Consider the following 72,089-nt stretch of genomic DNA (forward strand, 5'->3'; position numbering starts at 1 on the left):
GACTTCAGTTACAGCATCAGATTAAGTGAAATATCAGCCTCCTCTATGAGAACTACTTTTCCCATAATACATCTCTAAATTCAGTAACAGGCAGTGGAATGAGGAAGTGATGTCATAGGTGGAGGACCAGAGGGTGGTGAGGTCATAATACAGTACCTTTACAGAGATGAGAACAACATGGTAGAATACGGCATAAACAATGGAGTGAGCAGTATCAAATGGCCCTCAGCCTTTATAGAAAATGATAACGACCCCGAATTCTTGTTCTTTGTTTTTGAACCTCTGGTCCCCACCAAAAAGCAATTTGTTCCATCAACACATACAGACAAATGATAACCTCTCATATTTCTCTGAACATCAGGTGGACCTAACCCACACGTTACCCACAGACACAGGCCACATGACCAAAATAACCAATCATAAGCAGCATCAAGATAAAATAGCCTCATCATGACTGACAGTTGTCACGAACATTCGCCTCACCTTTAGACCAAAGAGAAGATAGGTTGGGCAATTACTGTCCTCTTTCTATGTTGGGGGTAAAGTCTGCTCCTAGCACTTAATAAATGCCTTATTAAACATTTATAAACTGTTTATAAAGGAGTAGTTTAGGTGGGGCATCTTAAAAAGCCATTGAGACTTCAATATTAAGTATAGCAGAAATATTTTTCACAGTTATTTTTGCATTGATTCTTCAAGGGGTTAAAGGGAGGCTGCACGTTCGGGTTCATATGCAGAACATAAAATAAAAACAAAATTAAAACAGAATGGAATAAATCATAGCAGCACATTCTATATCTCGCTGACTCTCATCGTCATGGACACTGTCTCAACAGCCTCAGGATTCAAGTTGGCACAAAGGACGCTGGGAAATAAACTATATATAAAGTTTGGCAGCCACTGGTATCTATAGGCTATATTTATATTTTTGTATAGAATTATAAAAAATATCAAAATAAATAAGAACATATAAATAATAGCAAAAAAAACAACAAAGATTTGGCAACGTACGTTGAGTTTTTTTTTCTTCATCTAGGTCATATTTTGACATCAGCCATTGTAACTCGCTTGCCTTATTTTGTTTGCAAGGCGTAGAGACACACACAACACACATATTAAGTAAGGTACATTGTTAATATTCATCTATGCATGTCACCTAGTAACATCACTATGATATTGTTGTGTACAAGTCCATAACTTACTCCATTCTTTCCCTGCCTATTTTCTCTCTCTTTCTCTCCCTCTTTTCCCAGAAGAAGGTGTCAGTATCTATTTGAGGTTTGAGTGAAGGTTGGGAATTGTTCTTTTTAAGAGGCAGTGCAGGTGGAAAGTGGATTCTTCCTGAAATGGCAGAATGAGAAAGAAGTAAGAACAAGTGAGAGGAAATGAGAAAAAGAGAGAGGGAAAGAGAAAGAGAGAGGGGGAAGGAGAAAGAGAGAGAAGGGGGGAGAACACCTTTGTCTGTACAGTAGGTCCACTTTTTAAGCCACAGGTTTACCTCACGATAGGAGAAAGAAGGGAAGGAGAAAGAGAGTGATGGAGGGAGAGAGACACAGTGTATTTCACAGTAGTGTCTCCCAAGGAACAGGATGCATCGTGCAGGGGGAAGCCCAATAGGTCATCCATCCATCCATCCATCCATCCATCCATCCATCCATCCATCCATCCTCCATCCATCCTCTCTTTCACTGAGCCTATTTCTGAGTCCTATCATCAAAATGATGTCCCACGGATCTCATACAGTAGTCACAGCTGTCGCATGATGTTGGTCCAGTCACTTTTCTGTTCTTGGCTTACACGTGTGTGTGTGTGTGTGTGTGTGTGTGTGTGTGTGTGTGTGTGTGTGTGTGTGAGTGTGAGTGTGTGTGTGTCATCGGGATATGTTTGCTGCACAGTGAGCGAGCACACTGTTAATCAGTTCAGTTCTATGCTCGGGTCTGGTGTGCAGCGTGAAGACTAACAGGAAGAGTGACAGAGGAGAGCAGGAGGATGTTGACTCTACCCACCATAGGGCACACAGGGTCAGCCGGAGGTGATAGAGAGAATAAAGACAGATAATTAAAGAGAGAAAGGGGTAAATATAGATAGAGAGAGAGGTGAGTTAAGAGGGCAACAGAGAGAGAGAAAGAGAGAAAGAGAGAGAGAGAGAGAGAGAGAGAGAGAGAGAGAGAGAGAGAGAGAGAGATGGGGAGTAGATGTACTGTAGGACGGATATTAGGGGAGAAGTACAGCATGAGGAAAAGAGAGAGCGATCAGAGAGGAAGCATGGAGGAGTAAGAAGAGGAGTCAGTGCCTTTTACAGGTTAGAGTAAGAGTCTGTTTGGCTTTGAAGAGTTTGTGTCTGTCTCTCCAGTAGCCAGGATGAGTGACCAGGGAGTGTCATGTAGAGTATCTCTGTATCTCTACCAGTCTAAGTCAGGGACCTCTAGTTAGGACCAGGGACAAGGGACCTCTAGTTAGGACCAGGGACCAGGGACTCCAGAGATGGGGCAGGCGGGGGAGGGGGGCCTCATGGCTCAGTTGTCCATGGTCTCTGCAGCACACACCATGGTGGCGTAGAGCTGCTGGGGGCTGTGGTGGGGGTCAGGGTGGGCCGCCCTCTCTCTCTCCTCCGCTTCGCTGTCTGTGCTGCCCTCGCTGTCCAGCCGGTCCGAGGGGTGGCAGGACGCAGGCAGGGCGGGGTACAGGGCGTTGGGGGGCAGCGGGCTGGGGAGCAGGTCCTCGTCCGAGCTCAGGTAGTCGCCCTCGGCCGACGCGGGGCTGGCTAGGCAGAGGTCCTGATAGCCGCCGCCGCTACCGAGAGAGCTAGGGGCGAACTTGGAGGGCTGCCCACGGAGCTCCCTGACCTAAATAAACAAGAGAGAAACAATTTATATATATATATGTATATATATGTACCTCCAAAGATCTAGCAAATATTTTCATATCAACATTAATGTATACTGCATTTTCACTCAGGTAACACACATTTAAGATAACATATACATATTTAAATGTTGTGTCACTAAGCTTCAGTTGGCAAGAAGAGTGCATGCAAACCTTAAAGTGTTGCAGGGTGACCCGTTTCTATAGCAACCTGGTATTGTGGTCGTGCCTGCGGTGAGGGGTCTATCAAACCAGGGCTAGGCTATGAGTGTGTGTGTGTGTGTGTGTGTGTGTGTGTTCTACATCTAGTACCAAGGAAATTATGAACAGCTAGATGGGGTTTACAGAAAATCTGAGCGATTGTGGTTTTTTCAGCTGCCAGTACAATCTTTTTTTCCTTTAAAAATAACTTAATGAGAGCACCCACCATTTTGTCAGTGCGTGTGTGTGTGTGTGTGTGTGTGTGTGTGTGTGTGGACTACTATAAAGCCTACCTCGATGGAGTGTAGTAGGTGTCCTTGCGTGACAGACGCAAGCCACAGCCTAGGTCTCTGTGTGCGTCAGCATGTGTGTGTGTGTGTGTGTGTACAGGTACCAGACTGAGTCAGGACAAATCTCAGAGTTTTTTTTCCCTACATGCACTGAGGCGGGCGGGGAGGAGGCAGGGTGGTGGTTAACCAATGGAAAAACGATGACTCTGCACACGCCCACCCCTTCCTTCTCTCTGTCTCTCTTTACCATGCAAGAGCAGAATATAGCACATTAAATGACTGCCCTGTATCAGTATCAATATTAAACCTGACTAGATAGAATCTCATTATGATGCTCTGATACCAATGAACATATCAAAATATAAAGTAACTATATAAAGTAACTAAAACCACAAATTCGAATCCAAATATTTACGACGAGACACGCTACTGTAGTTTCGGTACCCTTCACGGAGAAGGTACCGTATGACGGTAGGTAAGGCGATGTAATATATGCACTCGAAGAACTAGTGAACAGAGAGATATGAAAGGGCAGGGCTCTCCCATCACTGACTCACATGCCTCTCGCTGTCACGCACAGCCTCTCTCTGAATGACTACCTGTGGGGCTGTCATACTCCACTTTGAGCTGATGAGTGTGTGTGATGGTGTGTGTGTGTCTCTATGTGTGTGTGTGTGTGTGTGTGTGTGTGTGTGTGTGTGTGTGTATATATACTGTGTGTGTGTGTGTGTGTGTGTGTGTGTGTATATATACTGTGTGTGCGTGTGTGTGTGTGTGTGTGTGTTTTCAAGCATCTCTCTTGCTCTCTTTAGCACATTCTCTCACACACATCTATTGCAAGAGACAGGGGTAAGTGTGTGTTGTGGTGGTGGTAAAGGTCATGAGGGGGGGGCTGGTGGTCCCATATTACAAGAAAGGCCTTTCCACTGATGCGATTCGCAGATGTGTGGTGGCCAACATGATTCTCAGATGAATGTGAAAGCAAGATCATGATCATGTTTAGCTGGCCACAAACACAGCTGGGCTTTTACTGATACTGTGTGTGTGTGTGTGTGTGTGTGTGTGTGTGTGTGTGTGTGTGTGTGTGTGTGTGTGTGTGTGTGTAAGTGTGTGTAAGTGTGTGTAAGTGTGTGTAAGTGTGTGTAAGTGTGTGTCTGACCTCGTTCTTGAGTTCAGAAATCTGGTCTCGGAGCTGGGTGATGTACTGTCTGGAATCACAGTGGTTCAGCTGACCCTGGATTAGCCCCTCCTCCTTCTGTAGTAGAACACAGGGATAAGGATGATAAGACACACACACACACACACACACACACACGCATACACACACACACACGCATACACACACACACACAGACACACACACACACACACACTCAGACAGACAGACAGACACGCGCACACACACACACACACACACACACACACAGACAGACAGACAGACAGACAGACAGACAGACAGAAAGACACGCGCAAACACACACACACACACACACACACACACACACACACACGTTACCTGTATCTCCAGGTCAGCTACCTTCTGCCTCAGTTCAGCCATAGCAGCCATGCTATCAGCCTCCCTGAACCGCACCGCCATCACCTCCTCTTTACTCTACAGAGAGAGAGAAAAGAAAGGAGGGAAAAAGGGGGAATAAATGGGAGAAAGAAAGAGAAAAGGTTAAATGTTAAATGAGTGCAATATCCATGATCCCCTCGAGCAGTCCCAAAGTCCGCAGCCCACATTATCAATGCTATTCATAACTACCTCTCCCTCTCTCTTTTCTCTGTCCTTCTGTCCTCTCGAGCTCCCTTCCACCAGCCCTCCATCTCCCTCCCTCCCTCCCTCCCCCTCTCCTCTCCTCTCTAACCTTGCAGTCGGACTCAGACTGTTTCCTCTTCATCTCGCTGAGCTGGGTCTGCAGCCCCTTGTTCTGCCCCGCCAGCAATGCCAGTCTCTCCTGCAGGGCGGCGCTCTCCTGCCCGTGACGGTCGATCAGCTTACTGTGGATCTGGTTCTGGAGGAGAGGAGAGGGGGAGGGGGGAGGGGGAAGGGGGAAGGGGGGATGAAATGGGGGAGAAAGAGAGAGGGAGAGGGGTGAAGAGAGGCAGAGAGGGAGAGAGAAAGGGAGAAAACGTGTGCCACGGTGACAGTGAGAAACCGGCGTTTGGATCGCGGTAAACGTGTGTGTGTGCGTGTGCAGTTTGTGTATCGTATTCAGCAGGTGTGAATTCTACTGTGAACAACCCAGCAGCCAATACCACATTCATCAGGGGTGAGAAAACAGTTTTAAACCGAAAGTCAAAGTCACACAGGGGTGGTTTCCCAAACCTAGATCAAGCCTAGTCTTAGGGCCAATCCCAATTCACCCCTACGGCTTCGTTTTCACCCCTATGGCTTCGTTTTGCGCGTTCATGTTTAGGGGTAGGGCTATCCCAATTCATATTTCATCGAGCCATGGCTTCATTTCGAGGCCTAACTATGGCTTCATTTCGAGCGATTCCAGGACCAGACTAGCTTTGAAGCCATAGGGGTACGCTACCCCTTGATTCCAGGATGCATTGCGAATCATCTACAGAAATGTTATGTCGCTCTATTCAATGCGGAAATGTCATTTTACTTTCTCTGTAATTACTGATTAATAAAGATTTGAACAATTATGATAACCATCTTATTATCTTAGTTTAATGTCATTTCAATGCATTATAGACCTTTTCTTTACAACAAGCATAACAAAAAATCGCTGTTATGCTGAGGTGCCTATGCTTAACATAGAAAGTTCCACAGTCCAGCGCGCTCGGGTTTAACAGTAGAGGACTGGTAGCCTACCTGATCACTTCCATTAGACTATCAAAGCAGGACACCGGAGCACTCATATCTGCGCGTTTGTCACAGGGTGACAGTCCCTGTTCCTCTGCCCGGCGTCAGTCCAATGGAATCGTCAAGCACAGCCTTCCCCATAGAAATACATCGGTGCGCGATTACAGAGATGTACAATCATGTTTATTTAGAAATAAATTGTGGTGTTTGACAGCGGATGATGGTAGACATATTTAATGTAAAGTTATCTATCTAAAGTTATCTATCCACAGGCTGATATGTGCATGATAGGTGCAAATCCCCCCCCCCCCCCCTCCCCCCTTGGTGGTATATGACGCTATCTGTATTGCGGCACTTATTATACCAAAACAACTCGCAATCTAATCCGAGCAGTTGTTATTATGTAATATTATTGATGGATGTGCCATTTTTGATGGAGGGCAGTGAGCGGGAGACTCATCAAGGACATGTAGTTAATTAATGCAGTGGACAGCGGCTGTTTCTCCAGCGTTCCTGTCACTTCGGATTTCGGAACGTCATAAAATTAAATCTGTAAGTCATGCATTTTTCCATGTTTCCCATTGATGGTATATGACGCCGTAAATTTAACTAAAGTTCAGCCGCGAAGTTGTTGCACTGTTGTCCTAAATCAGTGCAGACTGGCAGGGTAGGAGCACAGGTTTCATACAGGTTAGAGCGCCGTTATTCTGTCATGGTCTGATGATGACTATTTGATCCTATTTGATGACTTGTTTGATCGATTGATAGCGTAAAAGTGAAGTTGTGAATGAGTCGCGAGCGTCAATGCTTTTCTACGATAATACTGATGACGTATCGGTCTTGAAGGGTTGTCCCATTTCATAGGGGTAGATTTCAACCCCGACGGCTTGTGGCTCTGTTCGAAGGCCTTGGCTCGAAATCGAGTCACACTCGAAAACGAGCCGTAGGGGTAGAAAAGGGAATCGGGATTGGGCCTTAGACTGAGACTAAGAAGACTATTTCAATAGAGAAATTGAGTGTCGGAGTCCCGAGTCGTGTACTATTGTGGCCCTGCATGCGGGGCCGTGTGGACATGCGGCATGCGTAGCGTTGCTGACCTGGCTGTCCAGCTGCAGAGCCTTGAGTTTGACCTCCCGTAGCTCGGCCTGGGCCTGGGCCTCCCGCAGACGCACGCCCATCAGCTTGTCCTGCAGCTCGTTCATGGCGTTCTTCTTAGGAGAGTCCTTCCAGTGGCCGCCGCCCCCGCCGCCCCGGGACATGTGGTGCTGGGGGAGGGAGGGGGAGGGAGGGGGAGGGAAGATGGGATGTTAGGACACCCTACAACCTGTGTGTGTGTGTGTGTGTGTGTTCATGAGTGTATTTACAGTATGTATGTGTGTATGTGAGTGTTCATGAGTGTATTTATAGTATGTATTAGTGTGTGTGTGTGTGTGTGTGTGCGTATGTGTGTGTGTGTGTGTGTGTGTGTGTGTGTGTGTGTGTGTGTGTTACCTGCCAGCGCTGGTTGAGGTCTGTCACAGTGTCCTGCATCTCTCTGAAGATGCGCAGCGTCTCCAGCTCCCTCAGCTTCACCTGCTTCAGCTCCTCCTGCAGCAACGCCATGTTGTTCTCATCTGGCAGGGAGCTGCTCCTCTGGAAGACACACAAACACACACACACTAGAGACATGAACACACACACACTAGAGACATGAACACACACACACAAGAGACATGAACACACACACACACACACACACACACACTAGAGACATGAACACACACACACACACACACACACTAGAGACATGAACACACACACACACACACACTAGAGACATGAACACACACACACACACACACACTAGAGACATGAACACACACACACACACACTAGAGACATGAACACACACACACACACACACACACACACACACACACTAGAGACATGAACACACACACTCACTCACTCACACACACACACACACACACAAACACACACGCACGCTAAAGACATGAACACACACACTCTCTCACACACACACACACACACACACACACACACTGTGGGGTGTGTGAGCTCACCTTCTCCAGGTCCAGTACTTTGTCCTGCATCTCTTTGAGAGCGCCAAGAAGCTCCGCCTCCTGCAGCCGTGACTGCTCCAGCTGCGTCTGCAGACCGGTCACAAACTGCTCTGTATACTGAGACCACGCACACGCACACGCACACACACACACACACACACACACACACACACACACACACACACACACACACACTACAAATGACTCTGTATACTGAGACACATTTAGGCCATAAATTATTATTATTATTATTATTATTATTATTATTATTATTATTATACCCCACAGGTCAACCAATCACAAACTGAGCCCCCACAGACTGACAAATCAGTAACATGAATCAACTGTTTAAGTTGACACATACAATATATATTAATGTATTAATAGATCAGATAAGCAGATCAAGCCCATTTGTACAGAACCACTCTCATGAAGAGAAGTAGAGTACGGTGACAAACCATCCAACCATGACACTGTGGTCTTGGTAAAGGCTATGGTTGGAGAGGAGGGGAGGGGATGTGGTAGGCATCTAGGCCAACAAAAAAGAGAAGCAGCAGTTTCTCATTTACATTTACATTTTTGGCATTTAGCAGACGCCTTATTCCAAAGCGACTTACAATCAATACATTTGAATACTAAGCATGTGAATCAGCAGTCCACTATTCGTTGCAGGAAGAGTACTCTAGCTCGGGCCCGGGGCCACTGATAGAAGGAAAAACCTTCTCCCTATTATCGCCTTCTACTAAAAAATTTTTTTTTTTTTTTTTTTTTCATATTACTGGAGAAACTGAGAAACAGTACAAGGGGGGCAATAGAAGTTCTTAGGGACACAGTAGAGGGGAAAGCGGGTGTCTTTAGGAGACGTAGTGGTGAGGGTCAGAAGATGTCTCAGGAGGAGCAGTTAAGATGTAACCTGAAGAGATGGGTCTTCAGTCTACGACGGAAGATGGGTAGTGACTCTGCCGTTCTCATGGACTGTCAGAAACGACGGAGAGACAGACAATGAGAGAGAAAGCGGGAACCAGACATCAGAGATTGAGTAAATCTCGATCTGTAAACTGCCCTCTATCTCAAGTCTGTACTGTGTCTCCTGAGACTTCTACTACCCCCTATACTGCCTCTCCTGAGACATCTACTACCTCCCTATACTGCCTCTCCTGAGACATCTACTACCCCCCTATACTGCCTCTCCTGAGACATCTACTACCCCCTATACTGCCTCTCCTGAGACATCTACTACCCCCCTATACTGCCTCTCCTGAGACATCTACTACCCCCCTATACTGCCTCTCCTGAGACATCTACTACCCCCCTGTACTGCCTCTCCTGAGACATCTACTACCCCCCTATACTGCCTCTCCTGAGACATCTACTACCCCCCCATACTGCCTCTCCTGAGACATCTACTACCCCCCATACTGCCTCTCCTGAGACATCTACTACCCCCTATACTGCCTCTCCTGAGACATCTACTACCTCCCTATACTGCCTCTCCTGAGACATCTACTACCTCCCTATACTGCCTCTCCTGAGACATCTACTACCCCCCTATACTGCCTCTCCTGAGACATCTACTACCCCCCTATACTGCCTCTCCTGAGACATCTACTACCTCCCCTATACTGTCTCTCCTGAGACATCTACTACCTCCCTATACTGCCTCTCCTGAGACATCTACTACCCCCCTATACTGCCTCTCCTGAGACATCTACTACCTCCCTATACTGCCTCTCCTGAGACATCTACTACCCCCTATACTGCCTCTCCTGAGACATCTACTACCTCCCTATACTGCCTCTCCTGAGACATCTACTACCTCCCTATACTGCCTCTCCTGAGACATCTACTACCCCCTATACTGCCTCTCCTGAGACATCTACTACCCCCTATACTGCCTCTCCTGAGACATCTACTACCTCCCTATACTGCCTCTCCTGAGACATCTACTACCCCCCTATACTGTCCCTCCTGAGACATCTACTACCCCCCTATACTGTCCCTCCTGAGACATCTACTACCCCACTATACTGTCCCTCCTGAGACATCTACTACCTCCCTATACTGCCTCTCCTGAGACATCTACTACCTCCTATACTGCCTCTCCTGAGACTTCTACTAGCCCCCTATACTGCCTCTCCTGAGACATCTACTACCCCCCTGTACTACCTCCCCTGTACTGTTTCTCCTGTGGGGGGGAAAAAACACGACGACTGACAATGGCCCCTGGATTGAGCTTAGATTACTTTTTCCTACTAAGACTGATGGATAGATGATTTACTTACTTACTGAAATTGATTAGTTGTAAGTCGCTTTGGAATAAGGCGTCTGCTAAATGCCAAAACTGTAAATGTAAGTCTTAATGTGGGAGAGAGAGAGCGAGAGCAGTGGGTGTGTGAATTCAACCTTACTACTGTACCCAGGCCACTTCCACTGACGCCACTCATCTCATCCACCATCACACACCAGAACACACACACGCACACACACACACACACACACACACACACACACACACACACACCAGACCTGAAACTCCCAGTCCACAGCAAACACACAATAACAAACCCCAATCTCTGTTTCCCCATTTCTGTACGTCAAATTATGTTTTGCTTCGAGTGTGGGAAAATATATGCAACGATGACGGAGAAAGATAGATAACTTTTTCTTACGATGACTGATGATTCAATTACTTACGTAGACGAATGTATTTGTTGTCAGTCGCTTTTTATTTATCTGCTAAATTACAAAAATGTAAAAGAAAAAAAAGATCTATAGGCTACATCAGTCATCATAAGAAAAATAAATCTCTGCTAGGACCAGGGGCCATTGGCATGCTAGAAGAACGAAGAATGACTTACTTATTTACAGATGGCAACTGTGACACATTGTCTACCCCTTTAGCATGTAGCAATCAAAAGCAGTAACTTTATAGTGCATTAGGCCCAGTGAATAAATAAACAGGCACTTCAGTTAAAACCACCCTGAGAAAGTAGATATTGATTTTAATAATAGTTATTGTTTATCACTCTATTTCTGTGTTTGAGGTTTTCACATTGGACCCACATAGAGAAGCAGGAAGCTGTGTGGCACCCAGCCCACCTTGGTCACAGAACTAGCTCTGCAGTCACTGTGGAAATATGCCAATAGACGTGATCTCTAAACTCAACACAATACACATGCACAATCAAAACCATCACAAAACAACCACACGCTGATTGTGATGGTTTGTATGAAACATATGTTGAGGGCCTTTTCTGACCATGTGACTTGACCAAGGAAAAACCAAAAATGAACGATCATGAACGTAATACTGTACATACAGTATAGGCAATGCAATGTTCTACATTCACACTTGAAAGAGTGAGTGTATGGATAACACTGTTGACAGTCAATTGTGACACAGAGAGACCATCACACTGACCATCACACTGACCATCACACTGTCCGCACTGATTCACAGTTGCCATCTTGGCCAGACTGCCTTAAGCCTTAAGAGCTTGAGCCCTAACTCAATACTTATTCTGGGACAACCACGTTGACACTCCCCCCTTCTCACCAGCAACAACATTCAGTCATAAAAAAAAAAATCCCCCCCTCGCTGCATAATTCATCACCATGTCATCCATTTAGCGTGTAATCGTCTTTAACATTTCCAAGTTAAAATATTCCAATTTAAGCAAATCCAGAAATTATGTCTATATTTGCCTGGGCAAGCAATCTAGCCTCAGAATGAGTTGCATGTCTGCCAACCTCAAACAAGAACAAGAAGAAACAAAACAGACCTCACCCACCATTCCCTACCCACTAGTGCTAGTATTTTTCCATACCGGAAAAACTAAACCCTCCATTTACACAAACTGAGAAAAGTAATGATGCTAAAATACATTCTTCTTTCCAATACAATTCTTATCAGTTCAAATTCCTTGTGGAACTGGAATCCCGTTTGATAACCACTGTAGGCCTACTTCATATTGGTTCATAGATTAGGCTCATAAACAAGCCTACAGAAGCCAAATTACTTTTATCGCCAAGCACAGCCCATGTATACGGACTACCTACCCTGAAGCACACAGTCACTTTACTCAATACTACCTCTTACACCCACTGCCACGAGAGCAATACTCATGACATTTCTACTTTGTACTATTTTATTTTTTACTACTTGTACTGCTGCATGGTGTCCTGTCTTATTTGTCTTATTTGTCTCCCACAATTGTCTCACTTATGTCTAACTATTGTCACTTTATTTATCTTGCCTTATTGCCTTATTTGTCTTTGTGCTGCAATGTCAAGGAACCAAAACCTAAGAATTCTACTCTCTTACACTTGTGTAATGTGACGTAGTAATAAAACGTCAAACTTGATGTTGTCCCCCCCCCCATCTCAGAAAGACCAGATCACATGAGACCAGATCATGACTGGTCTGAACTCCACTGTGGGAACTAATCACCTCCTGACTCTATTATGGTGAATCTATCTATGACGTGAGTCCAGACAAACTGATCTGGTCAGTTTTACAGTTTGTTGTGTTCTGTCTGCACTGCTGTCTGTCCTGTGTTGTTTTGTTTGCATTGCATTTAGAAATGCTCTTACTGTAACGCCGTATCAAATTCCTATATGTGTATGCTTAATGTGTATGCATAAATGCCAATAAACATTATCTCCATCTCCATCTCCATCTCCATCACATGACACAAATCCCGCTGGAATGATCCTGACTCTGGATCAGCTGTCTATCACCACATCAACCCTGTTACCGCCTCAGTGTGCTTGCTTGTGCTGCTGCAGCTCCTTATTGTTAAACCCAAACTCTGACTCCAGGTCAGTGGTCAGTGACCTTGATCTGCTGCTGTTCCCGTAGTTACCTTGTGTTGCTGAAGGTCTTTGATGGTGTCCAGGGCCTTCTCCAGGCTGCTGCTGGCCGCACTGAACTGCTGCCGTACCACCGCCAGCTCTCGCTTGATCACATAGTTCTCCTCCGCTTCCTGCGCCCGTGTCACCTGACCCTGGAAGCATATGACATGAGGTGTTTTTTTTGATTGATTGAAAACTTTATTAGAAGATTTGCAGACGTAGGTACATGAAAGTACATATTACATACAAGGTCAACTAACAGGATAAAAACCCAAGAAAGCCACTGGCTTATTTCAATTGGGGTCCTTGATTCTCAATTCATCGTTACATGTAAGACAGTGTTAGGGTCGGGTCTCCTCGGTAACGCTGCACAGGGGGGGGGGGACCGATGGCGGCGTATTTTAAATACCACTTTATCGACTGCATATTTATTACATCTACAGTGTCTGCTGAATGCCAAAAATGAAATGGAAAAAACTGTGTATGCATTTGTTTGTTCTGGTGAAAACCCAGTGAAAAAAAAAAAGGTGGAAGTGTAGAAAGGGTGGAGCCTCTGACGATGGTTTAACCTGTTTGGGGTTAGATGCGGTATTATGAGGTAAGAGACCCCGAATGTAGATGAACTACAAACATCTGTATTGCTTCCCATCTAAAGATACCCAGAAGAATCCAGAGTCCTACTGACTGGGAAAGGACCAGACAGACATGAAGCCTTGGGGAGGTCACCTGCGCCTCCACATGCCTCATGCAAGGGTTGGACAGTACAGGCACGTCTTTATATAAGGAGTCCTGCGATTGGCCACACAGATGCACATGCGGTCAAGGGTGGGAAGTGGGCGTGGCCTGACAAACTGACAGACTAACGGACGATCAACCTGGCAGACAGACAGACAGACACAAAAAAGAACGTTCTCCCATGCAGAAGTCAGGCGTCGCTTTTCACCGTCAAGGAGAGGGAGAGAGGCAGGCGCAGGAGGAAGGGAGAGGACAGGAAGGGGTGAGTGGGGGAAGAGGAGTAGGAGGAGGAGGAGTAGGAGGGGTTGGTGGTTTATCAGTACTGTACCTGTATCAGTCTGTCTGCCAGAGCAGCGCTCTCCTACAACACCAGTGAAGGAGAGGAAGAGGAGGATGAGGAAAAGAAAGAGAGATGTGTGGAGAAGATGGGGAGAAAAGCAAAGAGAGGGTGTGGGGAGGATAGAGAGAGAAAAGGTGGATGAACATGGAGGAGTAGGGAAGGAAAACGAGGGAAAGTAGAAAGAGAAAAGTGAAAGAAAAGAGGACAAGAAAATGATAGATGATAAAGAGACCAGAGAGAAAGGGAAGACAAAGAGATTACTCAGAGAGAGAGAGAGGGAGAGAGAGAGAGAGAAAGAGGGAGAAAGAAAAGCTCTCACTACGAGAGTACTTGGAAGAGGAAGAGAGATTGAGTGACTCATCTTAAACGAGGTCCATCCATTTAAACATCCGTTCTCTCATCCACTCTCTCCTAAAATAAACAATTTAATCAGGGGAGGCTGGTGACGGTAGAAATCGGAGGACGTGCTCATTGTAATGCATAGAATGATCCTCCAATTTCTACCTCCACCAACCTTCACTGATCTTAATGTGAATCTAAACTCTCAACACAAAGTGATCTGACTAACATATACATTAGGCACTATATAATACTATTCCACTTAAGATTGAATTGCTTTATGCTTTAAATATCTGCTTGCAACATTTGACTATGTATTATTCGGCATCATAAACCTGATTGACAAAAGCAGTTAAGTGTGAATCGGAATCAGAGCCAAGTCCAACTCTTACCTTCTCCAATGTCTCAATCCTCTGCTTCAGGAGCCTGTTCTCTGTGCGTAACCGCTGTGGGTGTGGGTGTGTGTGTGGGTGTGTGTGTGTGGGGGTGTGTGTGTAGTCCAGGGAGAGAGAGAAAAATAATAAAAAGATCAGTCACTTTTGGAATTGGAAAAATAATGTTCACTGTAGTTAAATTATTAGTGCGCACACGCACACTCGCGCGCGCACACCTCGCGCGCGCACACACACGCGCGCGCACACACACACACACACACACACACACACACACACACACACACACACACACACACACACACACACCTTGATCTCTATCTGCTCCTCCATCTCTTTGTTCTTGATGGCGGTATACTCCTTCTCAAGCCTAGTAAACAACAGCATTGCAGTACAGTTAGTATCTGAATCAACAACCATCATATGCTCCTCTCTCTTCTACCCATTCAACTCTTTACAATAAAACATTTTATGTTCAATATACACCACTGAGTGAAAATAAACAGAAACTAAAACGGTTGTTAATCTTAATCTCACTTTGAGGACCAACAACCCGACAACAGCATCACAACCACATCCCCGTAAGAGACCATACTGTATATCAAGCCTGTCCCCTGAAAGGAGTATTACGATAATATTATTCTCATTCAAATAACGATGAAAAGAAAAAAAAGGCCTCCTACTTCTTCATCCTCTTGGGGTTGTATTTGACCTGGTACGCCCTGAGGATGAGCTTGTCTGTGCAGCTGTCAAACTGGTGGGGGATCACCTTCTGGAAGTGCTGTTATGGAAGGGGGGGGGGGGGGGGGGGGGGGGAGAGGGGGGGAGGGATATGAGTAATCACAGCATATTTTTCTCATATTTTCCCCCCCTCTCACGCGATAAGATGTGATTACTAAAAGCCAAAGCTACTAAACAGAGGCCTTGTGTGTTGACATCACATGGTTATTTTTGACACTAACACCTCAAAAGACATCGATCTGTACAAAGGATCCACTTATTCGGCTGTTTCGAGTTTTGTTTGTCTCCAGCTGAGCTCATTCCCAGGTATACAAAGTGAGTCACAGCTGAAAGTGCTGTTGGGGGGGTTGGAGGGGGGAGGGGGGGGCAAGCATTATGTGTTGAAATCACATGATAAATATAGACACTTTAACAATGTCAACTTCAAAGATGTCGATCTGTACAAAGACCCGTTAATGTCATTGTTCTATGTTCTATATGTCTGCATCCGTATCCTGTGCTGTATGTTGTAAATGAGCTACTGAGGCCGTTCATAGCAAACTAATAAATCTTCCTCAGTAAAGAGGGAGGAGGAAGGAAGGGTCGGCGTGTGGACTGCAAGGGGGGAGACACTGGGACATGACACTGGGACATGACACTGGGACATGACACTGGGAGACACTGAGAGACACTGGGAGACACTGAGAGACACTGGGAGACACTGAGAGACACTGGGAGGGACTGGGAGACACTGGGAGACACTGAGAGACACTGGGAGACACTGAGAGACACTGGGAGGGACTGGGAGACACTGGGAGACACTGGCAGACACTGGCAGACACAGAGAGACACAGAGAGACACTGGGAGGGATACTGGGAGGGACTGAGAGACAGTGGGCGACACTGGGAGACACTGGGAGACACTGGGAGACACTCTGAGACATTGGAAGAGACTGGGAGACAGTGGGACGAGGACGACGACAAAGGGAAAGCAGAGGACAGTGGGTCTGACCTGAGACATTCCCTCCATGTCCAGCTGGATGAGGTCCGTCTGGTTGTACTGCAGGATGGCCATGCCCACACGGAATATGATCTCCAGGCCCTGGGAGAGGACAGACAGTACGGTCAACACTCACGGACACACACACGCACACACACGCACGCACGCGAACACGCATATGCACACATATGCACACGCCGCACACACGCACACGGACACGAATATGCACACACACACACGCACGCCGCACAAGCCGCACACACACCGCACACACACACACACACACACACACACAGCACCACTGTGAGGCTCTTACCTCGTACATGAAGATGTCAAAGATGCGGGTGGCGACGGGCAGCGGGAGGAAGGTGAGGAAGAGGGTGAGGAACCAGGAGGAGGCGTACATGGAGGTGTGGAAACTCTGGGAGCGGAAGTGAACATTCAACTCTGGGAGCTGCTCCTGTAGGAGGAGAGAGAGAAAAAGTGAGGGGGGGAGAGAGAGAGAGAGAGAAAAAGCGAGGGGGAGAGAGAGACGGGGGGGGGAGGTGGAGAGAGAGGGGGGGGTGGAGGAGAGAGAGAATCGTCAGACGAGAGCCATTGATGTCAGGATGTCGTCAATGTACAGGAGAGAGAGGGAAGACGTAAAAAAAAAGGAAATGTATAGACTAGGGCACAATACAAGTTTGTAATCAGTTTGTGCAGGATGGTGAGGCTGAAAGGAGCCACAAAACCGTTTTTTTCTCCTGGTAGAAAGACACAGGCTGTGTGAGTGTATTTGCTGCCCCCCTGTGGACATCATTATCACTGCAAGAGTTGTGCTTGTTGCCTCCATGCCTCTCTACACACTACACAAGAACACCAGTGGGCTACGCTACTCAGGGGAGGCTGGTGGAGGTAGAAATCGGAGGATGGGCTCATTGTAATGCATGGAATGGAATGCGGAATGGTTTCAAACATGTGTAACTGTTTCTGTTATAGACTGTAAGAAGAAAGGGCATTTACAGAACCAATCAGAACCATACCGGGCTGGCTCTGATATGATCCTTTCCAGCCCTGTTTCAGTGTCTATGGTGAATGGAGGATGCATAAACCAGGCCAGACCAGTGCTGCTCAGCTCAGCTCAGCGTGGCTCTGTAGTGTGAATTAGGGTTTCGTTTCTTACCTGCAACAGGTACTCAAACTGGTAGATGCAGAGGCCAAGCTCAGCCATGGTGGGTTTGAACAGTTCTCTCAGACGATACTCCTGCATCAGGCGCACAAACACACAGAACGCCTCCTCCTCTGGCATCTAGACAAGCACAGGAGAGACCGATGGGGTGAGCTGTGTGTGTGTGTGTGTGTGTGTGTGTCTGTAGTGTGTGTGTGTGTGTAGGTGTGTACTATGATATAAGCATTGTCAGCGGTTCTTCATTCATACAGAGACCGATGGGGAGAGCTGTGTGTGTGTGTGTGTGTGTGTGTGTGTGTGTGTGTGTGTGTGTGTGTGTGTGTGTGTGTGTGTGTGTGTGTAGGTGTATACTATGATATAAGCACTGTCAGCGGTTCTTCATTCATACAGTATGAGAAACAGAGAATGAGTGGTCAGAAAAGGATAGCTCTCTCTATGTACCTCCAAGGTGTTTTAGCTGCACAAGGGACAGTGACTGGAGACGTTACCTGCATGAGAAGGAGCCCAACGATGAAGGCACTTCCCTGGCAGTAGCCCACCTCCCGGTCCACCAGAGAGTACGCCTGCAACACAAACACACATACATAAAAATGTATATGCATGTACTGTACATGCATAAATACCGGGCGAGGCTGGTGGAGGTAGAAACCGGTGGCCAGGCCTATTGTAACGCATGAAACAGAATGAGGCATGATACCATTCCTCATTGACACCATTGATACCATACCTTGTTCCATTCCAGGCATTACAATGTGGCCGTCCGAAAAGATTTATACCTCCATCAGCCTCCCCTGCTAGTTTTTTTGTTAAATAAATGTTAACAAAATGAAGTTTTCATAGTCTTTGGTTCAATTACATCACCTTTATCTGTAGATATTGTTTGAAAGAAGATCAAATATTGATATGTCCATATTTCTTAAAAAAAACAAAAAAAACAATTCATGTGGTGTTCTAGTTTTTTCATATGACCGTATAATATGCTGCTATTATATGAGCATTTCCCCCTCTGCAGTACGTGCCAATGCAAACTAAAACTCAGAGCTCGAATGTAAAAGGTCAAAGGTTAAAGGTCACCCCCCCCCCCCTCTTCCTCCTCCTCCTCCTCCCACTGGTTCTCAGTCTCACCTTCATGACGTTGAAGAGCACCTCCTGGCCCAGACTGTCCTGGCCCTTGAAGAACTCGTGCTCCGGGTAGGTGCGGGCGATGTCCCTGCGGATCAGCTTCTCGCAGGGCGAGGACATCTTCAGCAGCTCAGAGTACTGGTTCTTCACGGGCATGTCCGTGGCGTTGCCCAGGAGCTGCCACACGATGGCACGGAAGTGATGGGGGATGCCCTTCCTGATCAACTCCTGGAGGAGGGGGGGGGGGAGAAAGAGAAAGGAGGGGAGGGAGAGAGAGGAAGGAGAGGGTGTTTGTTTGCTAATCATAATCTTCATCATGAACCTTTGATTCCTACTTCCTTGTTGTCTGGCTGTGATCAGTCATATTTTCCCCTCCCTCTTATCTGTGCTTTCTCTTTTTTTCCCCCCAAAACTGTCTGACCTCCCTTTTGTTCCACCACTCTCCCTTTGTCCTCTCTCCTCTTTTCCCATGTTGCTCTATCCGTCCTCTAGTCCCTCCCTCCCTCATCCATCCATCCATCCATTCACTCTCCTCTCCTCCCTTGCTCTGTCTGTCCTCTATGGTCCTCTGTGGCTCAGGTAGAGCATGGCGCTAACAACACTTAGGTTGTGGGTTCGATTCCTGCTGGGACCATATATACTGAAAGATGTATGCACTCACTGCAATGTAAGTCGCTTTGGATAAAAGCGTCAGCTAAATGGCATATATTATTATTATTATTACATATATTATCCTCTCTCCCTCATTCATCCTCTCCTCTGTGCTCTCTCTTCTCATCGTCTCCACTCCTCCATCCTTGCTTGTCTCCCCTTCCCCCCATCCGTCCTGTCTTTTATCATCTCCCCTTTTTCCCCCTTGCTCTGTCACCCATCTCGTCCGTCCTATATGTCTTATGTCGTCGTCGCCCCCCATCCATCCATCCATCCATCCATCATCCATCCATCCATCCATCCACCATCCACCATCCACCATCCATCCATCCATCCATCCATCCATCCGTCCATCCATCCATCCACCAATCCATCCATCCATCCATCCATCCATCCATCCATCCATCCATCCATCCATCCATCCACTCCACCATCCATCCATCCCTCCATCACTACTCTGTGATCATTACAGCCTGTAAGGAGATCCAGCACTGGTCTGACCAATCGGAAAACAACGTTCTGTTACAAGTCTGTTTTGATGCCACTGACTGGCCACGTCGGCCGACACACAGATCAGTCACAGAATCAGTCACAGAATCAGTCACAGAATCAGACTCAGTCACAGGTTTCGTCAGGAAATTGCCTCAAGGACGTTGCTCCCAGGATGACTGTATGAACATTTCCCAGCCAGTGGGACAACAGTGACATCGCTGCAACGTTAAAAGCATGGGCCACCGCATTCAACACGCATTACCACGCATTACCACGTCTCCAACACCAGACGGATGCGGAGAGGATTGCAGACGGGTTGTCACGGGTTACAGGGGACCCAGTCTGGGGGCGACGCACACCGATGCCGCTCTGCCAGACGAGCTTAAGAGGGCCCCTCGTGGCTTCTGCTGCCCGTGTGCTATCCATCTCTGTGACCGGGGGGGGGGTCTTTTAAATAGGGTGAATCCTCACAAAGCAGCCGGCCCAGATGGCATTCCAGGCCACGTCCTCAGAGCACGCGCTGACCAGCAGGCAGCAGTCTTTACGGACATGTCCCACCTTTCCCTGTCCCGGCCTGTTATCCCCCCCCCACCTGTTGCAAGGTGACCGTCGCTGTTCCTATGCCCAAGACAATACAAATGTAACCTGCCTAAATGACGATCGCCCCGTTGCACTCGCATCTGTCACACCATGAAGTGCTTGTTACGGTGCACATCAACTCCACCCTGCCAGACACCATGAAGACAGCTCAGTCTTCAATCACCGGAGGGCGGGGCTCCCAGCTTTCCAGGACAGGCGGTGTCTGAGGAAGGCCCGGAATATCACCACACACCTCAGCCGACCCAGACACTATTTGATGTCTCTATTACCATCTGGCAGACGGTACAGGTGCCTCCAGACAGACCGGTACCGAGACCGTTTCTACGTCCAGGACATAAGACTTCGCTGCACTACTTGGTGCTCATCTACACCTAAGACAATTTGCACTGACTCTCTGCATATCGACACACACACACTCGCTCACTCTCTACTATTACATATACACACACGTACACATACACTCACAGACACAAAGTATCATCACTGCTGCTAATTATTACTGTATTGTATTGCTCAATAAATCGTACATTTATTGAATTTATTAACACTTATGCCTATGACACGTATTACCCATTGTATTTTGTTCCGTTTTGTTCCGTCCTATTATTTCCTCTGATGAAAGGAAGCTTGCAAAATAAGCATTTCAGTGGACAACTGACAACCTGTATCCTGTGTGAATATTACCCATGGATTGCATATTTATATCAAGGTTTATTTGATCAACTTTGACTTGTCCTCCCTTCCTTACCTTCAGCAGCTTGTCCTTCTTGCGTCTCCACTCCTCCCACTCGTTGACGATTCGTCCCCACAGGATCCAGGTGTCCTCCTCCAGGTGGGACAGGTTGGACGAGGCCGACGAGCTTGAGACCAGGGACGACCCAGAGTTGCGCCGTGAGCCGCTCATCGAGCGCATGGACTTGGAGTCAGCCTCCAACAGCCTAGGGGAGGGGTGGGGAGTCAGGGAGGGGTTAGAGAGGGGCAGGGAGGGGTTAGGGAGGGGCAGGGAGGGGTTAGAGAGGGGCAGGGAGGGGTTAGAGAGGGGTTAGAGAGGGGCAGGGAGGGGTTAGAGAGGGGCAGGGAGGGGCAGGGAGGGGTTAGGGAGGGGAAGGGAGGGGTTAGAGAGGGGCAGGGAGGGGTTAGAGAGGGGCAGGGAGGGGTTAGAGAGAGGCAGGGAGGGGCAGGGAGGGGTTAGAGAGGGGCAGGGAGGGGCAGGGAGGGGTTAGAGAGGGGCAGGGAGGGGTTAGAGAGGGGCAGGGAGGGGCAGGGAGGGGTTAGAGAGGGGCAGGGAGGGGCAGGGACGGGTTAGAGAGGGGCAGGGAGGGGTTAGAGAGGGGCAGGGAGGGGTTAGGGAGGGGCAGGAAGGGGCAGGGAGGGGTTAGAGAGGGGCAGGAAGGGGCAGGGAGGGGTTAGAGAGGGGCAGGAAGGGGCAGGGAGGGGTTAGAGAGGGGCAGGAAGGGGCAGGGAGGGGTTAGGGAGAGGCCATACGGAACCATTGCAACCCTCTGTTTTTACCTTTGGATTGCATTCACATCAATGCATTCACATTCTACCTGCCACTTTTTTTGGTAAACAGCTGAGGGATGGGGCTGTTGAAATGTCACCACTCTCAAATTCCTAGATGGTGCTTCGGATGCCAGGACTGACCATCCATGAGATCAAAATGATAGTTTTAACCATGGAGTTTTAACCAAGCTATACAGTGTTACAATGACATTGGTTACAAACAATGAAGTAAAACAAGCTTATTTTGGGTTCTGATGGGATAAGACAGTTGAACTGAGATTGTGGCATTTAGTTCAGTTTTATTCTTCAAGAATCAATGGCTTTATATCATCATCAAGTATAAAAATAGATGTACCTAGGGGTGGGCATCGACGATCGATAATTGATCGATAAGGATCTTGGTCGATCACAAAATAAAACATTTGGTCGATCACAAAAAAAAAAAAAAACGACCAAATGTTTTATTTTGTGATCGACCAAGATCCTTATCGATCAATTATCGATCAATTATCGATCGTCGATGCCCACCCCTAGACTACCGAACTACCAATCCCAGAATGCCCCTTTAAGTGACTGAGCCTGGCGGTTTGAGGCACACACATTTGATAGGGGAACATTGGACCTATTGTGAAGGACTGTAATCGGAGCCAAGGCAAATAGCAGCTAGCTACTCTGATAGTGGATCTGCAGCCTACACGATATACTGGAAATGCCAGTCACAGCTAAAGCCCAGCCTCTCTCTACAATGCTAGTCACAGGGGCAGAAACAGGGCAGGTGCAACAGTGTGTGTCAGGCATGAAAACAGGTCGGGGTGAAAAAGGTGAGAAGGATATGAGACCCGGATTCTGCTAGGGCAGTCGGAGACTGAGAGCCCAAAAAGATTATCGGGGTACCAGAAAGAGACACATCATACATGCGGGCTCACAAAAGCTCTCCCTCTCACTCTCCCTCACTCACACACACACTCCAATAGGCTACGAGACCAGTGGCGTCATTTCAGCAAAAGCCACGATATGGCATGGTACCGAATGGGGGGGTAGAGGTGGATTTTTTCCCTCCAAATCAGTTATGCAATAGTCAATTTTAGTGAGTTGTTTCTGTACAAAAACGAAAATATGAATGTATAATTAAGTGCAAATAAAGTATCTTTACATGTTCACATGTAAACATACACATACTGTATGTTGTATAAGAAACTAGACTGACTGACTAGGCCCCGCGGTGGTGTAGCGGTCTAAGCACTAGCCACTAGTGCAAGCTGCCCACCGGGGACTGGGATCGAATCCCAGCTCGCCAGATCCGGATATGGCCGAGGCACACACAGGGAGCGGCATATTGAGCGGCCGCTCCCGAGGGCGGTATAGGAATAGTTCCGGACAAGGATCCGTCGCGCAACACCGCCCCCTGGGTGCCGGAATAACGGTGCTGGGCTCGAGGAGCCAGTCAACTAGTCTGCCTGGCGGCCTCCTCTGGGGCTGCCGGCCACGGGGTCGTGCGGCGGATCCTACGCAATAGGCAGGGGATAATTGGTTGCTAGGTTGGGTTTAATTGGATACCAAATTGGGTGAAAAAGGGATAAAATCCCCAAAAAAAAGAACAAAAAAAGAAAAGAAACTAGACTGACAACTTCTCATGAAATGCGCAACAGTGCAGCTTTAATATAAGCTAGTACAGTGTTTCCCAAACTGTGGGGGGTACTGCAGGGGGGGCGCGAAAAAAATAAATAAAATAATAATATATATATATATATATATATATATATACGCGATCCATGTGCACCCAAGCTCAACACATATATACCATATATCTGCCATATATCATACTTCCGTTATATATCGAAAAATATGATAAATACATATAAAACGGAGGTATGATATATATGGCAGTCTCACGCGCCTGTCACGTCTCCAGTACATTAGACCTTTGCATCCTTTGATACATATGGCGGGGTGTAAGGATCTTGTAACTTCGCAAACAATGGCAAAATTGAAATAGTTTACTCTATGTTCAACTGCCGCGGCGAAGTTACAGATCCTTACATCCCGTCATACAGTATGTATCAAAGGATGCGAAGTTCTAATGTACTGGAGACGTGACAGGCGCGTGAGACTGCCATATATGTGCCGTTTTATATGTATTTATCATCATATTTATATCATCAAGGATCTTGACGGGATGTAAGGATCTTGTAACTTCGCAAACAATGGCAGAATTGAAATAGTTTACTCTATTAAACTAAGCGTTAATTAATATTGCCTTTAAGCGTTTAAGCGTTTAAGCGTTTAAGGTAATTAAGCGTTGCCTTTAATATACAAATATTGTATGACCCTCAGCCTGCTCACACGGCGCGGCTCCACGGTTCTTTGGTGGAAAGGCATTTTTAACGAACTCCCAGCGAAATCAAAACACGAAAATCTTCTGTCACTCACTACCTTTTCCAGTTGAACATAGAGTAAACGATTTGAATTTTGCCATTGTTTGCGAAGTTACAAGATCCTTATATGTATCAAATGATGCAAAGTTCTAATGTAGCTACTGGAGACGTGACAGGCGCCTGAGACTGCCATATATCATACCTCAGTTTTATATGTATTCATCATCATAGTTTTCGGGCATTTAGCTCATTAAACGGCGAAAATCACTGGCGTACCTGGGTTGCGATTCCATTTAATTTACAGGAAACTATGTGTGAAAGGGGCTAACAGCTTGCAAAATAGGCTGACAACGCTAACGTTAGTAGTTATCTGTACTGCACTTAGTAATGTTAGTACCAAATGTGAGTACCAAAGTTAGCCATCTATCGTTAGCTAGCTATTTGTATTTTGTTAATGTTACATTCTTATCTCAGTATTTGCAACTTCAGTCCTTGTCTTCTCTCAGCATACAAAAACCTCAGCTGACGTTCTGTCACCAATTTCTTCACCAAGGAGTTTCACGCGCACATTACAGTTTCAGCCCTTCACGCCTGCGCACCTGTTCGCTACGTTGCTTCGCTTTTCTGTAGCCCTGGTAGGGCCATCAACGGCCCATCAAAATGTTATCGTTCGAACGTTCAACGTGCGTTCCAGACTAATGGGCCGCTCCGCCCCCCCCCCCCCCCCCCCAAAAAAAAACTAATCGGATCTATATGATTCAGGGAAGTCACCAGTTTTGGATTCAAAGCGGCTAATTTCGACGAAAGGTGAGCGATTATCATGCCTGGTGTGTGTTTGGTCCAATTCAGTATCAAAGTGGCTACCTCACAGCTAGCCTGCCCGCTAGCCTTTGGCCAGAGGATCTACAGCCAATGAGACATCTGCTCAGCACACCTGCTACAGACCACACCTGCTACAGACCTCACCTGCTAGGACCCTCACCTGCTACAGACCTCACCTGCTACAGACCTCACCTGCTACAGACTTCACCTGCTACAGACCTCACCTGCTACAGACCTCACCTGCTACAGACCTCACCTGCTACAGACCTCACCTGCTAGGACCCTCACCTGCTAGGACTGGCAACAATGTTTGCAACTGAGCACCAACTGGGCACAAACGTCTCAGCCTACACGTAGGTCTGAATAGACAAAATTGCTACTGGTAATGTCGGCTATAATGGGTACCCTGGATGATCTGTGCTCTATCTAAGGAGAAGAGAAACTACATTCCTCAACAAAGTCCATCTCCCCATCTCTGTTTTGCAATAGAAATACTGTAGGAGGTCAACAACCACTAGATGACTGGATGAGTTCAACAACCACTAGATGACTGGATGAGTTCAACAACCACTGGATGACTGTTCACACAACAACAACAACAACAACAACAACAACAACAACACCACCAGCCCTCTTACCGGTTCTGCTCCTCTAGCTTGGCCAACAGCTCCAGCTCGTCTGGGCTCAGACTCTCAGAGTCGGCGGGGGACGCGGCGGGGGCCGACAGCGTGGCATCATGGGAGGACGAGTCCGGGCTGAGCACGGGGCTGCCCATGGAGGGGGGGTCGGGGTCCAGGCCCGGGGGCGTGGATGGAGGGCACTCCAGCTGAACCAACCCCTCTCCTGTGCCCCCTCTCTCTGGGCTGCCACTGGGCGTGGACATGTTGGGGGTGCGGTGGGGTGGCCCTGTGGGACCGCCGGGGGGGGGGAGGGTGCGGCGGGGGTGGGGGCGGTCTCCTCACCTGTCTCCCCCTTGGTTCTGTAGCCTGATAGGCTACCGCAGCGTGGAGCCAATAGGATCAGGGTTCCTCAAACCTGTCGGAGAAAAACGGGGCACTTGACTATCCAGCGTCAAGTACAAGTACTCAATCTAATTAATAGATAATAATTCACTTTGTAAAACTCGCTCTGAAAACGTGATATGACTGACAGACAGACAGACAGACAGACAGACAGACAGATCAAGTTGACTTAAATATTACACGCCCATCTGAAATGGCATGTAAAATGCACTACAATTCATTTGATTGAATGACTGACTGTACTGTATGACAGTCAGTGTTCAGTCAATCTCAATAACAACCCGACTCTACACTGTGAACCAGGGATGTAATACAGACTACATTATGACTTAAGAGGGGTGCTGCGATGTAATGCGGAAAAAAACATAAATAATAGAACCGTCCAAGAGCGCATTTTGTGAGTGGCAGGGCAAAGGGCCAGGGAATTGTGGACCCCCCACCTCCACCTCGGGCACATCCCTGCTATGAACCATTAGCTCCCATCTCGCTCAGAGCTGTTACGAGGGTGTGGGACCTGCCTGACACACTATGATGTAATGGTGAGTTCAGAGGACACCCAGTCATCCCATCCATACTCTCTCTGTGGCTCAATACTCGCTAACGGTTAGCTTTTAAGAGAGACATCACACGGGTGAGATGTAATGGAAAATGACGTAAGTCCTAATCCTGGGCGTAATGGAATACTGAAAGGGCGCAAACGGGTCATTGAAAAAATCCAATAACAGGTTAGGAATCACTGTGATTTGGTATTAGCTTGATCATGCTACTACGCTGTATTGCTAGGATGCCACTAACGTAGTATCACAATCTTGAAGATTTGATCAAGCATTCAAGGTTTGATTCATGCATGATGACGAACACGTGATCAAAGATGCAGTGTGGTGGGGGGGGCGTCTGGGTGGTGTAGCTCACTAAGGCGCATGCATGCCCACGTAATTCCAGGGTCCCTGGTTCGATTCTGGCCATCGACCTGCATGTCATCCCTCCTCTTTCTCACCCATCCTTCCTGTCAATCTCTACTGTCTCTATACCAAAAAAGCAGAAATGCCCTAAAAGAAAACGCACACACACACATATATATATTATTTATTTATTTATTTATTTATTTTAAATGCTGTCTGAATTGGAAGGCTGGCGATAGGATCCGTAATTGATGGTGACTGGCCAAATGGAAGAGTGCGCTAGGAAAGACTGTCATGTCGGAAAAAAATTAAGAAATCTGTGCTGAGCTCAGAAAATAATCCCTGAAACTGTGCCAGAATAAGAATTACACTTTTAATTGTTTGTTTTCTCATGCAAATCCACCAACAATTTCACAGTGAAGAAAATTTAAGATGAGGTTGAATCCCATTAAATCCCATTTTCTGATAAGGAAGCTTTCTGTGAGAGAGTGTGTGTGAGTGTGTGTGTGTGTGTGTGTGTGTGTGTGTGTGTGTGTGTGTGTGTGTGTGTGTGTGTGTGTGTGTGTGTGTGTATATGCAAGCTTCAATGTGCAACATTCTACTTGCCAATGTTAGATAGCTAGACTCTGCAGGCAGGGGGGGGCTTGGTGCTTTCTGAGCTCTATCCATCCAGCAATTCCACACTATCGCTTGAACAGACTCACTGCACACTGTAGTCACTAATCAGGAAACCAAAGGGGGGGGGGGCATTGGTTACTGGATAACTGAAAGCCAAAGGTCCCGCTGTTCCTGTTTAACTGTAGAAGAGGGGAGCCATGCTGTTAGGAGTGCACACCTGTGGTAGAACAGCTTTGCATTATGTATGGGAGCTCTATTACTGGGTCCAGATGAGACACACACACACACACACAGAGGATAATTCTGAAAAAAATAGAAAATGTGTGCACATCTGCAGAGGGAGGGAGAGAGAGAGGGGGGGGGGGGGGGGGCACAGACAGGCTCACCACCATCAGAATTCTGATCAGCTCTGACACACACACACACACACACACACACACACGCACACACACGCACACACACACACACACACACACACACACACACACACACACACACACACACACACACACACACACACACACTGCAGGGTATATAATGAATGGTATATAATATAAAGGATATAAAGGACCTAGAGTATCTTGTATAAACACTGAAGCTCTGACTGTAATGTGACTGTAAAGCTCTCTAGGCTAGGGTGCATACTGTAGGATACACAGGAACAATAGCCGTTTTAAGCATTAGCCATAGACACAGTCACGCCAGTGCATAAGACAACCCAAGCACCGAGGAGAGAGAGAGGAGGAAAAATAGCCTGGAGAAGGAAAAGGAGACGGAAAAAAAAAGACATGAAAACAGTTTGAACAGAGACAAACACAGCAGAGGAAGGGACAAGGACCAGCATTCATTCGCCGAGCCAGGCCAATCAAAAGAGGCATTAACGCGCACATGAAACCAATCGCATCAGAGGAGCGCTGCTCAGTTAGACAGGCGAGCGCTCTCAAACCACCACAATGCAGACTCCCTCAGAAATTAATTAATTCCCCCCCGAAAAAAGGTAATAATAGCAGCCCAGAGGAATTTCAGAACAACCAGCGTCTGTAGGTAATTAAGTAGAGCCGATAAGCAACTTTAGCCCCTGACATTCTTTCCTGTGGTCATTCCCTGAATGTAATTGTACACTATGTAGATTTAGCTTTTGAAGACAGTAAGGCAGACATCTTAACATCTTAAATGAGGCCATTGTATTGACCTCTATGCTTTTATTAAATTAATGCATTAATCTTTATTTGAGACTGCTGGCCGTGTTATTTACTGGTTGTGTTTAGAGTCGCTGCTGCTAGTGTATTTTTGTTTTTACGACTGTATTCTGTGTTTTCAAAGAGGAAAGCTTGCAAGTGAAAATGTCATTGTAATGTTATACACCCCCACTTTTAAACCTAATAAATCATGGGTTCATGCATTTGTCTCGAGTGCTTTTCAGAAAATCCACAAGAAATGTAAAAAGCTTCACCGTCACAGCATCTGCTGTAAATCTACCTGTACTGGTCACCAAACACTGTATGTACATTATTGGATGAATTCCAGGGAGACTTTTAACAGCAATGTCATTGAAGGCAGGCATGACTCCAAAATGTGTGAGTCATACTGTACTAGACCACAGCAGCAGAGTGGAGTCGGACTGATCCGACTAAGCTCTGTTCTGTTGGTTACAGTACAGCTAATGGGAGGACAGAATGAAGGTCTCTGGACAGAACAACGCCTGAGCTTGGCCCAGTGGATGTGGCACGCCCCCGACAGGCCACCCTCCCTGGAGGTGTGTGTGTGTGTTTGTGTGTGTGTGTGTGTATGTGTGTTTGGGTGTGTTTGGGTGTGTGTGTGTGTGTGTGTGTGTATTTGTGTGTGTGTGTGTGTGTATTTGTGTGTGTGTGTGTGTGTGTGTATGTTTGTGTGTGTGTGTGTGCGTGTGTGTGTGTGTGTGTGTGTGTATGTGTGTGTGTGTGTGTGTGTGTGTGTTTGGGGCGGACATGGTGAACTTGAGAGACTGCAGAGCACTGGGAAATACATAACCCTGGAGAACCGAAGCTTCTCCCAGCCAGCGTCATGGGGTGGGGTGGGGGGGTGGGGTGGGGCTTTAATGTGAGCACTGTCTGTGTGTGTGTGTGTGTGTGTGTGTGTGTGTTTGTTTGTTTGTGTGTGAGCATGAGGGAGTGAGAGCACTGTGTGTGAGCGTCCGCGTGTGTGCATGTAAACCCCTATCTGTGTGCACAATTATAGCATTGTGTGTGCGCCTGAGCGCTTCCTCTCCTGGCTCCCACTGTCCGCAGAAACAGACAGCACTATTGTGCCCCCCGATAACCCCCCTACCATCACCATCACCCCCTCCAGCCCCCCACTCCCACTCCTCCGGCCATCTATCTCACCCTGTAACCCCCTCCAAAACACCCCTCCCCCAACACGCTATGGCACCTCCCCCCCTGCGTCTGTGGGTCACCCTCAGGGCTTCACATCAAGGGCACCCCACTGCCACCCACCCCCCCCCTCCCCCCCTACACGCACACTAATCCGCTACCACGCCCGCCCCCACCCCACCCCACCCCACCCCCTAACCCTGCTGTTTACAGCTCATCTACATGATCTTTGTGTCCGTCTGTATGTACGGTGACACGTGTTCTGTTCTTACTGGAACTCAACACAACATCTACTGTGTGTGTGTGTGTGGAAGGTTCTCCTTTACTGCTTTCTGCTGAGTACAGTATATACTGTATAACACCAACGACTCCGGTCTGATGCTTCTCTTCTTTACCTCCCTCTTCTCTACCTCTCTCTCTGCCTCTGTTCACCCCCTCACGCGCCGCATCGGTTACAATCATAAGCTAAAGAGTGTTCTTCTTTCCACCACATCTCTTACACTAGTCCATTCCTAATAATGAGATGCAGTGGACATGACACGTACAACTGTACAAGTACATACTTCAGGGAGGGGACAAGTGCACAGCTTAGGGAGAGGGCTAGAGTAACCAGAGAGCAGCCATTGTTGTTTATGTTTCTCCCCCCCCCGCTCTGTCTGTCTGTCTGTAGCACATTAACCCATGTCCCTGAGACAGCAACCTCACTGAGTCATCCAGCAACACTGTTATGGTAACAGGGTGTGTGTGTGTGTGTGTGTGTGTGTGTGTGTGTGTGTGTGTGTGTGTGTGTGTGTGTGTGTGTGTGTGTGTGTGTGTGTGTGTGTGTGTGTGCGAGTGTGTGTGTGTGTGTGTGTGTGTGTGTGTGTGTGTGTGTGTGTGTGTGCAGTGGCGGACTCAGGCTGTTTGAAGGGCAGGGGGGGCGAAAAGAAAAAAAGGGCACCTACTGCCCATCAGTGCACATGGTCAAGTTTAGACCATTGGAAGGGCAGCCAATAGGGTACATCCTCTAATTTTGCCACTCAAAAGGGCACTTTAGTGCGACGTTTTTCAACTGTGGGGGCACATGGTCAAGTTTAGATCATTGGAGGGGCACCAATAGGGCACGTCCTCTCATTTTCGCCACTCAAAATGGCATTTTTGCCACTCAAAAGGGCACTTAAGAGAGATGTTTTTCAACCGTGGGGGCACCAGGAGGGGCGGTCGCCCCCCCTGCCCCCCCCTGAGTCCGCCAGTGTGTGTGTGTGTGTGTGTGTGTGTGTGTGTGTCTCTCTCATCAGATGAACAGTTGATTAGACTGGATGACAACCAGACAGATTTGGGCCGATTAGGATGACGTGGCCAGCAAATATTCCTCACACTGTCCAGGTTCCCTCTAAGTAACCCCATTTATAAAAAGAACGGCTTCCTCAATTCCCAAATTAGAAATAATCCCTCTCCTGACGCGCTGTTTTCCATGAACACATTTATATTACATTTTTGGCATTTAGCAGACGCCTTTATCCAAAGCATTTGTCTAAGTAAGTGAATCATCTATCCATCAGTCATCGCAAGACTTGGCAGTCAAAATGCTAGAAGAAAGAAGAATTCTTATTCTTTTCTTTTTTTAACACCACTGCACTGAGGAGGAAAATCTTCAAACACAGAATTCCAAAAGCCCTAGCGTATCCAACTCAAGTGAAAACTATCATTAAAACCTCTTATCAATCACAGTTAAGCCATTCTGTTCTACAATGGCATAGAGTGCCTTTATCTGATCAAATCCATGTTGACTCAATAAAGAGATGACCAGATACACAGATTATACAGATCATCACAGACACTCACACTAATCTCACAAATAGATTACGCAATACACACAGGATGGATGGCCTCAACAGCTGACTAAGCATCTAGAATGTAAAAAAAACGACAATAAACAAACAAACATTAAATGATGACAGCATGATGCCCAGGAAATAGCCGACATTGACTCTGCCACAGTGTATATACAAACCTGAGCCCATTATTTAAAAAATAATGAAATTAAGATTATATAATGATTAAAGCACTTTGAGCTGCAACGTTTGCAGGAAAAGCGCTATACAAATAAAGTTATTATTATTATTATTCACTAGGGCATAAAAACAGACCAGAGGCCTGTAGAGTGTGTGACAAACCTAGCACATAAACCCATTCAATGGGGCAAAGAGACTGATCTGAGTTCACTAGTTCACAGGATGGAACTAGTGAAGAGAGAGTCAAGTAGATATGACTGACACAAGACTGTGTTAGGCCGCTGAGCTAGAGGTTACTGGTCACACCAGCATGGTTGTGGTTACACAGAGACAGTGGTATTCTGGACAATCATTCTGGGGACAATTTGGACAAGAACAGACAGGGGGAGGGTTGGGAAGATCAGGGAGGGATGGGAGGGATGGGAGGGTTAGGGTAAGCTGGGTGGGGGGGATGGGGGATACCCTTCATAATTGTTTTGGTAGAGCAGCTGACCTATGCTTTTATATAGTGTCATTTCAGCTATGTGCTTCAGATGAATGTGTGTTGACTCATTTGAAAGACCAATAAAAAAACTGTTAAACAAAAAAGAAACAGTGATACTCTGTTCCCCAGCTGGCACACCTGTGTCGGGTGGTTCAATAGCTGTGGGTACATTGTGTTACTGTTGATTGAGTGTGAGAAGGTCTGTGTTCATCCAGCGCCACGTCAAAAGGGCATCGCTCCCCTAGGGTTTTAAAACTGGTCTGGTTAGTTAGTCTACCACCAGCACTCAGCCACAAAGCCATGTGCTACAGTTAATCATACTCCCATAGGGAGGCACTAACAGTGAAAGCAGGTGAATCATTCCACTACACTCACATTACCAAACATCAGACAAGCCTTCGGTCTACTCTTGGGCAACAGAATGACTTGATTTTTTCTTTTTCACTTTAAAAACAAAAACCCTTGATAGCAAAGTTTAACAAACACATACAACTCTATACCCAAGGACTACGCCGAACAATTCTGAAAAAGAAAATTATTTACTTACTTACAAAGTTGGGTAACAGTATTACCCTAAAATCTACCTTTTGCCACTAAAATACAGAATTTGCATATTTATGTGATTTGCTGACTTTGCTTTCCCCACAATACAACGAAATCTACATTTTCAGGAGCATGAGATCAGGATGTTGATGTGGTGGTTTGGAACTGCACTCTTTTGGGGTGAAAAGGGTTAAAAAAGGAAGGGTTCTGTAAAACGTGTACAAGATGTGAATGTAGCGAATTCAATCAGTAATTCCGTTCGATTTGAATTGGTCATTCGGTTAAAAACTAAATATAAGTGTTGATATTTGTCTACACTTATACTATGTTTTTCGAAACACCTTTAAACAGTTCTTCAGTCTCGCGAGACTTGTCAAAATAAGCCTGGATTTTCCTTTAGCGACATTGAGGGAATACCCCCCTGGTAGATGTTTTCTTAGACACGTTTTTTTTTTTACTTCCGAAAGCTGGACGTGGCTTGTTTATCACTACAAAACGTCCTGTTTGCTTCTAGGAGAGGATGGGTATAGAACATGACATTTCAAATGTACAGACAGTGACAAATGTATTAAGTAACAAGGGATATGGATGACTGACATTACAAAGGTAGCCTACGGTCGTCGTTCAGAAAAAAACACCGTCAACAACAACATAGGCAGACTAGGACGGGGGCTGGAAAAGCTGCAATGGTGGGGAAGTAGAGAAGCTGGGCTGCCAGGTCAGGGAGTTGCTGCTGTGCTAGGGTAGTACTGTAGTGGAAGACCTGGGTTGCCAGGTCAGGGATTTGCTGTTGCGTAAGGGTAGTAGAGAGCCTGGGTCGCCAGGTCAGGGAGCTGCTGCTGGGTAATAGAGGAGGGCCTGGGTTGCATGTCAGGGAGTTGTGGCTATGGTATGGTGGTAGTGGAGGGTCTTGGTTTCCAGGTCAGGGAGTTGCTGCAAGGGTAGAGTAGTAGCAGAGAGCGTGGGTTGCCAGATAATCAAGTTGCTAATGCTTAAGGTAGTAGTAATGGACTTGAATTGCCAAATTTCTCCCGTGTATTTCTCTGTCTGCACTCTGCAGTATAATGAAGTGAATATGAACAGGGCCTCAGTCCTCATTAGGCTATTGGGCCATGATGCATAGTGAAAATGGTCTATCTTGTCAAAATTGATGAGCACGTAAATTAGCTATTTGTTCCAATTTAAAGTTAGGGTTGGGCATCAGGTTAGGATTAAAGTTAAGTTCAGGGTTAGGGATGATGTTGAAAATCAAATCTGAGGAGAACATTTGTTCTACAACACTTCCTGTTTAGGAGCATGGTAGCAGATATTGACGTCCCAGGGCGTCTGCTGGGTTGCCACTAGATACGGGAGGGTCAGTGTGACAACAAGGGCCTCACAGCGATACACAGCACAGCACAGGGACAAACAATACAATATCATACAGGCATATGATATCCATCCATCCATCCCTCCCTCCATCCCTCCCTCCATCCCTGTCCTTATTGTGATTTGACATTCAGCAGTTTTTGCCCTCCGCCGCCACAGCACAGGCAGTGTAAAACACAATGGCTGTTATCCTGACAACATCGCCCAGGCCCTATCAGCTTACCAGACAGTTTAGCATTGCGGAGAGAGCGTAGCATTAGCAGGCTGAGGTATGTGTGTTGAGTTTCACAGTGTGTGTGTGTGTGTGTGTGTGTGTGTGTGTGTGTGTGTGTGTGTGTGTGTGTGTGTGTGTGTGTGTGTGTTGAGTTGAGTTTCACTGTGTGTGGTTGTGTATGAGTGTGTCTCACTATTAAAAGGTGTTGTTTAAGTCTAGGTGTCAGTATATGTTAATCCTGTATGGCTTTTCACTTCAAAACAAGGTCATGAGGATGTGAAGATCAGATAATTGTTTTCTTGAGAGCAAACATGTTCCAAGTCTCTGTGTATGGTGAGTGGATTTCACAGATAAGGCTAAAAGCAATCTCTCTCTCTCTCTCTCTCTCTCTCTCTCTGTCTCTCTCTCTCTCTCTCTCTCTCTCTCTCTCTCTCTCTCTCTCTCTCATACATACACACACACACACACACACACACACACACACACACACACACACACACACACTTGTTACTCTCTACCCAGTATTTTCACTCAAATGTGCATGTCTCCATATCATACATGACCATAATCAGAAGAAAGATGATAATTAATCAATTAGCAGTTTTCCCAAAGAGACTTGAATAAGGAGTCCTGGGGCAGATATTCAACGTTTGTATAAATCAGCACTAATATCAATTGCTTATCAAATCGTGGGGCCAAATCATACTAATGATGACTACTGATTCACACTTATGATGGGTATCATATCCAGAGATCCCCATCATCTAAGTTCATTTTCCCCCTCGCTTTGGTGAAATTGCTAAATAAATATAATGCAAGACAAAGAGCCAAGATGACATCGGTTCTGCCTCAGATAAACAGGACTACACCAAACAGGACATAGCCGACGATTTATACAAAGGCCGAAAGAAGCGTGCCGTCGACGCATCCATCACCATCCATCGGCTGGTCCGTTAGTGTTGGTGAGATGGCACTATGCCATCTAGTCAGGCCAAAACGCTGATGCATAGCTACCTACCTGTACCACAGGGTTTCACCGCAGACGATGGATCAGTTCCAGCCTAGTATGTGCACCAGTTAAGATGACACAGGTCGACGTCCTGCAGCGCTATGTGACAACAAGGCAATTCAAAACATAGTAGATATTGTGTAACAATATGAAATTGAGGCCGCGCAGGGGCTTTAGTCTACAGTGTGTCCCCTTGTCTTATTCATTGTAGGCCTATACTGTCTGTGCGTAATACAGTGCAGAAATTAACGATTTTTTACATTTCGCCAGTTCGCTGGTCCATCGTTTGAGGGGTTTCTCTCCGGCGTTATGCAAATGCAGCCCACTGTATTAATTCGACCATGGGATAAATGGAGCAGTCTCAGACAGTATGGTTGATGGAGATCATGTCTGTTCCTTCCACGTAAAAAATACATAGCGTCTCCCAATTTCTGCGTTGTATTCGATCAGAAACGCTCTTTCCATGCACACCATGGACCACATTGAAATACAATATTGTATACAGTAGGCCACATTAATAATATCAACAATCGTACATTTGAAAAATATTTAAATAATAACAAGAGCAAAGCCCACCTGAATTATGTTCCCATAATCGAAGCGGGTCGTAGCTCCTATGTCATTCCAAAACCGGTCAACTACGAAATGACCAAAGAAATAAAGCCTTCCCAACGTCGAGTTTACACCGCTAAATGACAAATACCGTGTTCACCGCGACACCAATGCCATCACTCGTGCTGCTGTGGAACCGTGCGGAACAGCCGAACTCGCGCAGCTGTCAGTACAAGCTTCCTCAAGACGACCTACTGGCGACGCCTACGAGACAGTGAGCTACACCCTCTCTTCTTGGCCGCCTCAGTTAGACCGTTATGATAGAAATAAGGCTGACAATAAAATAGTAACGTTTAACATACGCCTTTGAACATTAGTGATTAATTGTTAAGAGAATCAGAATGGCTCAGAATTCAGAATGTATACTTCATTCAACATGAGGTGGGGCACACCAATCAGATCACAGAGTGGGATATGATTGGCGTGTGTAAACCCAATGAATTGGCTCAGTTAAGGTAGTGACAACAAAATGCACCAATCGTGTGAATTCTTTATTCTGCGGGGAGGAGGGACTTGCAGGTGTCATCGCTGTACAGCGGTGTATTTGCGATTAAAATAGAGATGATTTTTCTCAGGAAGGACGAATGTCCGATTATTTGCACAATGTCACGCTTTTTTATGTGAAAAAAAAGAAGAAACTTTAAACGTCAGTCTCAAGTTCAGTTGGCTCATGCTAATGTTATTATAGCACAGTAAATCACAGATACTGAAATCCAACAGCCACATTATAGGCTCTTCAAGAAGCAATGACAACTGAACATTGACGCCACCGTGGAAGAGTGCGCCAGTAATCAATTTCTAGGCCTGTGGCCTGAGAATTGCATCAGGCTTTTTATCCATGTCAGAGTGTGAATAAGGATCAAATGAAACATGATCGAAGAATTTTGGATTTATTGTGGGTATTGTGAGTGTCTATAGAGGCTACTTAAGACGCCAAGCATGGATGGGTTTGGTGATTTGTGAATAGATACCTTTGCAGTAAAACATTTAATTTACTTTGTTGCCACCACGTGGAGAAAAATACCAGTGCATCTCCACATCCTCAATGTTCAGGAAACTTGCGCGGACAGACGTGGTAAAAAAAAGGCAGACAAATGATACCCACACAATACAAACATTTAGGATACAGCTACTAGATAATGACAATTATGATCAAACAGGCTACTGATGAATCAATGAAACCTTGATTTACCGCTAGTAAATTTACTTTATTCTGCCTTATGATATTGGTAGATAAACTTAACGAATGTATGCATCCCGTATTAATATAGACTATGATAGCTGTTTCGTTTCTTGTCCAAAATGTTGACAAACAGATTCTAAACCCCTCATTTGAAGTTCGGACAGCTGACGAAAGTCCGCCCTCTTTTCACAATGTCATGATCGGCATTTGAATGGACCAATCATGGCTAGATTGGCGACCCCTCTCGATAGATTGGCTTGAAAACGGACCAATAGTGACCACGGATGCGCGAGAGCGCTGCATAACCAGCGTCCTGCCCACGCGAACCGTAGCAGTGATACTCGTCGAAGCCGAACTGAACTACCACCGAAAGGTAAAACCGTTTTTTTGTCGCACAAATTGTAGCTTACGGAGTAACTTTTAGGACTCTACTATCATAAGGCATGGTAACATATAACGAGGATTACATTTAAGTGCCGCTGTAGCCGTCATGATCGAGTATTTTGCTGAAATCCGTCTGAATTCCCCGCTAACGAATTACCTCAGTAACGGGCGCTTAGCACAGTCAGGTCAGCTAGCTAGCATGCTAATTCTATCGTGTCGCAGGTTGGTTCTGAATTACTTTAGCAAGAACTATGCAGCTAGCTGCACGCCAGGACATTGATCGTGTTGGTTATTAGTATGTCTCGATAATTGCGTGTAATTTGCTGTCTTTATCAATATAATTGGGCAGTAATGAGATATGGAAGTTTGAATGAGAGGAGGTTCCCATTGTTTGTATGGGCCGGCGACGCGCTGACTACTAGCTTAGCCATCTTCTTCAGGAGTTAATGCTTGAAGTCTGGCGTGCTGATGGTGATGGCTTAGCGAAACGGTCCCTAACGACCCCTCGAATGTTTTACACCGGAATTGAGCTAACTAACAGAGTTCGTTTGCTGTATACATTCACGTTTGTTTACCAGCTACGCCAGCTCGGTCGGTGGGACATTGGAAGCCGTGGTGTTACTGCGGCCTGTTAGCAAAATGATCCTTGAGATCTTGTATGTGCGTCCTAGTGTAGTATGGCTAAGTAAGTATTGAATAAGTATTGAATAAGTTAACACGGCTGGCGGGTCTAACTCAGCATTTGGCTCATGTCTATGAACGGCCTCGTCTTTTGACAGCAATGGCCGAGAACGACGTTGACAACGATCTGTTGGACTATGAAGAGGACGAGGACCCGCAGGTCGCCCCGGAAGCCGCCACTCCGGCGAGCAAGAAGGAGGTGAAGGGCTCCTACGTCTCCATCCACAGCTCCGGCTTCCGAGACTTCCTGCTCAAGCCCGAACTCCTCCGCGCCATCGTTGACTGTGGTTTTGAACATCCATCCGAAGGTGAGTTTCGTATACTAAGGAATGGCCTCGGTCCTAACAGCTTTAGCATTAGTGCTCTGTCAATGTATGAATGAATGGTCTTTATTGTCATTGATATAGTACAGGTACCATACAACGAAATTTGGGAGGTATATCGTATGGATGATGATCTATGACCTCAAAAGAGCTTCTTGGCTGTGTTGGAAAGAGGCAACATTGACATTGCTGTTTCTTTGTATCTTTCAGTCCAACATGAGTGCATCCCACAGGCCATCCTGGGCATGGATATCCTGTGTCAGGCCAAGTCTGGCATGGGAAAGACGGCAGTGTTCGTACTGGCTACCCTGCAACAGATTGAGCCTGTGGATGGCCAGGTGAGTGGGTTGAATTACCCTGTGCCCCTAAGCTGCGGAAATGATGCTCTTGAATAGTGATGCATCGTTGTGGCTAGAAATCTCAATCTCACAACATGACTTGTATGCATGATGGAGACACGCTTTGGGATGTGTGTAGACTATCCACTACTGTAAGTAATGTGAATGAATGGTCTTTATTGTCATTGCTATAGTACAGGTACCAAACAACGAAATTTAGGAGGGGTGCTAGGAAAGAAAAAAAATAAATAAATAAAAAAACAAGAAGGGAAGGAGCTGGTTTACATAAATAAAGGCTATGTACACTATCCACTATACTATACTGTACAGATAGACGACTAGGGTTGTCATATTGCACATAGTGTTATTGCACATTCATTTAAAGTGTCGCAGTTTGCAGGCTTGAAATGTACATATTTGTGCCTCAGCACTACACCTGATTTTTTCAGTCCAGCAGCTGCCATCAATCCGTCCAGACTGTCCAGGGCCCAGAACCTAGGTCTTTGCTGTGTTCAGGCCCTGGGGTAGAAGCTGTGCTTCAGTCTGTTTGTGTTTCTGTTTGTTTAATGTAGTCTCTGTTAAATTAATTCAAGTAGCTCTTTTGTATCCTATTATTGGCTAACTTGTACTAGCAATTTATGTATTTGTAAGAAGGGAATCTTTTTATTGTTTGAAGCTTACAGTGAACGGAGCACATTGTTAAGCACCTTTCTGTCTTAGGTATCCGTGCTCGTCATGTGCCACACACGAGAGTTGGCCTTCCAGATCAGTAAAGAGTACGAGCGCTTCTCCAAGTACATGCCCACAGTCAAGGCCGCCGTGTTCTTCGGTGGCATGTCCATCAAAAAGGACGAGGACGTGCTGAAGAAGAACTGCCCTCACATCGTGGTGGGGACGCCCGGCCGCATCCTTGCCCTCATCCGCAACAAGACCCTCAACCTAAAGAACGTCAAGCACTTTGTCCTGGACGAGTGTGACAAGATGCTGGAGCAGTTGGGTGAGTGACCTAATCCAATTTAAGTTCAGATTTTCGACTGTTATGGTTTAGGTAAGTTGTCATGGAAATCTAGGCTTGCCACTTTAGTATTCGGTGAGACTGCACAAATAGGCATGTACACAATATGTTATTTATACGTATAATACAAATATCTTTTAATGGTCGCAACCATAGCCAGCTGTCTCTAGCAAACACCCGGAACAAAGATACAATACTTATTTTCACACTGTACTATCTGTTATTTAACGGTGTGTGGGGTGATATGGAAACAATTGGGTCTTGTGAGACTTAGCTCCCGGAAACAGTTCTCTTGTTCCGACTCATAGGTGTCTTATCAGCTACTCTCCCTCCCTGTCTGAAGTTCAGCCCCATATATAAAAACGGTTTATCCGTGTGATGCATGAGACAAGTCTCTGGATTCGGAATGCATTTGTAAAACATTTAGATTACTTATATTCAATGCTAAATGTATTGTATAAACCAAGATCAATAAATCGTGTTCTCCCCTCCCCCCCCCCATAGACATGAGGCGCGACGTGCAGGACATCTTCAGACTGACGCCCCATGAGAAGCAGTGCATGATGTTCAGCGCCACGCTAAGCAAGGAGATCCGCCCCGTCTGTCGCAAATTCATGCAGGATGTAAGTGAGCGGGAGGCCTGTGTAAACATTTTGAACGTCCTGAGAATTATACGGGATCCTACTACTCCCCTAACCGTCAATGGGCCAGACTCCATTTTCATATCCAAATGGTTATTTGCTGTCAGGGGGTTTTGACAAGGTTTTCAGTTCTGATCCCATGGCTTTCCAAGCAGGTACATTTTATTAGCATCCCCACCCTAGCACACCAGACTAGGCTGATCCATAGCCTAATCAATACTCCATGATAAATTGAGGAGATGAACCAAGTGTGGTTGTCTTGAAAGAGTGTGAACAAACAAAAGTATAGACCAACATTCTTTCCCCCAGAACTATTGGTAAACGTTACTTAGCCTAAACTACCTGGAGGGTATTCCAAAAACGTTGCTTAAGGAAAATCCAGGCTTATTGAGACTTTGTGAAACTTATCAGAATAATCCTGGATTTTCCTTTAGTGTTGTTGATGGAATACCCCCTGTTGTGTCCCTCTAAGCTTTGCCCACTTGTGGCTGTCTGTCACAGGTGGCCATTTGTGGGGGGCAGAGTGACCCCCTCATCCCTGGGTCAGGGGGCTCCCTGCCCCTGGACCTGTGGGGAGGAACAGTCATCTCAAGGACTGCTGTTTGAAAATCAACTAATATCTTACTAAAAGATGTGCACTCGTATGAGCTGTTATGGACCCAATTTAAAAAAATTGACTTATTTTGTTCAATGGTAGCTGGCTAGCGTCAGCGCTAAAGCACACCACCTATCTCCATGACAGTGCCAAGATAACCTTTCAGCAAGAGGAAGAGCGTTCATCTGACCACTTTATCGCTAAAGCAAAAAAAATGTTACGTACTCCAGGATTCACAGATAACCGTGTAGTTAACCCAGCTGACCCCCCCCCCCCCCCCCGTAGCCCATGGAGGTGTTTGTGGACGACGAGACCAAGCTGACACTCCACGGCCTGCAGCAGTACTACTGCAAGCTGAAGGACAGCGAGAAGAACCGCAAGCTCTTCGACCTGCTGGACGTGCTCGAGTTTAACCAGGTAAACACCAAGGCTCTGTGTATGTCCGTCAATCTGTGTTGTGTGCACATATGGGTGTGAAATTGCTTTTCACGGGTAGATAAACTGTATTTTATGGATTCTTTTTCTCAGGATTCTTAGACTGTTTTTGTGTATATTGCATGCGTATATATGAGAGTTGTGTGTTAGTGTCTGCTCGCATTGTGCGTGCTGTGTTCACTGGTCTGCAGCGTCCTCACGGCAGTGTGTCCTGTAGGTGGTGATCTTTGTGAAGTCAGTGCAGCGCTGCGTAGCTCTGTCTCAGCTGCTTGTGGAGCAGAACTTCCCTGCCATCGCTATCCACAGAGGCATGGCCCAGGAGGAGAGGTGGGTTACACCGGAGGGGCAAATGCACTCGCCTCATCTACGATTGAAATGGTTGTTAGCACATAGTTAAAAATAAGCAATCTACAGGCGGTTTGAGCCACAACACTTTCTCCCAGTCCTCCTTCCCCCATGTCGCTCAAAAGCAGAATCTCTCTTTTATTTGGCTTTGTGAGACCTCAACTGACCTCAGTCACATATTATTTAAATGAACACACATTACTTGATTTATCACTTCTGGTTATTTTAATACAAATCCCTAACACAAGTGTGTCCTTGATTTTCGACAACATTGACATTTATTATTATACATTTTAATTGGTTGCCGACTTGTTCCTGCTTTCACCAGTTGCTGTCAAATATGATTTGAGTTTCTAAGTAGTAACAGTTTCTTCTTAACCTTCGCCCCCAGGCTCTCCCGGTACCAGCAGTTCAAGGACTTCCAGAGGAGGATCCTGGTTGCCACCAACCTGTTTGGCCGAGGGATGGACATTGAGCGCGTCAACATCGTCTTTAACTACGACATGCCAGAGGACTCTGACACCTACCTGCACAGAGTCAGTGTTCTATCCTACGCATACTTTCGTCTGTGTATATGTGGTCCCACTACTAATCTTCCTACTTTCAATTTGCATTATCGGGCATAAGTAACAAGCACCCCTTTTTAAAAGAAGACTACATAAGACTTTATTTTGATGTCATTGTACTCCCGTGGTGTCGTGACTGTTCAAGACACATGGGTGGTAACTTTGATGTCTGAGTCATGAACAACCCATCCTGTCTCCTCTAACCTCTGACCCCTGACCCTCTCCTCCTCTCTGTCCTGTACCAGGTAGCTCGTGCTGGCAGGTTCGGAACGAAAGGTCTGGCCGTGACCTTCGTGTCCGACGAGACCGACGCCAAGATCCTGAACGACGTACAGGACCGCTTCGAGGTCAACGTGGCAGAACTCCCAGAGGAGATCGACATCTCCACCTACAGTAAGTAGCTATTACTACTACTACTACTACTACTACTACTACTACTACTACTACTACTACTAGACACTCAAGACACTTTATTAGCCCTAACTGAAAAGATCAAGCAGTAAAATAAAAAGAAACAAAAAAATAAAAGTATAGGGGTCTAATTAATTTTTAGATTACTAAATCTAAATGTCTTTGTAGGCCAATCTACTCTGTATACTGCAAGTATATCTAGATTTCGTGCAGAGAAGCGGTGAAAACAAGCAACGCCAGCGTCCTCTCTCGACCGGCATTTTTTGAAAAGTCTTACGAGTATGATCAATGTAATGTTAGATAGCTACCTCTAAACATGAATTTGGTCGGGCATTAATTAATTTGAGGTGGTAAACAGTCTGGCTATCTTATGTCTGGTTAACTTATCTGTGTAGTTCTGAGTTTCTCTCCAGAGCCATAGACGGATGTCTGTAGTGTAGCGTCTGAGAAGTAGTGTGAAGTACCAGCGGCGTCATTACTAGTATTTGCTGTATTAACGTGTGCTGATGTGCTCCATCTCCGCTCTGTTTATCTGCTTGTTGATGCGTTTGTTTTTCCGATTTGGTACAGATGTTGTTGCCTTTTTTCTTTCTTCTTTCACACATTGATTGCTCCATGATGTTCTGTATTTTGCCACTCTGAGGAGATATGAGCCAGGACTGGGGTCACTTGGAACGAGTAGAGATTGGATTTGGACATTTTTAAATTCACTTCACCTCTTGCAGGTTCCAATGAACACCAACCCTGATATGGAATGCGAACCATTTTACAGCATTTGCGTCTAGTTATTAAAGTCTTGTGATCTGAATGAGCTGTTTGTTGCAGAGGTGTGGAAATTAACCCCCCCCTTCCCCCTTGTTTTTCAGTTGAACAGTCCAGATGAGCTTGTGTTCTGACCCCAGTGAAGATCGTTTATCTGTTCTGTTTTTTGGAGTGGGAGAAAGAAAGAAGAAAAAAAGGAATCTGATCGTTTATTTTAAAACCCCCCCCTTCCTTCCTGCCTCATCTCCCATGATCATCCTTCATGATGTACCATTTTTTTTATTTTGTGAATTTTCTGATTCTAGATGGCTCGTCGTCTAAACGATGCGCCGAAAACAACTGCATTCACTCTCTGTGACAGAGTCTGTGTCGAGTTCTTGTGAAGAAGAAAAAGGAATAAATAATCCTATCTATGGGTAGTCTGTGTTGAGCTGAAGGCTCCATCTTGTCAGTGTGGCACTCCTGCCCGGGGTTTGTGATTTTTAAAGGTTGACTTTTTGCTTCATGAAATTAAAGCTTTTATACAATGTTATTTCACTGTGTGGAGTTCCCATTGAGTGTCTCAAATCACATTGGACCAGTGCAAAGACTGGTTTTACATTCATTCCCATAATATACAAATGATTGTAGTTCTTCAGAGGAGACTTGAATCAATACAACAGAATAACAAATTCAGTGTAGCCTCTTCACACACAGAGGGCGGTGAAGACCCCTATTCTGCTGTGCCAACCTTCTTCCTCTTGCCTTAACATAACCTGTTGACGGCCAATTCAGAGAATTTGAAACGGTGCGTTGCAGTAGAGTTAAAATAAAACATCACATGGAACTCTCTAGAATTTAGGCTAGCCAACTGCATCACATGACTAGACCAACTTATACCAATGTTATACTTGTACCAATCAGCACAGGGCTTTCCTTTATAATACGTCATTTGATTGACCATGTGTGTAGCGTAATGTTGGTCATATGACAAACATACATATGGGGTAAAAATTTGATAATTGTATTTTACAGCGTTGAATAGCAATTTATACAATCACAAGATGGATGTTGTGGGTGTCAGAAACAAACACAGATGTATGACATTTACAAAGATGAATTTGATTGCTGAATGGAGCCAGTGAGAAATTAGAGGGCCTTTGAAAAGAATTGGTATTGGTCCAGGAAGTCCTTGCTGAGACGGGTCGTCTCAGTTCTCAACACACAGCTCCTTTTAGTATTGCAGTCCGCGGGCTAAAAGGAGACAGGCTATCTTTCATTACCATCCATAAATCTGATTCTAGATGGCTCGTCGTCTAAACGATGCGCCGAAAACAACTGCATCGCCCCTCTCTGTGACAGAGTCTGTGTCGAGTTCTTTTGAAGAAGAAAAAGGAATAAATAATCCTATCTATGGGTAGTCTGCGTTGAGCTGAAGGCTCCATCTTGTCAGTGTGGCACTCCTGCCCGTTTGAGAGATTTTCCCCCCCCACCCCATCTAGGCCAGTCAGTCATCACTTCTCAGAGCATGTGATCGGGTGTTTCAGTCACATTACAACCTCCATGAAATCGGTTAAAGACTGGCAAGGCGAGTTATTTCACATATAAAGTCATAAACCCATCATACGCCTCTGTCATGTGTACATCGGGAACCACACAGCTCTCTGTATGTGCTGTCATCTCTCTCTCTAGTGGACCTGAGAGGCTCCGGAACCACGGCTCACATCCTTGTCTGGTACCTTCAGCATCGGGGTGCTGAGAGTCTGACGGGTGGGACTGCGGGCCTTCAGTCAGACCTATGTCTATGGCACATCCAGCAGGAGGACACCTGTCAATCATCCACAGCCACTCAAGACTCGAGTCAAGTGCATTAGAAATCTTGTGTGTTTTGTCATTAGTCAACATGAGGCTCTTCTTTCTCTCTAACTGCCCGTAGTAAAAGAGTGTTGGTCTTATTTATCTGGGTTCTTAATTTGAAGCCCAGAGAACCAAAGACTCATATTAGTCTCTTGTCTTATAATGTCTTCCTATCCGCAAGCAGGCTTCATAAGGGGGCCCGGTCAGTACAGCTAGCGTGACACCGGCGGGTCTAGTCGATGAACTTGTGTGTGTCTCCGTACATCCAGTGCTGTGGCGGTAACGCCGCCTCGTTCAGGTGTCCGCAGTCGTCGCTGCACTTGCAGGACTGGATGAACATGGCGGCCCTCCGGAAGCGCTCGCCGTCCGGGCACACGAAGGTCACAGGGACGGTACGCGTGCGCCGTGGCGAGCAGCAGCGGCCGTCCAGGCACACGCCGCAGTAGTTGGGGCGGTAGAGGCGAGCGCTCTGACACTCGCCGTAGGAGAGACGCATGGGTTCCGGGGCTTTGTGGGTGGGGGAGCATTTCTTGCCTTTCTGTAGGGTGGGGGGGGGGGGAGGAGCGGGGAGAGCGATTGAGAGAAAAGATTAGATAAGTAAAGAGATAATGTACCCATTTCTTTTTTGTATAATTGAGTTCATCACTTGTGATGTTTCAATAAAAACGTAACTTTTTTCCCGTGTTTTCATCATGTTTATCTACACGTAAAAGCCTGACACTCTAGGCTACGTTTCATTTGACACAGAGATTATTATCACGCCGTTAACAGAGCGTCAACAATGATGACATAACAAAAGTGTTAATACTATTTGAGTACATTGATACCCATTGGTTTCACACTCAGACAGACAGAGGGCTTAAACCACTTAAGCTCCCACACCACAGAACACAGAAAGAGAGAGAGAGAGAGAGAGAGAGAGAGAGAGAGACACAGGGAGAGAAAGAGAGGGCGTGCTGGGAGAGAAAGAGAGAGAGAGGGGGGGGGGGGATTAATATAGACACACCATCACCCTGCTGGCTGTGTCCACAGACAGGGCCCAGCTACGGACAGTTGCTTGGCAGGAATGTCGGGGGTGGAGGGGGGACGGGGGGCGACTATATTTAAAAAGGCGCCGCCGCCACTGTGAGTAAATCAACGCTGTCCTGTTCCCATCGGAGGAGGAGACCCACCCAGTGTCTCTAGGGACGGGTTTGTTATCAAAGTGTTATCAGTGGTAGATCGAGAGGGAGATAACACACACAGACACAGACACATGCTGGGTACACACACACACACACACACACACACACACACACGCACACACAGACAGACACACGCTGGGTGCACACACACGCACACACACACACACACACACACAGTGCTCCATACCTTGGGTTGGATGGAGACATCAGCGCAGGGCCGGATGGTGCACAGGCGTGTCTCTCTCTCCAGCTTACACTGGGCGTTGTCGTTGGTGATGCGTGAGGACACGCCCATCCCACAACTGCGGGAGCACTGCGACCAATCGGTGGTCTGGACTACACACTTCTCCTGAGGATGCTTCCACACTGGAGGAGTGTGTGTGTGTGTGGAGGGGGGGGGTGAAAGAGGGAAGGGGGAGAGAGGAAAGAGTGGCGGAGAGACAGAGGGGAAGGAGTTGAGGATGAGAGTTACACAATGTAGACAAGGGGAGAGAATCAAGCTCTACTGACTGGTGCACTAAACAATACGGAAGGAAATCATCTAGATAGACATACTGATCAGGAAGTGAATGTTGACAACCATAACAGTACCAAAGCTCTTACCAGGCAGGTGGTTGCTCCCGTGTTCATTCTCCCAGCCCATGCCCCTCTCCACCAGCTCATTGCCCAGCCTGTTATCAGGCTGGTGGGGTCGAGGTGGTTTGGGGTGTGCTGCTGGGGGCTGCTGGGGGTACTTGGGGGGCAGACGCCAGGTGCCCTTGTGGCAGTCCACAGTGAAGCAGCACTGCCCTGGCACCCTGACCAGCCGAGGGTTGGGGCAGGAGGGCGTGGCGGGGGGCAGACGGTTGGCGCACAGCGGGGCGCAGCCCACGGCACCGTCGATGCAGGTACACTGGTGTTTACAGCCGGCTCGGAAGCTCTCCCCGTTCTGGTAGATATGCCCGTTGTATTCACAGGTCCGGCCCTCCTTTTTGGCTGCAGGACAGATGGAGACGGTTCAATTTGATTCTATTCCACAAACGTTATTAATCCCCCTCGCCCCCCCCCCCGCCGCGGAGGCCATTTTAAATTGGGATCAAGACCATTCACGCATGCAACACATTGAAGGCTTGTGTTTACATAAAACCCTTCAACAGGGTACTGTTTACTATGTCATATGCTAATGAGGACTAAAGAGGCGGGGGGGGGGGGGGGGGGTGTAGTATTTTGAGCACCAAACACGTGTTCGGTGTCTCAGTGCTATCTGGCATGTCTAAAGGATGTGTTCCAAGAAAGGGGGGGGTGGGGGTGGGTGGAGGTAGACATAGGAGGTCATGCTCATTGTAATGCAAGCAGGGAATGGTAATGGAATGAGGAATCACTGTGTTTGACACCATTCCTCATTCCATTTCTTGCATTACAATGAGCCCGACCTCCGATTTCTACCTCCACCAGCCTCCCCTGTGTTCCTCCTCAAGTCAAGGAAAAGAGCTTCTGTGGGACAATCTCAGGTATGGCTGGAAAGCATCGGTCAAATTCTCCGGTTGCACCAGCTGAAAGCCTCCCCTGCGTAACACTGTTACCCTAACAACCAAACACACAATAACTTGATACTGGAACACACAGACACACACACACACACACACACACAGACACACACAAACAAACCCAGTGGGAACACTTGGACCTAAGGACATGGGGGTCACAGAAAGGTCAACGGAAGTAAGCCTGGTAACGACCACGGAGAGGAGTCTCTATTCTTAGTCTATGGAGGAATCTTGGCTTGCTGTGTAGAAGGTTCCATTTTGGTCTTTTGAGATTGAGCCTCATCTAAATGTCTTAACCCCGCAAGGATACAATGCGTCAAGCATTAAGTTGGGGTTATGGTGGTTTTCAACACATGGTTTATCAGGTTTATTTGCACTAACAACCTAACGCCACACATTTCCAGAGTACACATACTGTACACACATCCATACTACATAACTTCCCCCCCACACACACACACAACCCCACACCCCTCTTACCCCTGCAGATGCCCCAGACGAGGGTCACGTCGTTGCCATAGTTACACTCCAGGCCCTTGTGGTGGTCGCAGGGCATAGCAGGGCTGCAGTCCTGGTTCAGCTGGGCAGCACACACCTTACAGCACCCACAGCTGTCCAGCACAGCACTCACCCCAGGGGGGCAGGTGGCGGGCACCGCTGGGCACTCACATACCGCTGGGCAGCTGGCACTCACCTGGCGGAGGGAGGGAGGAGGAGGAGGGGGGGGGGGGGGGGAAAGGGAAGGGTAAGAGGGGGGAGGGTGACTGTTTATATACTTGGTCACAAACAGGGAGATAGAAGGATGACATTTCTGGAAGGAAGACTATTGTTCTGTGGTTCACAGAAGATAAATAATGAGTTTCAGTCTATGATTGTCTGTCCTTTTGGCCCATTTCCATCATACAAACCATCATTATATGAAAGGAGAGAACATCGGAGATTATATAATAAGCAAGGTAGGCTACTGTAAGCATAATGAGTCATGTCCCTGCTACCTAACCCAGTCATCCCTGGCACTGTCTAGACGGCTGTTTAAGTGTTGTACCCAATCCCCTGCCAACTCGTGATTCGAATCACAGTACATCAATCGGCGCTGCCAACGTGTTCCAGTAAAAAGGATCACTGAGTCAAACATATTGGACATGCAGACACATGCCGCAGACCAGAACTAGACGAAACTAGTGTCTTGTGGAAGACATGCCTACTTTTATTTGAGAAGATTTAGACTGAGACTTTTCTAGTCAAAAATGTGTCTAGTGTAGCCTATAGATTAATAAAAGTCAAACCACTAAATCATGCGATCATCAAGAAATACGCGCTAATCAAATGATAACGTGGATTATGTAATTATCAAAACATCGAATCTGTCGGGACATGACGAACGGAAGACATTTGCAGCAGTGAAGGTGAGACTTACCTGGTTGATGACTGCCGTTGTCAAAAAAACAAGTATTATACATTTTCCCATGCTAACAGATAAATTCCAAACGCTAAAAGAAAATATTAATTATCCTATTTCTTATTTAGTCTATTAATAGGCAATCTTGACTTCTAAAATCAAATGTATTTATTTTTTTAAGTAGGCTACAGTCGCAATAGCTCCGTTAGATGAAATAGCTCCGTAAGATGAAATCAAGAAGTCGTTGAAGTGTATTAAAAAAAATGTTTATTCCTTCCATGAGACCATCACTAAATTACTGCAGCCTGCTCTCAGTCATTCAACACAGAAACATATCCTCCTCTAATTTATACCAACCCCGTGAGCTCCACAGAAACTCCGCCCTCCGCCATATGTCCACCCAATTAACATTTGGGCAGGGGGCCAGACATTCCAAATGGGTGGAGTTAGAAAAGGGTTAGAAATTGATTGGGGGGGCGTGCTCTGAGATGAATACAGTCATTCATAAAATTGCAGAAACCACTCTGTATTTATTTTATGGGTAAAAAACTAAAATGTAACCGGTGCTTTCAAGTCACATTTACCCACATTCCACCTTTGTGGCCTCGGCTCTGTTAACACCAAGATAAATATACTCAGCTGGCCTGTGCGGTGCAGACGGCACTGTAACACTAATAGTAACACCACTTCAGCAAAAGGTTAAGAATTTCGTCTGTTTTCATACGAATGTTGGAGAGAAAATTAGAAAGAGGGTATTATGCAAACATTACTGTAATAGTAGTAATGTATGCTACATTATTACAGGAAAGTGAACATATGACCTCTATGCACCTACACTTGAATACATTGTCCATTTGTAGACAGAACAGATGTATTTCATAAGCTCCAAGACAGATATTGTCTGGGTCGTCATTGTTTAGGTCTACAACCCCACGTCGACCAGCCTTTTCACCTTGAATCTAGGTGGCCGTTGCTGACTCAGGAATGAGCTTGGGGAGGCTAGTCAGTCCATGGTCAATCGAGTTTATTGTTAAAAGCACAATTCTGCCTGACAAGGACCTTTTTGGTCGAAACGTTGCAAATAAACGACACAGGAGCATCAACCAGTGTGTGGGTGTTTTCTTTTCTTTTCATGTGTTATTTTTGTACCCTGCACCGGTAAATATGTCGGATGTGTGTACACTACTTCGAGACCTAAAAGCACAATTCAGACATGAGATTATTCTTTACCAAGCCCACTCTCACGCCCTTTCATCGCCTGTCTTCCCACCCTGGCCACCCAGGTTTCCTGCCGCACCTATTTAAAACACAGGTCGCCTTTGATGACAGAGTGCATGAAATGTGATCTGGAGAGAGAGTGTTGTAAGAACATCAAGAGCGATGAACACTGATCTCATGAATACAGTCAGATGACCTGCTGTTTTAACACCAATATTGGTGGTGTACCAAAGCTGGGTAGCAGCCGCTAGAGTTTTGGACTCTGTCGGAGGTCCACGACCACAGTATTATGGCGTTGACTGTATGCAATGTTCCATTGTCATTCAGTGGTTCCAAAACCTTTCTGGAACTTTCTCAAACACAACAGCTGTTAGCCTTTTGTTCTAGTGACTCACCTCATAAACAAAACAAGATGTATTGTCTGGCGTCAGGCTCTAGCGAGCTCAGAAGGAACAAGCCAATGCCCACACACCAGTGGCTTCTGACCTCTGACCTCCTACCATTTTGGGAAACTGTAGATAGAGAAAAACTAAAAGGGACATCGCAGGACCAGCAAACCAAAGTTGAAGATCAGAATTGGTAAAAATGTGGTTTAGAGTTAGAATGGTTAGTGTTAGGGTTAAGCGTTTAGTCAAGGTTAGTGTCAGTTTTAGTTTTTTGACTTGGTCGGTCAGCTGTCAGTTGCAGGCATAATGATGTGGCCAACAGAGACAAAGTCATGGCCCATCTATTCTAAATCTGTGACAAAGGGGTTATGGGAAACCTGTGTGACCGCAGGATCTATATTTTCCTTTCTCACTAGTGATGTGGCTGAACGAAACAGACTTGTCTTGGACGTAGAAATGTGTGGGGGCTTTTTTTTGTCAATGGGTGATGGCAGCCTTGAGAGTTGATTGGTGGAGAAGGTTATCCCCAGTGTGAGCTGTTTCAAGGTGACTGTTCAAGGTGACTGAAATCTGATACACACACAGACACACAGACACACACACACACACACACTAGGCTTCAGCACAATACACAATATAACACTACACAGGAAATAACTGATATTGTGTTTCTATGGCCAGTCACACTGAGTGAAAACAAAGCATGAAACTCGATACAGATATAACAGCAGCACCGGATGGGACAGCACACTGAATGAGAGAGAGCTGAAGAGAGAAATGAACAAAGAAAAAGGTTGGCATGAAAAAGTGAGATGAGGGCTTGTCTGAGAGGGAGAATAAATGGAGAGGTGGAAAGGCGGGGGAGAAGAAGTACGGAGAGGGATAGACATAGGGGGGAGAGGTGGAGAGAGGGATAGGCATAGGGTGGAGAGGTGGAGATTTTATTTTATTTTATTTTATTTAGAGAGGGATAGGGAGATGGGGAGAGGTGGAGAGAGATAGGCAGAGGAGGGAGAGGTGGGGAGAGGGATAGGCAGAGGGGGAAGGGTGGAGAGAGGGATAGGTCGAGAGGGGAGAGAGGGATAGACATAGGGGGGAGGGGTGGAGAGAGGGATAGGAAGAGGGGGAGAGGTGGAGAGAGATAGGCAGAGGAGGGAGAGAGGGATAGACATAGGGGGGAGGGGTGGAGAGAGGGATAGGAAGAGGGGGAGAGGTGGAGAGAGATAGGCAGAGGAGGGAGAGAGGGATAGGCAGAGGGGGAGGGGTGGAGAGAGGTATAGGTAAAGGGTAGAAGTAGGGAGAGGGATTGGCGGAGGGAGGGGAGTAGAGAGAGGGAGGACAGGTGTTCTGCGGTAACACAGTTTGTTTTTTCAAGGGGAGGGGTGAGCGTGCTCTGCCCTATGGTGGGGCTAACTGCTTGGAGTCTGGTATTTCACACAAAAACACCAGACTAACATAGCCTTAGCATATGACTTCTACATTCAAGATTACATAATTCTACATTACAAGAAGGTTATATACATTCAAATAGTCTGTGTATAGAGATATTAAGTATCCTGTGCAATTAACCAAATAACCGTCTGAAAAAGGTGAGGAGACGACAGGAAATGAAAGACATGTCCTGAAATAGACAGGAGAGGAGGAGAGGGGGAAGAGAAGAGAAGAGAAGAAGTTGTGTGTGAATGTGGAGGAGAGAGGGATAGGGAGAGGGAAGGAGGGAGAGGAGGAATTTGGATTTCCACACTCTCACAGTTATTTTTATCACGGAGCAGGAACTCCTGTATTGATTTCCCCAACAGAGACAGACAGAGGGTCTGGGTGAGGACAGACAGAGGGACAGACAGAGGGTCTGGGTGAGGACAGACAGAGGGACAGACAGAGGGTCTGGGTGAGGACTTGAGTACAGAGAACCTGTATAAAGCAGAATCAAGTTCAATTTTGTCAGGATACTCACATGGCAGTTTACATGAAAACTAAAATACATGAGTATTTAAAATCAAACAATCACATCAAAATATATTGCAGTTGGGTTACAGACATGACAGAATACAGACATTGGGGGGACAGTAGAGAGATTATTACGGTGAAATGATGCGATCATAGCTGGCACACTCACAAGTTCTCGCAGAATCATATGAATATTACATATACATATATCTATTGAAAATATGTATATTGAAAAGCAAAAAATAAATAAAAATGTAAGCGTAGATAGTTAGACGTAAGAACATTATTGAGCACAGTATGAGTTCTACATCTATACAGCTGGTGAAATGAGGACACCAAGTGGTAGAGGGATGTACTGCATGGCAACTGTTAAATATCGATTGATCTCTGTATTTCAATAATAATTCACTCCAGAATAGCATTAATTGACTGATAATATATAGTATATATGTATTCATGTATCAAATAGTTTACAACGTAGGCAGCGTGTCACCAGCAATTATAAGGATGTCACAGTGTGAACCATCCATCCCAGCATTCCGACGTTTAGAAACAGAACATTGAATCAGTCATCATGACAACAAAACAATAACAATAACATGCCTTATAATGGCGTTTTTGAAGAATATGTTTTTGTCTCAGAAGTGTCACACTGAATGTCACTCAAATTAACATTGCCATCAAGAGAAGAAAAACGTGAAGAAGAAACAGAATCACCACCCAACCCAATAACAATTGAATTCTTGGTATCACTTTCTTGGTGCTATGCCCAAAGTGAAAGTGATAGAGTGTAAAGGAAAATGAAAAGAGAAGAGAATTCACACTCCAGTATCAATTTGATCCAATTTGAATGAACGCTTACACTAAACATTACATATAAGGAATCAACACGGAACTAATCCTGTATCTCAATTTTGTGACAAAGGCATCCTGGATATCACACAGGATGAATCGATATCTAAACAAAAGCAATTTAACTGATAAGTACAGTAAAAATGGAAAAGAGACAGTATTAATATGTTTCTGTAAATGTACAGTAACATCCACAGAGATTAGGTCAGAGGTCAGATGTATCACAGTCTTTGCGAACACACATAGGGATATGTTTCCCGGCATTCGGTGTCATCCCATCTTCCATCTGTAAAGAAGAGAGAAAGAGAGCAATGAAGTGAATGTATGAACTGACAAGAATTCAGACAGAAAAAGCAGTCAGCAATCAGCATTATGTTTCTTGTAGCGAAGAAGTGTGAATTATATCATCATACAGAGATGCCCATAATGGTTTGAGATTTGATTTCATCAACTTAAAGGCATTGACTTGAAAACAAATGTACCTGTAAAATGTATAACCATGCAGTCCTGCTTTCCGAATCTATTGTCAGGCTGTCCTCTGTACCAGCGGGTGAAGGAGAATCTGGAGCCATCGCTCCACAGCCACGTGTCCTCCTGTGTAGGAGACAGGAAGAGTTCAGTTTGAGGTCAGAGAGAACCTAATGATTCTCTTCAAATACCTACTGATCTCTTATCTCTTATCTCTCTCTCTCTCTCTGAAATTCTTAGCTTTGTCGTTCATTGAACAATTCACCGTTCACAATGTGTTTCAGTATCTCAGTGATCATTATTCACTCTGATTGTTGCTACTATGAAGTTTTCTGATAAAGGATTATGGACACATACCCGTACAGCATCGCTGCCGCCAATCCAGGACTTAGCCTGTCTGCCGCTGCTTCTCCGGATCAAGTCCAGAATGAAGTTGTCCACTCCGTAGTCGGAGACAGACGCCAGGTTCCCCCCCAGGGCTCCACAGTTAAGCTGGAGAGAGAGAGAGAGAGATTGAGAGAGAGTGAGAGCGACAGCGAGAACGAGAGCGAAAGAAAGAGTACACTTTGTAGTATTATTTGAGAACAACATGATAGTACCTGTGAGACAGAGCTCCAGAACCATTCAATTAGTTCAGCAAAATGTCTGCCATTTTGGAGCCAAACACTCCCACACCGTACTTCATTTCGCAGTAGAGTAACTACAATACTATACCTCTGCACTGGTCCATGAGCTTGGACCGTGTCGATACACATAGCAGTGTGATCCATATCTAGACCAACCGGATGGGCAACTCCTGCTCTGTGGCCCCATCCTCCCCAGATCCTCTGTAAGGGGGAGATAAGCGTAAACTGAAAGACCTTCTTGGTCCTAACCCTGAATCAGGACGACATACACACCACTGTGGAGATGTAATGCTTAATGGGCCTGATTCAGGGCTGCCAGAGAAATTCTCTTTGGAGCAACCCTCCAACCAGGAAGTAAACACACTCACCCAGAGGTAATCCCTGTTCAGCATCCAACTCCTCAAGGCTCTCTGTATCTGTAAACAGGTCAATAGAGGAGGCATAATTAACCACTGCACAGCACTAGTAACTATGATGAAATGATGATGATGAAAAACCTTTATTGTCCCCAATGGGGAAATGTTGTCAAACAGCTTAGTAGGGCAGACAGAAAAACATTCAATAAATAAATAAATAAAACAATGCAGGCTCAATAAGTAAACAGTGCAAGATAAAGTGCTCAAGTGCATGTATAGTCCAAGAAGCAGTCTTAACGGCCTCTCAGCTCCAGGTCTCCCCCACCCTGCAGGGCCTGGTTGTAGAGTCGGAGTGCAGCTGGAATAAAGGACTGTCCAAATCTTTTTGTACTTTGACGGGGGAGAACAAATCTGTGGCTGAACTTGCTCCTCATCCCCGCCAGCTCGCAGTACATCGGGTGGGAGGGATTGGCCAGCATGGCCGCCAGTTTTTTCCCCATCCTCTGTTCTGCCACCACCTCTAGGCTGTCCAGCCCGGTCCCCACCACAGAGCTGGCCTTCTTCACCAGTTTGTTCAGCTTCGCAGCATCCCTGGCACAGATGTTTCCACCCCAGCAGGCCACGGCGAAGAACAGAACGCTGGCGACCACTGACTGGTAAAACATTCGCAGCAGCTTGTTGCAGACGCCGAAAGACCTCAGCCTTCTCAGGAAAAACAGTCTGCTCTGCCCTTTCCTGAGAAGAGCCTCGGTGTTGTCGGTCCAGTCCAGTTTGTTATTAATTTGTACTCCCAGGTACCTGTAGGAGTCCACCCTCTCGACTTCCACCCCCTTGATGGTGATGGGGGCTGGGGTCCTTCTCTTCCTCCTAAAATCCACCACCAACTCCTTTGTTTTGCTGGTGTTAAGCAAAAGGTAGTTGGTGTCGCACCACTGCACAAAGCTCTCCACCAGGGCCCTGTACTCCTCATCCCTGTCGTCTGTGATGTAACCGACGATAGAGGAGTCGTCAGAAAACTTCTGCAGGTGGCACTGGTCGGAGCTAAACTGGAAGTCGGAGGTATAGAGGGTGAAGAGAAAGGGTGACAGAACTAACCGCCAGGCTCGTGTTCAGCTGACACAACTTAGGCAGAACGATTTTTCTAACAAAACAAAACGGAATACAGTAAAGTAGACTCACCCAGAGGTTGATCAAGTTGTTCAGCATCCATAGTCTCTGGGGCCTGCTCCTGGTCATGTCCCTTGACACCCATAAACTCTACAGGAACATACAGAAGACAAGGTCAGGAGGAGGACATTTTTACGAAAGGCTGAATACTCTGTGTGTCTGTGTGTCACTTGGTGGAGAATGGTGCTGGTAGATAATGGTGTTAGTAGAGAATGACACAAGCAATGCTAAAATTGCTAAGGTTTGATTCCCACTGGTGCCATTTGTACAGATAATGTATTTATTTACTCACTGTACTGGAAGTCAATTTAGATACAATCTGGCTAAATGGTATGTATGTATACATGACAACTCTGTTGACAGTCAGATAACTGATAACACACTCACCCACAAGGGGGAGCTGTTCCACGTCAGTCTCCAGTAAAGGCTCTGCAGCAGAGAGAGGTACTGTATGACCACAACCAAACACTAATGATACAAAACATGGAGTTTCATCAACATCTCAAACCTGACCACGGGACATCTAAACTCTAGACATCTGTTTCTACAAGCTCAAGGCTCATGGAATGTTCACGGACAAAAACGGTTCTTGTCGTTGAGGAACACAGCAAAAGCTCACAACACCAACTCTCTAGTTATTATATGTAACCGTGTGTAAACGTGTCTGTCATAAATAATATTGCAAAAATGATTGAGAGACCTGAGATGACGTCACTACCTTTGGCAGTTGAGGCAGGAGACGCACGGTGTCATCGGTCTGGGGCCGCTTCTTATTCTGGAAAGGGAATAACCTCCTCTTAGTTGATCATAATGATATATAATGATGAACCTCCTCTTAGTTTATAATATATAATGATATATAATGATGAACGTTTGCAGGAAAAGCGCTATACAAATAAAAAGTTATTATTATTATTATTATTATTATTATTATTATTATTATTACTATTAATACTGTTGGCTAATACTTGTATACGACGCTGTTTACTAACGTTAACTCAAGTTAACAACAGAAAGTTACCTGCTGGGTATCCATGTTGATGAATGTTTCAAAGTGCTGCTTGCTAGCGCCGCTTTTTGAAAAAGCGCCTGCTGTTGAGAGTCTGGTTGCTAGGGAACCGAGACACTTCCTCCTCCCAGGACAGTCTCGAGCTCCTATTCTCATAACACTTTTACACACACCAAAATTATTTTAAAATAAGTCCATGTAAGCACTAATGTGATTGAAGATCACATCAATCAAAAAAATAAAAAAATAAAAAAATAAGTTTCCAAAAACTTGTTGTTTGATTATGTTTTAGCAAAAGCCTAAAATTGCTGTTTATTGTACTGCTGTTTATTGTTGTTTATTGTTTTTTTGTTGTTTTTACTGGCTGTGCATTTGTTCTTCTTATTCTTGTTCTCTCCATGGACTGTAGTGAGTACCTACTGAGAAAAGCTCTATACAAAATAGTCATGCATTGTAATTCTTGAATAATTTCACAGCATCTTTAATAATAATAATAATAACTTTTATTTGTATAGCACTTTTACTGCAAACATTGCAGCTCAAAGTGCTCCAATGCTTTACATCGATTATTTTTATTTTTTTTTTAACATTAAATACAATATTAATTACATAAATGTTTTACATTGCATTCCAGTGCTTTACATTGCAGTGCATCCCTGATCCTGAGGGTGGCGCCACAAGACAGTTCTGATGCCTCTCACGTGGTTCAACCCTGTTCACTTTATCCTCCATTTCATTTTAGATTAGATTCAACTTTATTGTCATCGCAGAGTACAAGTACAATACAACGAAATGCAGCATGAAATGCAGCATCCAACTAGAAATGAAAATAGTGATATAAGGCATGTCTACCTAGTACAAAAACTGTGGGAGGAGTAGCCGGTGCAAACTTTGGCTATAAGAATAAATGAATGAAGAATATATAAGAGCAATAACATATAGCCTAGTGCTGCTTGCTACAGCAAGCACACTAATAACACAGAAATATCCTATTAAATAACAGAACATGGACCTGTCTCTACCGTACTTGCCATTCTGTACCTATCACTTATCACTATCATGTTTTATATCACTATTTGCACTTCTGGTTAGATGCTAAACTGCATTTCGTTGTCTGGTATGTACTGTGCAATGACAGTAAAGTTGAATATAATCTAATCTAATCTGTCTCTGTCACATGGATGACATGGGAAGCGAAAATCATGTTCTTCTGTCCTAGATTTCATAGCCTATTTTTCTGCCCTGCCTCAATGCTGCTACAACCTAAAATGCTGACTCCTGAAAGTTCCTCACTTAATTCTGTACTTCATGGGGTGCGTTGTTATAGAGCTTTTGGCTCTACTCCAAAACGTTGGATTTGAAATCAAACAATTACTGTACGCTGGTTATGTTCTCTGGTGATGCTCTGCCAGCCCTGTGCTGTGCCTCCTCGTAGGCCCAGAGCAAGGCCCCAGATCAGCCCTCTATCTAACAGGTTAATTATTTAAAGAAAGTAGGCTGATGGTGAAAAGATTCTTCTAGCCTCTGACCTCCTTCATCCTGGTGCTGCTCTGCGCACTGTGACCTGCTAACAGGATCTGGCCCAAGGTCACACCAGTTACCGGTAGCTCTACTCTACTGTAGGCCAGATGTCTGTTGATTGTCTGTTGAATTATATTTAGGTGCAAGTATGCTTTCGCTCCAGGGAACTATTGCTTTGTCTTGATAGAGCATCCTATTAGAACCGTGAAGAAGGAGATTGTCGAGATTGTTGTCACTTTAATTACAGGTGTCATGGAATTTATTAGAATTTTCAGCAGAAATTTTCAGCAGAAAGCAAAGATAAAAGCGATACAGCTTGTCTTGCTCAAAATAATAAATGAAATTAAAAGTGTTTCTTTAAAAAGTAAAAATAATAATGGATAATGGATTGGAGAGAGGATAGATGAGCTCATCTGTCCTGCCTAGCCTCCAATAATAGTGGTAGCTAGCTAGCTCCACAGACCAGAACTGGAACTCTGCCTTGTCTCTGTCAGTGCAGGCTGTTTGGGGCACTGTTCACCACAGCCCAGTGAGCTCCAATGGAAGTGATGCCACCATGGACCCGTCCACTGATGAAGACCAGCTCAGCCTGGCTGTGGCTGGGGTACAGATTGTAGGAGGAACCAGTAGGCTGGCCCGCAGAGAGAGTGCGCCCCCTATTAGTGGTGAACACCACTACTTGGATATAGTGAGCGTACTTCCCCGAGACCTGAACGATGTATTCGCCCTCAAAGAGCTCCATCACCTGCTCAGTGCCGCTCTTGTATCCCACAACGGGAGACCATGTGAAGTCGTAGCGGAACTGGAAGCTGAAAAAGCACAATAGAGATCGTATTGTGATAATTAGATTAGATTAGATTAGATTAAACTTTATTGTCAATGCAGTGAAGTACCAGACAACGAAATGCAATGATAATACAATATAACTATATTTAATTTGGCTGATATAACTATACATTTCAAACTAACATGTTAGCTGTATTTGCATTTGCAAGGAGAGAAGACAATGTATTCCTGTGATATTTACCCTGTGATGTAGTTGTTTGTCTCCCACACACGCACAGCTGTGATCCTGCCTTCTCCAGTCAGAGTGTACTGGCTTCCAATGCCAGACCCCACGGCAGGAGAATAGGAGTAGAACTGTGGCTGTACTGGAGAGAGAGAGAGTAGACATGGATTACTAGTGAGAGAGAGGAGACACGGATTACTAGTGAGAGAGAGGAGACACGGATTACTAGTGAGAGAGAGGAGACACGGATTACTAGTGAGAGAGAGGAGACACGGATTACTAGTGAGAGAGAGGAGACACGGATTACTAGTGAGAGAGAGTAGACACAGATTACTAGTGAGAGAGAGGAGACACGGATTACTAGTGAGAGAGAGGAGACACGGATTACTAGTGAGAGAGAGTAGACATGGATTACTAGTGAGAGAGAGGAGACACGGATTACTAGTGAGAGAGAGGAGACACGGATTACTAGTGAGAGAGAGTAGACATGGATTACTAGTGAGAGAGAGGAGACACGGATTACTAGTGAGAGAGTAGAGACACAGATTACTAGTGAGAGAGAGGAGACACGGATTACTAGTGAGAGAGAGGAGACACGGATTACTAGTGAGAGAGAGGAGACATGGATTACTAGTGAGAGAGAGGAGACACGGATTACTAGTGAGAGAGAGGAGACATGGATTACTAGTGAGAGAGGAGACATGGATTACTAGTGAGAGAGGAGACATGGATACTAGTGAGAGAGAGGAGACATGGATTACTAGTGAGAGAGAGGAGACACGGATACTAGTGAGAGAGGAGACATGGATACTAGTGAGAGAGAGGAGACATGGATTACTAGTGAGAGAGGAGACATGGATTACTAGTGAGAGAGGAGACATGGATTACTAGTGAGAGAGGAGACATGGATACTAGTGAGAGAGAGGAGACACGGATTACTAGTGAGAGAGTAGACATGGATTACTAGTGAGACAGGAGACATGGATACTAGTGAGAGAGGAGACATGGATACTAGTGAGAGAGAGTAGACATGGATTACTAGTGCGAGAGAGGAGACATGGATTACTAGTGAGAGAGAGGAGACACGGATTACTAGTGAGAGAGAGTAGACATGGATTACTAGTGAGAGAGAGTAGACATGGAGTAGACATATTAATTATTACCACAAGTTTCTGCCAAACCTCTCCACTGTTTCGCACCCCTTACACTGTTTGTTACAGTTGGGCAGGAAATGGAAGTGGTCTGGACTGTGAACGAGCATTTGAGACTGCTAAGCAGCTAATCACCTCAGAAGAGGTCTTAATGCACTTTGACCCCAGTATCCCCCTGCGCCTGGCCTGCGATGCGTCCCCGTATGGTATTGGCGCCGTGCTCTCACACAAAATGCCTGATGGCACTGAGCGACCAATCGCTTTCGCGTCAAGATCTCTCAACTCGGCAGAACGCAACTATGCTCAAATTGACAGAGAAGCCTTGAGTTTAGTATGGGGGGTGAAGAAGTTTAATCAATATCTATATGGAAAGCACTTCACATTGATCACAGATCATCAGCCCCTGGTATCAATCTTTAACCCTCAAAAGTGTATCCCAGTAATGACAGCAGCACGCTTACAAAGATGGGCTCTGTTTCTGGGTGCGCACACCTACACCATTGAGTTTAAAGGAACTAAACAACATGGAAACGCCGATGGACTCTCACGCCTCCCACACGAGGCACACCCTGTGGAGGACACAACGGATCCAGCTGACGCGTTCTACTTGACCCCACTGGAGTCACTTCCTGCCACAAGAGCTCAGATACAAATGGAGACCAACAGAGATCCTACCATGTCTAAAGTATATGAGTTGACAGTGAATGGATGGCCAACACAGGGCTACCTCCAGCTACCTGAGTACTCCACCCGTCGTGACCAGCTATCAGTGTGTCAAGGCTGTGTCATGTGGGGTACGCGAGTCATTGTGCCACCCAAGCTGCGTTCACGAGTGTTGGAGTCATTACACGAAGGGCATCTCGGTGTGGTTAAGATGAAGAGCCTTGCTAGAAGCTATGTCTGGTGGCCTGGCATAGACGGTCAAATAGAGGACCTGGCTAAGACCTGCAGTGGATGCCAACAGATACAGCGCCAACCCCAGACGGCACCCCTCCACACATGGGAATGGCCCACTACCCCGGGGCAACGTATTCACATAGACTACGCAGGGCCCTTCATGGATCGGATGTTCCTCATTGTGGTTGACGCCCATTCAAAGTGGCCCGAAGTCTTCACAGTGAAACAGGCCACATCTACTAAAACAGTGGACATACTGCGCACACTCTTCTCCCGCACAGGGCTGCCCCAACAACTGGTGAGTGACAACGCGAGTATATTCACTGGAGAGGAGTTCCAGAGTTTCCTCAAACGGAATGGTGTCAAACACCTTACCTCAGCTCCTCACCGTCCTGCAACTAACGGCTTGGCGGAACGTTTTGTACAATCTTTCAAGCAGTCAATGAAAGCAAGTGGGAAGGATGGAACAGTGTTACAACAGAAAGTAGCAAACTTCCTGCTGGCTTACCGAAACACAGCTCATGCCACAACGGGCCAGACGCCGGCTATGCTGTTCATGGGCAGGAACCTCAGATCGCTTTTGGATTTGCTAAAACCAGACATCCGCAAACATGTGTTGGAGAAGCAGTGTTCTAGTGGACAGACACAACGGCAACTGAGGAGTTTCAGTGTTGGACACAAAGTGCTTGCCAGAGACTATAGAGGTAACAACCAGAAATGGCAGCCTGGTGAGGTTCTGTCACGGACAGGACCACTGACTTACACCGTGAGTGTAGGGCCTGACATCGTCTGGCGCAGGCATGTTGACCAGCTACTGGAGGCAACAGCTCGCAATACCACAGCTAAGGAATCAGTGGCACCTCCAGACTCGGATGAGTCTACTCTGGCAACACCAGAGGACTTTGACACTGATAATGATGCTGAACCTGCACAGGCTGTTGAACCTCAACTGAGGGCCACTGGCTCTGGTTCTCAACCAAGGCGTTACCCTGAGAGAAATCGCAGAGCACCTCAGAGACTTGAATTGTAGTCAGGACTGACTAACTTACCTTTGATAGAGCATTATATTTCTGTTATGGTTAGTTACTGAACACACTGTTTACGTTGTGATGTTTAGGGGTTACATCAATGCTGGAAGGGAGGAATTGTTATGTATGCAATAGGCATGGGACTATTTTATGTTGTTGCTATACTGTGGGTGCGCATTGATATGTACATGTTATGTTGGTGCGTATTGATATGTACATGTTGTTGTTGAACTTGACGTTGACAGTAAAGATGTGAAAACTGTAGCTCCTTGTTCATGCATCCTTATTACTGTTAGTCCAGGCAGAAGACGTAACACTATGTAACCCTGACGTCCTTTGAAAGAGGCGTTGGTATGTGACAACATTGGAAATAACAAGAAACGTGTTACAATGAACGATTGTAATCAAGTGCAATACTGAAACACAACTGTGAACATTTCAAACCTGCAAACTGCGACACTTTAAATGAATGTGCAATAACAATTGTTATTTCTCGCCGTGAGAAATAGAGATGCGGCGTGAGAGCGTGAGAACTGGTTGAAATGCGTGAGTCTCACGGCGATTGCGTGAGACTTGGCAGCTCTGAATTACAAAGCAAGCTGGATTTATTTTAATTTGTACCACAATTCCATTGCAATTCAAAATACAAAATTGATAACACAAAAGACAATTTCTCTAGGAGAGAAGCAAGGCCAGCAAAAATCTACTTTTTGTAAAAATAAAATCCCTCCGTACTAAGTGGCAGACAGACATAAATTTGGCCTTAAAATAAATTTGGCCTTAAAATAAAAAAACGTCCATTGATATTCAAAATCATTAACACTTACCAAAGCCATGATATGATTATCTCCTAGTAACATTCTGTCATTGTATTCATTTCAGAAAAGCAGACGTAACTCACAAAACATTATTAACCCAGTACAATATCACCTACAAACCAGATAGTTGAGAAAATAAACACAGAACAAATTTGAAAAGGAAAAGTCAAACTAGAACATTCTTAATCAATGGCATTCAACAACAGTGCTTTAGTGTCCCATAAAATAAGGAATGAATGGCAACTAAATATGATGTCATGTAAACAAAAATAATGCTGACTTGCATTTCAAGTCACCTGTAAAACTAAAGAATATTCTCAGAGATGTCAGTATGAGAAAAATGAGTTTAGACAACAGAAGGCGATGCAGAGATTATGAGTATAATGGACTTCATATCTTTCTTTTGGCAATGTAATTCTTCCTTCTTCTAGCACTGTGACTGCCAATGGCCACTTGTTCGATCATAGATTCGTTTTTCTTAAGATGACTGACGTACAGATGATTCACTTAATTAGACAAATGTACGCTTTGGATGAAGGCGTCTGCTAAAATGTCAAATGTAAATGAAAATCAATTCCTACTAAGCATAAATGGCACCTTACTGTATATAGCACAAATGAAAGTGTATGTGGTACAAAGTACCTCACGAATGGCCTCTATATGTTAACAATGTTCTATACAGCTAACATGTTAATGACAAAATAATGGTATCACAATTGGAAAGCACTGTGGCAATACATGCCTATCGATATTCCATTATTGACTACTGTTTACTAGTGGTCACAAGGAAAGCACATAAAAAAAAGTAAAACAAAAACAAAAACGAATCTCAGTTTTAATTGTGCAATACTTTGCATACACCAATCAATACATCCTTGTGATTGTGGTTCAGAATGGTTTCCATACAACAAACAAAACAAAGAAGAGCAATAGTGTCCATACAAACATTCATTAAACGTGTTAGGCCCCCCTGTATATACATCTTTTAAGATATACACTTCTTTATTATAGCTTTACAAGATTATACACAGTATTTATTATTTTCATCATTGCACACCTTGTGACCATGTTTTTGTAGTTAGCTAGCATGGAACTTGCATAGGCATCAGTGAATTAAAGACACATGTTGCCTAGGAAATGACAGTTGAACCAATAACATTGGCTCCATAGAAACAAAATGTAATCTATTCTATTTCTATGATTGGCTTTAGTCTATGGCCTGAAGGAAGGGGCTTTATCGAGCTGGTTCTATATGGACATGGACACAGTGATTATTTGCATATAAAACAGAGGGTTGGCCAGACAGAGGGCTGAGGGGCGTGGGGTCACAGCACAGCACTTGTGTATATACTGTTAAGTGTACACCTGTTCACAGAGAGTAAGCGTTAGGGCACAGGGCATTGTGTGTGTGTTTGATGCTTCATATGGCAACATAACATGTATGTTCATCTTCTATTAGTGTCAGGCTTCACGTACTCTTGCTATACCACACACACACACACACACACACACACACACACACACACACGCATGTGCGCACACACACGGACACACATGTGCATGAGTACACAAACACACACACACACACACACACACACACACGCACACACACACACACACACACACACACACACACACACACACATTTACATTTACATTTACATTTTTGGCATTTAGCAGACGCCTTATTCCAAAGCGACTTACAATCAATACATTTGAATACTAAGCATGTGAATCAGCAATCCACCATTCGTTGCAGGAAGAGTAATCCAGCTCAGGCCCGGGGCCATTGATAGAAGGAAAAACCTTCTCCTATCACTTTCTTCTAGAACTTTTTTTTTTTTTTTTTACTGGAGAAACAGAGAAACAGTACAAGGGGGCAATAGAAGTTCTTAGGGACACAGTAGAGGGGAAAGCGGGTGTCTTTAGGAGACGTAGTGGTGAGGGTCAGAAGATGTCTCAGGAGGAGCAGTTAAGGTGTAACCTGAAGAGGTGGGTCTTCAGTCTACGACGGAAGATGGGTAGTGACTCTGCCGTTCTGACAGCCGTGGGGAGCTCATTCCACCAGCGGGGAGCCAGAATTGTGAAGAGACGTGATCGGGCAGCACGACTGCTGTGCAGAGGTGGTGGGGCCAGTCGGCCAGCCGAGGTGGAGGAGCGGAGTGAGCGGGCAGGGGTTTGGGGGGTTACCATTTCCTTCAGGTAGACAGGGGCTGTCCCTTTAGCTGCCTGGTATGCAAGCACCAGGGTCTTGAATCTGATGCGAGCTGCTATCGGGAGCCAGTGCAGAGTGCGAAGGAGAGGGGTGACATGCGAGTATTTGGGGAGGTTGAATACCAGCCGGGCAGCAGCATTCTGGATGAGCTGCAGAGGTCTAATGGCTGAAGCGGGGAGCCCAGCCAGGAGTACATTGCAGTAATCCAGGCGGGAGATGACCAGTGCCTGGGTCAAGAGTTGCGCTGCCTCTCTGGTAAGGAATGGTCGTATCCTTCTGATGTTGTAGAGGAAGGAGCGAGCCGTTGCTGCAATGTTCTCCGCACAGGATAGTCGGTTATCCAGGATCACTCAGATCCGGTGACTGGGAAGGCCACTGAAGAACACTGAACTCATTGTCATGTTCATGTCCCCAGTTTGGTTTGTGACATGGAGCATTATCATGCTTTAAGTAGCCATTAGGAGATGGGTAAATTGTGGCCATGAAGGGATGCTGATGGTCATTAACAAACAATACTCAAACAGGCTGTGGCATTCAAGCGATAATTGATTGGTATTAACGCTGCCAAAGTGTGCCAAGAAAACATTCCCCATTGCATTCCAACATTGCATGGATAGAAAGTATTCAGACCCCTTCACTTTTTCTACATTTTGTTGCGTTATAGACTGTTATAAACTCATTTAAAAATAAACTGTCAAAAGCATTGTATTTGGTGTGAAGGACAAAGCCTCACAGTCCTTTTATTAGAATATCTAAATGCTTGTTCTGTCTTTTTTTTATTGGAGACACCCAAAATATAAGCTTATTTTACTCCATTGTCTGTAAACATGATTGCAAATATAATTTTGATCTCATGGATGGTCAGTATAGCTCCGTGACTCCGTCTATCAAGAGAGTGGTAACATTTCTCCAGGGCCAAGCCCATTTCTTTTTTTCTCCATCAGGGTATATACAGGAATCTTGAGGTTAATTTCAATACCTTTCTAAGACTTTTTAAAGACCGTGTCAATATTTTTCCAGACCTCACCGCCACTTCGAACTGTAACCGTTGACATCAGTGAGACCTTTAACTTAACAGTTTTAGTTTGCAATAGACTAGACCAACAGAATTTCCGGTTCATCTTTGTTTTTTAATAAAAACGAATACATTCACGAACTTTTACTAAAAGTGTTTAGGACTCAAACTCTTTGGACAGAGTCTAATTCAGAAAAATACCTAGAAAATTCAAGACCTCATAAATAAATGAATCGTGATAAGACTTTTTAATACTTATTAAGGGTCTTGATTTTCCCAAAATTGATTTATCAACTTTTAATACTTTTCAAGACACCGCGGATACCCATTTACAAAAGGGATTGGAAGACTGCTTTGTTATTGTTTGAATCCCAGATTGCCCCTTTTAATGTAGCTACTCAGATATGTTTCAATGTGATGTGCCAATGCATTGGATAGTCTCTAGCCATTTGTAACAGCTAATTCTTCATCAGCAAACTTCTGTCATTTCACTGCCACACACAGCGGTCACATACTCATATCACCACGAGTGACGTTTTTCATAATACGCAACTTTAAGGTTTGAAGTACCCACTCGATATAACTTAAACTGTTTCACGACCACCACACGTAGGCTACAATTTCTCAGCAAAGTTTGTTTCGGCGTGCTAACGTCGGGTTTTGGGGGCGGGCTGATCGATTAGCACGTTTGATTTTCATTGGCTATCCCGAGGTAGATCGTTTGGTTTCATTGGCTATCCCGTGGTAGATCGTTTGGTTTCATTGGCTGTCCCGTGGTAGATCGAGGTCTGTGGTCGACATAGGTGGAGGATAAATAATAGCACAGACACGCTGCTCTGTTGACAGTCTCAACCATGGCAGACCCCCAGGCTGGCCACGACGCGATCAACTCCTTCACAGCTGCCGGGAAGATGATCGACAGCGGAGAACTTATGATGTCGTTCATCAATGACTACAATCATTGTGGCAATTATGGTGGGAACTATAATTCGGAATCTGAAGATGATGATGGTGAAAACGAGGAGAAGATTTCTGATCGTGACACTGATTGCTGTTCTGAGTCTGACGGGGAGGTGGAGATGGATGGTGAGGGGATAGAAATGGAGATGGACTTGATCAGAAGCTTTGCTTGCAAGTGCCAGCGGAGACGAAAAAATAATTCCGAACAACAAATCTCTTGCAGCCAAAGACTGCCTCCTGAACTGATCTTCCAGACCAGACTGAAGACGGCATCGTTGTCAGCAGAGAACAGAGACATGCTTATTATGGGAACTCTGCTGGCGTCTATTAATTGTTCAGAAATGACTCAACCCACAAAGAAACTGCCTAGGAAACGCACGTATAGCAGGACAACATACTCCATTCACAGCACGGTCGTGTGCCGAAACACCTTCTGCTTTGTATTCGGGTGAGTTTTCGTTTTCTGATACCTTGTATTGTTTAAACTGTGTGAACATCTAGTTGTGTGTAGCTATTGTTTTGTATTCTGTAGCTGCTTTCTTTCGAGCTAAGCTCGAGCAGCAGTAGCAGTAGTAGTATGTTTTGTTCAGGAGCAAAACTATCGTGTTTCTGCATTATACTAGTTAGTTAGTTATCACGACGGAAACAGTCTGAAACCAGTGTTTGTTTGTTTGTTTTGTCCAGGATCAGCAACAAACTTCTCAATACCATTGCCCAATCCTACAAGGAACGTGGTGGAGTGCCACGCAAGAGGGCAAAACAAGGTCGCAGAGTCCTGCAAGACTCCAGAGCAGAGCAGCCCAGGACATGACTGGACAAGAGCAGCTGCAGGGTTTAGTTTGTTTGCTGTTATTAGTCTTGTATTATATACTTAGCTACTGTTATATTCATAGGTTTTATTTTCAACATGTATCAATGTACAGTACAATAGCTGTGTTCTGAATGACAATGAAAAACATAAAGCCTACTTGCTTTTTTGTATCATTAAAAGAATAAAAGTTACAATAAAATCAACATTTGTGTTGATGCTGCAGTCTCTTCAGTCGCCGCATTGCTCTGGAAAGGCAATGTCGCGTTAGAAAGCCAGAGAATTAAGTTGGCCTATAATAACTTAAGAGTGGCTATACTATTGTTGCGACTGAGCTCAGGGAATGTGGGATAATGTGTTTTTTCTTTTTTAAATGAGACAGGTTTGAGTGGAAGGAAATAGATTAGTGAGTTCATAACCCATTTAGAGCCACACTCCATTTCACACGGTGGCGGTAGTGCACCGAAAGTTGTTTGCCAACCGCCCAAAAAAACAGTAGGAGAAGAAGAGTGGTTATAGTTGACATGTAACTACCAGTGGTGTGCCGTCAGGGCCAGCAAGGCCTTCTCTGCTGGCCTAAACATCATCAGAATATACATTTAATTTTGATATATTTTTTCCACAAATATGTATTAAATTATTCCCTAGTCTATTCTCTTAATTTCATAGCTTTCCTCTTGGTTGCGCTGCTTCCAGCCATTTGGAGGGCTGTTAGAGCTTTTATCCAATCATAGAATTTCATTTTCAGCCATAGTGTGTTGCCAGGGTACCAATAAATCTGCCCGCCTGCAGATTCAACAGTGGCGCGAGTACAGATTGTAATTTATAGTGAGCGAGAAAAGAGCTGTGGCGTACCGTGGTCAGATCTCGAGTTGGCGAGTAAATCCGACGACAGCGCCTGCTGGATGGCGGAGCACCTGATCACGGCTTTTGATTGGATACGAACTATTGAGAGGCAGAGCTAGCAGACTGAACTTGATCTCGCTAATTTGTGTAGATGTAAACTGTTGTTCTACAAGCAGCCACAATGGCTGAAGGAGGAGAAGAGGTAGATGTGGTGGCAGATATTATAACAACAAAGAAGAACCTTCTAAGAAAAGCTAGACATAAATCAGAAGAGAACGGCCAACCGCGACGTTAGCGACGCTATCCATGTAGAAAAAGACTTATTGGTGGAACTGATAAACTGTACAACAGAGACATTGAAGTCTTCTTGAGGAAAGAAAGGAGGATGGATTTTGTGTTCAAATAATCAGTTGTTTTGGTGAGTACAAAGCATTTATTTTTTTCTGCGAGAGATGTAGATATACGGAGCGACCCTGGGGTTCGTAGATATGTGTGTGGTGTGGTGCGGTGCACTGGCTCAGCTGTGTGAGTAAGTGGGGCTTCAATGCGATCTTTTAATCCCTTCCCGGGGTGCTATATATTGTAATATTGTATATATTGTAATATTGTTGAAAGGGATGACACATAAAACAAACTTGTGATCTCTTTATTCCGTTCTACTCTCCGTGCTTCGATATGCTACCTAACTTCCGTGCGCTCTTAAAGGGGTATACCTAGTGATGGCGAGATGAAGCTTCTTGAACTGTTGAAGCTTTCCATCAAATTGCGTCACACTTGGACCGAAGCTTCATGTTGCTTCATTTGCTCTACTGCGCCATCAAGTGGACAATAAATGTATAGCAGGCAGAGTGATAATGACACCGTGGATTTGGTGTGTGAAGCTTTGAATTGAATAAATGTGCTTGTGTTACTAGGAACAACAACATTTTATTCATTTTTATTTAAAAATAACAATTTCCCCACAGTGCTGGGCTTCAGGCGGTTTCTTTTTTTTTAGACGATTTCACCTGCTTTTGAAAATATCCTTTCACAGGGCACAGATGAAGCTGGGGTACATAGATAATTAACGGCAAGTTTATACAAATTAGGATACACATGTTTGTGTTCTTCCCAATACTGTAGGGGGTTCTGCATCCTTTCGATGTTTGCCAGGTAGGTATGGACCTCCACTGTTGCATCTGCAGTTACATTTTGGGTCCTCGCCTGCATGACTGTGGTGTCTAAACGACGCCACAGTTTGTTACCTAAAACAGACAAACAGGCTGTCAGTGTCAGTGAATATATAAGATAAGACAATTAGAATGTATCCAGTATACATTACCTTGAGTCACAGGCTGCGAAGCTTCTGATATGGGGGGTTGTGATGACGAGGATGAGGAGGAGGAGGAGCCAAATCCGAGCCACTTCCCGAATCGTACGTCATCAACACACGCCTCGGTACGCGCTTCACAAAAATCTGCCTCTGTTACTCGATACACGCTCCGAAGCGTCGGCTTCATCTCGCCATCACTAGGTATACCCCTATATCAGATATGAACATCACAGCAATGCCCGGTTATACTGCGTTTCTGTCTAAATGTATAGTTTCTAGAGCCATGGCGTGTCATAATGATGGTATTGAGAGGTGGAATAATTCAGGTAGGACATCACTGAAGGCCTAGGTGTGAAATGCACCGCCCGCCACTGGTAACTACTAATAAG

General features: G+C 45.5%; 3 protein-coding genes across 3 annotated transcripts; 1 reads left to right on the forward strand and 2 right to left on the reverse strand.

The window, feature by feature from the left end:
* Positions 1-2,516: 2,516 nt before the first annotated feature.
* On the reverse strand, positions 2,517-26,233 carry evi5l (ecotropic viral integration site 5 like; the record flags this gene model as incomplete). The annotated part of the gene is made up of 19 exons (XM_080524739.1): positions 2,517-2,846; positions 4,516-4,611; positions 4,873-4,968; positions 5,225-5,371; positions 7,272-7,439; positions 7,666-7,806; positions 8,238-8,354; positions 13,103-13,243; positions 14,155-14,187; positions 14,898-14,951; positions 15,207-15,267; positions 15,581-15,678; positions 16,630-16,719; positions 16,934-17,077; positions 17,780-17,905; positions 18,274-18,348; positions 18,911-19,135; positions 21,399-21,588; positions 25,989-26,233. The coding sequence occupies 19 exons, from the start codon at positions 26,231-26,233 to the stop codon at positions 2,517-2,519; spliced, it is 2,577 nt and encodes an 858-aa protein (XP_080380865.1).
* An 11,741-nt stretch (positions 26,234-37,974) lies between these two features.
* LOC308150895 (ATP-dependent RNA helicase DDX39A) lies at positions 37,975-44,678 on the forward strand. The gene is made up of 10 exons (XM_080523681.1): positions 37,975-38,023; positions 38,814-39,023; positions 39,249-39,376; positions 40,097-40,373; positions 40,896-41,014; positions 41,913-42,044; positions 42,280-42,389; positions 42,799-42,943; positions 43,219-43,366; positions 44,251-44,678. The coding sequence occupies exons 2-10, from the start codon at positions 38,816-38,818 to the stop codon at positions 44,265-44,267; spliced, it is 1,284 nt and encodes a 427-aa protein (XP_080379807.1). The 5' UTR covers positions 37,975-38,023; positions 38,814-38,815; the 3' UTR covers positions 44,268-44,678.
* Positions 44,679-46,214: 1,536 nt separating this feature from the next.
* Positions 46,215-50,160, reverse strand: LOC308151031 (CCN family member 1-like; the record flags this gene model as incomplete). Its single annotated transcript, XM_080523841.1, has 5 exons — positions 46,215-46,520; positions 47,354-47,532; positions 47,770-48,141; positions 49,173-49,386; positions 50,110-50,160. 5 exons carry the CDS (start codon positions 50,158-50,160, stop codon positions 46,215-46,217), a joined length of 1,122 nt encoding a protein of 373 aa, XP_080379967.1.
* Positions 50,161-72,089: the final 21,929 nt, after the last annotated feature.

This window comes from Nansenia antarctica (genome assembly GCF_963989245.1).
Source record: "Nansenia antarctica genome assembly, chromosome: 2".
Classification (NCBI taxonomy): Eukaryota; Metazoa; Chordata; class Actinopteri; order Argentiniformes; family Microstomatidae; genus Nansenia; species Nansenia antarctica.

Coding starts and splice junctions, on each gene's coding strand:
- LOC308150895 (XM_080523681.1), top strand. CDS start 38,816: ATGGCCGAGAACGACGTTGACAACGATCTGTTGGACTATGAAGAGGAC. Junction 39,377..40,096: donor TTGAGCCTGTGGATGGCCAG/GTGAGTGGGTTG, acceptor TTTCTGTCTTAG/GTATCCGTGCTCGTCATGTG. Junction 42,390..42,798: donor GGCATGGCCCAGGAGGAGAG/GTGGGTTACACC, acceptor CTTCGCCCCCAG/GCTCTCCCGGTACCAGCAGT.